This window comes from Miniopterus natalensis, chromosome 1 (genome assembly GCF_054644295.1).
Source record: "Miniopterus natalensis isolate mMinNat1 chromosome 1, mMinNat1.hap1, whole genome shotgun sequence".
Taxonomy (NCBI): domain Eukaryota; kingdom Metazoa; phylum Chordata; class Mammalia; order Chiroptera; family Miniopteridae; genus Miniopterus; species Miniopterus natalensis.
In genome coordinates this window covers 144152068-144224156 of record NC_142081.1, presented here as the reverse complement: position 1 = coordinate 144224156, position 72089 = coordinate 144152068, and the positions used below count along the sequence as shown (strand labels likewise).

Below are 72089 nucleotides of genomic sequence, written 5' to 3'. Positions count from 1 at the left end.
GGTTTCATTTCAGTCCATACTTTTGTTATTTGGAAATCAGTGCCAACCCAATTAAGCATGACCTTTCCATACACATGGTGTCTCTCTTCATCAGTGCAATCAGCACCTGTCACACTAACTCTGAAGTGCAGTGCAGATGTTTGCATATTTTTAAGACACAGTGTCTTAAAATGGCAAAGTGAGTGCTGAAGTAAAGGCTTTGCAGAAGGGACTATATCACTTACTCTGTTTGCATTACTTGATAAGAAAGCCATACTGCAGTTCTAAGAAAGTAGGAGACATGTCAAACAATACACTCTTCTTAAACCATAAGTACGTATGCTTTCTTAAAATGATTGGAATAATGTACCAACACTGCTCTATCTGAAGGCATGTTGACTCACTGTGGTAAGAGGTGTTTTGTTAAATGCAAGTAGTCCCCAGATTCAACACAAAACATATGTGCACCATGAATGTGCAGGTAGCTTCTACAACACTCCATGATGGTTTCCAAAAGGTCACAACATCTCAAAGTTAAAGGAATCTTCAAAGGGATTTCCTACAAATATAGGAATGTTTTTACCAGTAGCTACAAAGGCAGGTAAAGGAGGGTTGGGAGCCTCTGAATCTCAAGAATAACCAAGAAGAACTGAAAAATAATAATAAACCCCATGAGAATAAGAAGTTAGTCTGCTTCTATTATCACTAGATACCAGCAATTTGGAACAATGTCAATGTTGCTACTCTTCCAATAGGGGCAGGCTACCCTCAGTTACCACCCCTGTACCTCCACCAGTCCACACCCAGACCTCTTGCACTATCTGGCCTCTCGTTTAATATAGTATTATGTACCTAAGAGCATACTCCTTTCTGTTTTGTTTAAGTGGGTTTTTTACTTCATATCTCCTAATTATTCAGTGATATTTTATAACTTAGAAGATATAGAAATAATACAAAGAAGCATTTTAAAAGTTGTCCATAATTTCACTGTTCAGAGCTGCTTCAGGCCTACCTATTGACATGTTTCTGGCATTTCCTTCTTCTATCAATTTTTTCTTTCCATGATTGAGATTACTTGTATATTTATACTACAGACACTTAACAAATCACCTTTTAAAGGCAACTTAGTAATCTAGCCTATAGTTGTGCCATGCATTTCTTAATTCTGTTAATGTTATACACTTAGGATGTTTCTAGCCTGTCACTTTTATAAGATAATGTAACAATGAAGATTACCATATTACTATTGTATTTGCTTAATTATTTTGCTTAAAAATCCTAAAAATGAAATTATTGGGTCAAAGATTTAGTACTTCTTACAAAGATCTTAGAAATTATACTGCTAAATGGCTAGCTTTCACAGCCAAAACAGTGTATATAAATGCTGATCATAGCAGATCTCCCAGACATTGAACATTATCAGGAGGTTGGGTTTTGGGGGTGGGGGGGAAAGAGGGTTGTTTGTTTATTTTCATTTTGCAATTTGATCAGCAAAAAAAGTATTCCATTGCTAATATGATTTATATTTCTTGAATTACCAGTGAGATTTTCCATTTGCATTTTCTCATTCATGAATTTCTCTTTAAGTCCTTTGCCCATACAGTCATCTTTTGAACTTAGTTTTTATTGAAAACCACATGAAGAAGCACTAGTTTTTATAGGGTTGCATGCCTGGGCGACTCTCACACTGAAAAACTTTCTCTGACCCCACTGACTGAGTCCTGCCTCCTGGAGACACATACACTAAGTGTTCTTTTTCTCCCATAGGCCTTCAGGCCCTTAAGACAATCATTGCTATCTCCTCCGCAGTTTTTCTTCCCAGATTTATCAACTGTTCACCATCCTAGCTGGACACACTTTAGTTTGCTGGAGCCTGCTAGAGTGGTGAACAGAAAAAGATACGAAAAACAAGCTATGACTCATTAGGAGGATGGGGCAGGACTTGGACCTCCCTTGGTATCGATGCCATTTGTTTCTGTTAATGTTGCCTAATAAGTCCATGTTTTGCTTATTTTGGGGGGGATGTTGTTTTCTCAAGGATGTCTCACAGTAAGTAAAAAGGCCACCAAAACCCCCAACTCTTTTTCAGATGACTCTTCTCAAGCCAGGTATCTTTATTCTGTGCCTGACAGATTGATTCAAAGGTTCAAAAAGCTGGTCTTTACATTTATGGGATGTGTGCCAGGCACCACTTAGCAATATGGAAAAATCCATCTGCTCTCTTCCTGGCACACAGCTTGATTACACTTCCAGGCTCTGCTGCAGTTGGTGGAGTCACTGATACGTTGTCTTCAGCAGAATGTGAGTGGTTATGTGTATCTTTTATTGGACCAGCCCGTAAACACCTCCTCGCCTGCTCCTCTATGCTGACTGGATTTACAAAACTGAGAGCAACTCTGAAATCCCTGCGTTAATGACAGCATGACCACCACCAGCCTGGTTTGTAAATGACTAAGGTGGAGGGTTGCCCCCCTGACTTGAGTATCTATGCTGGAGAGTTACGTGGGTAAGAATCAAACTTCCTCCATGTCGAGGTATCAAATGTTGGGTCTATCTGAAGTAGCGACTTAGCCTACCCTGACTAACACGGGAGAACGCGACCCGGCGGCAAGAACCAGAATGAAAACATCATGTGCCCGCTACTCATCCTTGACTCTCAGTTCCATTCCCGACCTCCTCTGCTCTCCTTATGCCAGCTCTCTTCCAGAAAGAATTTGCCAGTTGGGAGACTAGAGAAAAAGAAATTCTTTTTCTTTTTAAAATTTCTGCTTTCAGCAGCACATACAGCAGCAATGGTGGCAGTGGCAAGTCTCAGAAGCATTAGTGCCAGTTTTCAGCTGTATCAACAGAGGCATGTGCTTCTAGGTTCCTTAGACCAGCAGTGGCAGTGTCTCCCTCAGATCACGAACAGGTGTGACTTTGATCAGAGGAAATTCCAGCCTCACGATCCCCCTCTTATTCTTTAAAGGTGTTTGTAGTCAGTTTTCTACACTATATCCCAGTCTGGACAAAAATATCTAGAATAGATTTTCTTTTCTAATCTGAACACTGACTGACACACACAAATTCTCCTCCCAGTGCTGCTAATTACTAAAAAGTTCCTTAACATTTCTAAGCTCCTAGCTTCTCATCTATTAAAAAAAAACAAGAATCATGAAACCTGCTCTGCCTAATAGACATAGCATTCATAATATCCAAATGAAGTGATTATGGAAACTTGTAATTTGTAGCTACATTATCACTTTTTTTGTGGTTTTTGGTTAAGTTTCCCTTTGTTGGTCACATCTTTTTCTAGAATTTCAGGAGCCTCTTGAATATTTCTAATCTCAATCCCATTAAATTTATCAGTTATTTCTTCCTCTGAAAAAGACTAATATAACCTGCTAAAGGAAGAGCTATTTTTTCACAACTGCTGAGGGTGATTCTATTTCTTACTCGAGCACAAAGCTTCAGTTGTTTCAACACTGTCTGTTGGCAAATGTTACCAATGCACCAATCAGCCTGGCTTCTAGTAACTGTGCAGAGTTAATAAAATGCCAGTGCTGGGCTTGGGCACAAAATACATGGTAGACACAAAGGAAGACTGGCCTCAATATCTCAGGTTAATGTTCCTTGACTTCTACTCATGTACACTCAGGCACCTCTTAGAAGAAACAGGGCCTCCGCCTTTATCCCTCCCATCTTCCCAGTTATTCCTGGGAGTTCCCAGAAACACCGCTTCATGGGTGCTGAAGACCAAGTTCCCTCTGTTCTTTTGCTCTATCCTTTGTGCCAAGAGTCCTGCTAAGGCCTTTTAGCCATGTTTTCCATGAGTTGGCTCTCTGCAGTGCACAGGACTACACCTGCTCCCCCCAGCATGCCCCATGGGGGCAAAAGTGTCCCCTGTTGAGAACCACTGGCTCTTTGGGGACAGTTGGGTAAAGTGGACAGAAGTAGATGAGAAGGGCTATCTTTTGATTCCACTTTAGCTTTTTTTTAAGATGCTTTGCATAGCTCGTCTTAGTGGATTTATGGTGTCATAGTTTTTAGGCTGTTCTTAGAGTGAGAAAAAATAATGTGCTGAGATAGACAGACTGGCTCTTCTGATGTTTTTGGCTAGACAACACTTTGTTGTAAGGAGTGTCCTGTGTGCTATAGGATGTTCACAGCATGACACACTAGATGTCAGTAGGCTCCCCAAGTTGTGAAACCAAAAATGTCTCCAGATACTGCTAAATGTCCCCTGGGGGCAAAAGTGTCCCCTGTTGAGAACCACTACTTTAGGGCCTGTGGATACTATATTAGGATTCTCCAGGGAAACAGAACCAATAAGACATGCATACAGCAGGCCCTCAAGTAACATCATTTTATTCAACATTATTTCATTCAGTGGCATTTGTTATAATGTTGATGAGATATTGTAGGACTTAACTTGTTTATATCAGTCTATAGTAAAACTAGTTTCTTTATATGTTGTTTTGCCACAGTTTCAAGAACTTACTGACATTAAGTGAGGACTTACTCTATATATAGAAAGAGATTATTATAAGGAATTAGCTCACTTGATTATGATACTGCCAAGTACAAAATCTGCTGACTGGGCCAGTAGGCCGGAGACACAGGAGATCTGAGGCTCTGGTTTGAATATGAAGGCTGTCTGCTGTAGAACCAGAAGAGCAATGTTACAGATGGAGTCTGAAAGCAGTCTTCTGGAGAATTATCTCGCTCTGGGGAGGCTGGTCTTTTTGTTCTATTCAGGCCTTCAACTGATTGGATGAAGACCACCCAATTATGAAGAGCAATTTGCTTTACTCAAAACTCATCAAGTTATTCTCATTCAAAAACCCTCTCACTGAAACACCCATATTAATATTTAACCAACTATCTGGGCAGCCTGTGGCCCAGCCAAGGTGACACATACAATTAACCATCACAGGAACAACAAGCTGGCGGCGTAGGTAACAGCTGCACCCGCTGCCTCCCGCAACCACATCAAAATTAAAACTAAAATCCAGAACCATCGTCACTCAGAGCCTCCTGAGATCTGGCTGCACAGAAGCCCCACAACCAGGGAGCTGAAGAAGCACTGAGACCGGTAGGAGGGGCACACACACGGGCGGATCGGGGCTGAATCACGGAGACGCGGCCGCGGGCCCACACCCGGTGCCGCGGTTGAAACCCGAGAGGGAATCTTGGTGGCGGAGGTTTCCCGGAGGAACGAGGGGTCCCAGGCCCACAGCAGGCCCCCAGCCCAGGGCTCCGGGGCCGGGAAGAGACGTCCCCATAACTTCCGGCTGTGAAACCAGGGGGACTGTCCCTGAGGGTCGCGGAGGCTGCGGGAGCCCCAGCAGCTCCCCTCAAAGGGCCCGCGCACGGACTCACTCGGACGCTCCCTCTGAGCCCAGCGCCGGGCAGCAGCCTGAAAGGACCTGGGACACTCGGGGGGGGAACTAACCTGCCTGAGATCTGGGCGAGAGGCAGAGGGGCGGCTTCCTCCCAGGCAGAAGGGCTGGCGGAGGCCATGGCTCCTTTGGCGAGTCCTCCGGGCACACAGCCGGCGGGCAGGTGCCATATTTGAATCGCCAGCACCTGACTCCCACCTTTGGCCCTGCCCAGTGATCGTGGAGGCCCCGCCCCTCCCCACCTGCAGGCTCCTCCAGGCCATTTCCAGGGGCTTTTCTGTGCAAGGGGACACTCGAGCCTCATGCTCAGGACTTTCCTAAAATCTCTCAAACAAGCAGCAGTGTTCCCCATACAGCTTGATAAGTGGCCCCAGGCCTGCACTAGTGGCAGCTGCATTGGCTCATAGCTTGGCCTCTCCTGGGCACCTCCAAGCCCAGCACAAGTAGCAGCCAACTATGGTTTGCTGTGTAGCTCATGCTGGGGGGCCCTGGGCAAGGCCCTGGCACAGGCTGACTTTGCACCTCTCGGGAGGCCCCAGAGACAGTGCACCTGGTGATCAGACTCTACCACACTGGATTACAACCCTACCACATCCACGAGTGACACTCAAGAGGTGCACTTGGTGAACCAAAGCTCCACTGAAGTGAATCCTGCTCCATAGGGGTGTCTCCAGCACAGCAGCTCTCTGGCTGTAGTGGCAGCTGGTCCTCACAGCTGATTGGCCTGGGAGTCAGTTCCTCCCTGGGATGCCAACAGCAACCAAGGATCAACTACAACAGGACAGTGCACACAGCCCACACAGCGGAGCACCTAGAAGGCCCAGCTCAGGTGACTGGGGAGGCTGAGCTATTGGTCCCTACAGGACACCTACTACACAAAGCCACTCAACAAATTCCAGGAGACATAGCAGCTCTACCTACTACATAGAAACAAACATCTGAAAGCAGCCAAAATGTGGAGGCAAAGAAACATGTCACAAAGGAAAGAACAGAAGAAATCTCTAGAAGAGGAACTAAATGAAATAGATCCAAGCAAGCTAACAGATAGAGAGTTCAGAATTTTGGTTATAAGGATGTTTAAGCAAATGGTTAGGGAAATAACTGAGAAAATCGATAACATAATAAAGTACCAATTTGAATGAAGGCTACAGGAACTGAAATGAAGAATAATTTACAGGGAATCAACAGTAGAGTAGAGGATGCTGAGAATCAAATCAGCAATTTGGAACATGAGGAAACAAAAAACACCCAACCAGAAGAGCAAAAAGAAAAAAGAATCCAGAAATATGAAAATAGTATAAGGAGCCTCTGGTACAACTTCAAGAGGCCCAACATTCGTATTATTGGGGTGCCATAAAGAGAAAAAAGAGACCAAGGAATTGAAAACCTATTTGAAAAAATAATTACAGGAAACTTCCCCTACCTGGGGAAAGAAATAGACTTACAAGTCCATGAAGCACAGAGGGTCCCAAACAAGAAGAATCCAAAGAGGCCCACAGCAAGACACATCATCATTAAAATGACAAAGGTTAAAGACAAAGAGAGAATCTTAAAAGCAGCAAGAGAGAAGCAGTTAGTTATCTACAAGGGAGCACCCATACGACTGTCAGCTGATTTCTCAACAGAAACCTTGCAGGCCAGAAGGGAGTGGCAAGAAATATTCAAAGTGATGAAAAACATGGAACTACAACCAAGATTGCTCTACCCAGCAAAGCTCTCATTTAGGATTGAAGGTCAAATAAAGAGCTTCTGAGACAAGGAAAAGCTAAAGGAGTTCATCACCACCAAACCAGCACTACAGGAAATGTTGAAGGTCTTCTTTAAGAAGAAGCTAATGAACAAAAGAGTCTGATAAACTAAATAGATCCAGAGACATGGACACATGTACCAGATGATCATATTTCAGAGGAAAGAGGGAAGGGGGGTGGAAGGTGGGAAGAGATTAACCAAAGAAGTTATATGCATATATGTATAACCCATGGACACAGTTAATAACAGGGTGAAGGCCTGGGAAGGGGGTGGGAGGGAAGTGGAGGGGATCAATTGGGGCGGGGGAAATGGTATACCTGTAATACTCTCAACAATAAAGATAAATTTAAAAAGTAAAAAAAATAAAAAAAATAAAATAAAATTAACCATCACAGATATGTAGTGTCAAGACACTTAAAGTCACTGTCTCCCGGAGCTCACATTCTAAGCAGTGTCCCAGATGACAAATGAGTATTTCAGTTATCTGACACAGGCTAACAAACCACTCCAAACTTTGTGGCATAACACAAAGTTATGTGACTGTATTCTTTAGGTCCAAAATTCTACAGGACATAGAGGAGATGTCTTGTTTCTGCTCTTCAACATCTGGGACCTCAGCTGGCAAAACTCAGATCACTGGGAGTGACTTAAATAATGAGACTGGAATCATCTGGAGGCTCCTTCAGTCATGTGTCTAGAACCTGGACTGAAATGATTCGAGCCAGGCTCATTCGGGACTGTCAACCAGAGCACATACATGAAACACTCCGTGGGCATGGTCTTCCCTTGCCTTGACAACTGGATTGTAAAAGAGAACAGCTTGGAGGGAATGTCTGGAGAGTGAGTGGCTTCTTATAACCCAGTCTCAAAAGTCATACAGTGTCACCTCCACCACATTCTATTGGCCAGAAATGAGTCACCAAGGTGAGGCTAGATTCAAGGGGAGAAATTAGGTCCCACCTCTTTTTAAAAAAATATATAAATTTATTTGTTAACCCAACCACACATTTACTTATTATGAGGAAAATTAAATACATATACAACTGTTTTAATAAATACAAACATTTGAAGTCAGGAGTTATGATGCAGTTATATCAGTCCACTTCTGTAATTTGTTTTGGTTGCACATTAATGAGAATATTCTGACTCACAAGATAAGTACTTGCAAATGGTAATAGCTTTTATTCCCTCATACAACAGCACACTGTGTGGGTGCCACCTCTTGATGAAGGTGTGACAAGGTCACAGTCACATTATGTCAGATGGGAGATATAGATAGGCAGATAGATAGGTAGATAGATAGATGATAGATAGATACATAATAGATAGATGATAAATAGATGATAGGTAATGTATAATTATATATAATATAATTTATTTGCCATCACAAGTAAGCAAATATTCGGTATAATTAATTCAGGCATAGCTAAGCAGAAGTGGTATTCAAAATATTTAAACTGTAAATGAGTGCAAAGGACCTTTTTAGGATGATGAAAACATCCTAAAATTAGATTTCAATAATGGTTGCACAATTCTGTAAATTTACTAAAAATAATTGAATTGTACACTTAAAGGAAATGAACTTTATGGTATGTAAATTACACCTCAATACACCTGTTAAATACACAATTAGCAGGTCACAGGCACTGAAGAATCAGAATAGATATGGATGCTGGCCCTAGTGCTGGAACTGGATCCTAGAGGCTCCTTTATTTAGTGGGGTGTGGAAAGGTCTCTGGTGTCTGGGGGACATGGGTGGTCAAGATGACAGGGAGAAACTTAGGGGTTCAGAACAGTGCCTATTTCCAAAGTTGTGTGGAAGTATTTTAGTATTTTAACAACCAACATTGAACTTTTTGAAGCAGTAAGGCAGAGTAAAGGAATAGGAATGACAGGCATGGGCAGGAAGAGAAGCATTTTATTTGAATTATTTTACCCTCATGTGAGGATATGTTTTTATTGATTTTAGAGAGAGAGGAAAAGAGAGAAAAAGAGAAAGAGAGAGAAACATCGATCTGTTGCTTCTTGTATACACCCCAACCTGGGATCAAACCCAACACCTAGGTAGGTGCTCTGACTCGGAATCGAACCCACAACCTTTTGGAGTATTGGACGACTCTCCAACCAACTGAGCCACTCAGCCAGGGCTGGAGAAGTATTTTATTTATATTTTTAAAATTTTTCCCCAACACCATTTATCCTCTCTATGCCCTTCTCCACCTCCACCCCCCTTCACCCCCACCATCACCACACTCTTATCTATGTCCACGAGTTCTCTCTTTTTTTCACTTTTTTGTTCAATCCTTTCACCCCCACCACCTCCCCAGAGCTGTCTGCTGCTCTCTATTTTGCTTGGTAGTTCAGTTTCTTTATTAAATTCCACATATGAATGAAATCATAGGTACTTGTCTTTGTCTTATTTCACTTAGCATGATGTTTGGAGAAGCATTTTATATGTGTGGTGGTTAGTGAGGCTCTTTCTGAGAAGGTCACCTTTGAACAAAACACCCAATGAAATGACGTGAAAGAGGGAACCAGGTGAGATCTGTAGAGAGCCAGAAAAAGGGAAAGGAAATTACAAAGTCCTGAGGCAAAAATGAGCCAAGTTCAAGGAAGAGCAAGGAAGAGGGGAGAGCTAGTTTGAAGAGAGGGGACAGAATGCTAAACATGTATTTGTTTTATATAATCTAGGGAGATACCATGTCGCTACTTCAATAACAAAGCAACTGAACATACTGGTAAGAACCCAGATAAAATTCTCAGAAGCCATGAACTTCATCCTTGACATTCCATCCCCACAGCCCTGATGGGGCATGTGAGATTCGTTCTATGAATGCACAGTGGGTGAGGGGCACATATGGCCCTCAGCAAATGCTCAAGAATGGAGCTTTTTCTGGGTGACACACCACAGTGAGATTCCTAGGGAACCTTAATGCAAAACAAGGATTTCCTCACTGCTGCAGAGGCCTCTTGATTTTCCACCTTTCCTGGAATGGACTTTGTGAACCACACAGCTGCACTTCTGTATAACCTTCAAATACTTGAAAATTATATGAAAGAATTAAACCAAGTCACTGGTTTAGTGAGTGGAATAAAAATTTCACATTAATTAAAGAAGTCTGAGAACAGAGTTCAAGACTGAATACTGAAAATGGAAGGTGGGAAAAACAACAGAGTAGAGAAGAAATAAGAAAGAGGAAAGGGGGAAGATTGGGAAGATTCCTGCTGGGTGTATGCTTCTGGCAGATGTCAGGTTTGTCTGAAGTTGGAACTGATCAGCTGGACCCTAGGAGCCCAGACTCCAGAAAGCCATGGTTGACTGTTATCTAGATTTTCTTCTAGAGGAGATCAGTGGCCTAAGACATCAGGAGATGCTCGCTGCAGTCTTTTGGCTGCTCCAGAGCTAGCTCTTTTTTCATAATTATTTGATAAAAAGGCAGAGAGTTGTGAACGAAAAAAGGGGTTCTATGGAAAGTAATATCACAGGCTGATCTGATCAGAAATTCCTAATTGGGCAGGTCATGGTGGGTAGTTACACCCCAGACATATAACTTTTTAGTAAAAGGTTTGTCTTTGCCTTAAGCAAGCTCTGCCCATTGTTTCTATGCATATAGTTTAATGCATCTTTGAAATAAGCCATAACCACCCTCTAGAGAGCACGTGGACTATTCTGTAATCCAATCCCCACCTTGTTTTCTCCAGTCTTCCTTACATCTCCCCCTTAATTTCAAATGCATAAATAAGATTTTAAAAAGCTGCAAAACTGTTCATTTTCAGAGCATCTGAGATCTTGCTTCCTGGCATATGTTGTCGGTTTGGATCAAATAAATGCTTACAGAAATGCTCTACAGGTTTGGATGTTTCTTATGTCAACAAAAGGAAAATAACTTTTATGTTCAAGTCCCTCTGTGGGAGCCAGCCACACAAACTTTTTTGGAAAGAACGTGCTGTGAGGGTGTGTCAATGAGAGTACTAAAGCTGAATTATTTTCACCCAGTGTCAACTTCTCTAATTCGCAGTCTTGGTTCTGGGGCTGCCCATTGGCCTGATGGAGACTTTCTTAGAAATGAGGCTCTTTGTACCCCATTCCCCCCTTCTTCCTCTTTCTTTCCCTTCATGAGTGTTAGTGTGTACTGAGCTGAATAGTGTCCCCCCCAAATTCATCTCCACCTAGAACCTCAGAATGTGATTTTACTTGGAAATAGATTCTTTGCAGATATAGTTTGATACGATGAGGACATACTGGAATAGAGTGGTTCTTAATTCCAATGGCTGGTGTCCTCACAAGAAGGCCATTAGAGGGCACAGAGAGAAGACAGTGGTGTGAAGACAGTGCAAAGACTGAAGTGTGGCATCTGCCAGCCAGGGAGCGCTGAGGATCGCCGGCGACCGCCAGGAGCTAGAAGAGGGGCAGGGAACAGGTTCTCCTGAAGAGCCTCCAGAGGAAACCAATTCTCGACACCTTGACGTCAGACTTCTGGCCTCCCAAACTGAGGGACAATAGATTTCCAATGTTTGTAGCTACCCAGTGTACAGCACTTTGCCATGGCAGCTCTAGAGTAACATACAGCGCCACATTGTGGCCTGAGACTCTCCCGGGCTTCCCCTCTCCTCTTCCCCTCCCTTCTTTACAGGCAGTACCACCGAAGACATTTCCTGCATGTTTAGTTCCATCATGGCATCTACTTTCCAGCCACTCAAGCTGACACAATGACCAATATAAAAAGTTAGCCCAGTTTTCATCTTTCTACCAAAATCTTTAGACAGAGGCCTTTACTATTAATTGAACAAGAATTGTCAAGCTGCTACTACTCCCCAGGGACTGTGTTGAGCGGAAGGGGTATAAAAATGAGCAAGACATAAGCTCTCCTCTAAGTGTTCTCTCACACTAATGCATAGAGTTTTGTCTTGAGGAACACATCAAGGAAGAAAACTTCAATTTCAACACAGTGACAAAAGTGTTACCATTAAGATATGCAAAGTATATTATGGCAGTACAGGTGCTGAGCAGCATGAAGGCCATCTAACCCAGTCTGCAGAAGGGAGAGCCAGAAAACCATCACAAGAAGAGGTATAAACACATACTGAGGCTTGAAGATGCAAAGGAAGCACAGAGGAGAGCACACCAAACAGGAGAGTGTGCGCAAAGCGAATGTATTCTTTATGAGACTAACTGTAAGTGGTGCTTGAGTCTCTTCCACCTTGGGGAAAAAGAAAGGAGAAAACGTGGCCAAATAGTTTCACAGAAGTGGGCTTTTCATTGTGCTGGTGCTGAGGATACAGTATGGAGCTTTCCTAAACCTGTCCCTGCTCACTCCTTACCTAGTCAGACTCATTTCTTGTTTGGTATGGGATTTCGGAGACCCTGTCTGGAGTTGGGATTTAAACAGAACCGGATATGACTGATGGTTTGAGGAATCCAGCAGAAATCTGTTTGCCTAAGTTTACCAATGAGAGAAAAATTTCTAAGTAAAGAAAAAATCTAATATGATTGACATTATTTAACAGTGGGGCCTGAAAACTCTTTCTGGATAGGATATGAGAGAATTCTCAAGCCTAGCTTAATCCAGTTTCCTTGAAGGAAGCTATACCACTAAGGTTGTCTGGATATGGCCATAACTCACCAACTTGAAGAAATGGATCACCTCCAGTGCATCGATGGAACAACTTTTCTGCCCCCACCACACATTCTCAGAAAAGAGTGAGCCATGTAGGAACAAAGATCTGGAGATAGCTCTGTAGAGACAGAGATAAGGAACTATACATAGCAGCAGATCGAGATCAGGAAGGAGCAATGACACCCACATAAAGAGAACATAGACCATGGTGGCCTGGTGAAGGTCCATTAAATAGTGAGGGATCTGGAAGCAGGTGGTGATGGGATTCCACATGCAGCAGCCAAGAAGAGAGTAGAAACCAAAACACAAGTCAGAGTTCAAGGTTAGGTCAGTACACCGCATGGCCTAAATGGAGCAATGGAAGAAAAATTGACTGAAGACAAGTAGAATGACTCCCAGGAGGAATGGTGAGAAGAGAAGCCAGAACAATGGGGTGGTGGGGTCCAGCATAGGATGAACTGTGTGACCAGTCTCTACCCATAGGGCTCCAAAAGGGAGAACAGGACTGTCTTCTCACCACCACTTGGGTATCCATCTGCCTAGCTGAGATATCCACTCAGCCATCATTGTCATTTCTCAATGACCAAAATATTTCCTGAGCACCTGGGAGCTCACACCATGGCTCTGCTGGGCTTAATTTTTCAGAATTTTAAATCACCCAGGAAACTATGTCTTTATAAGAACATATTGCAAAAGTAAAATCCAAAATATTTATATCTTTCCTTTCTCCTGTGGAAACTTCTGTTTCTGTTTCCAGTTTCACACGCTCCCAAAAGAGGAAGCAGAGTGAATTTTACGCCTTGAATTTGATGAGTTATAGCCATATCCAGACAACCTTATTCAACAAAGAAGCTAGGACTACTTATATGGGCAAGAGAGGAAAATAAAATAGGGTCCAAATTAATTAAAGAAAACCAGTCACCTTAGCCTTTGATCACATAACTGGGTCAGAGAACAAAGAGGTGGTAACTTGAAATAAAACTCCAATATTTTTAAGAGCAATATGGCAGCTCTGAGCTTGCCACAGAATTAGGAGGCAAGATGGAAATCCTCCTTTTGGAGAGCTGACCTGTAGCTAAAAAACAATGGTCAGTTCTTTCTTTGTCTGTTGTTCCTCTGTTCTAATTTAACACAAAATGATAGTTTCTTCTTTTTCACGGATGGGAAGAACAGACAGTGAGAAACGGAGTAAAGATCCCCTAACCCCAAGCTATGGTAACCTCAGTCCGTGGTAATTCTGAGCCATGGTTTCCCTTTCAGGAATGTATCCTTTATTTTCCACCACCATAAATGATAGAGAAGAAAAGGAAGTGCTTGATTAATAGTAAATAAGTAACAAAGGGAGTCCATAGTACCATTCCCACTGTGTAGAATTGCCATTGCTGGGTGACCAGGTGAAATGCAGACATTGTGATATGTGAGTTTTCTGTACAGATAAATAAATTAGAAAAAGATCACCCTGGCCAGTGTGGCTCAGTGGTTAAGCATCGTCCAAGTACTGAGAGGTTGCGGGTCCCATTCAGGTCAGGGCACATGCCCAGTTGAGAGCTCTATCCCCAGTAGGGGGCATGCAGGAGACAGCCAATTAATATTTCTCTTTCTCTCTCCTTCTCCATTCCTCTCTCTCTTAAAAAAAAAAAAATCAATAGAAATATTTTTTTTTTTTTAAAAAGAAAAAGATTAAAAAGGATTTCCAATGACATGGAGTTGTTTCTATTAAAAAGTTCTTCTTGAAGGAGTCCCAAGTGTTAGAATCTCATTCTTTCAATAAAGAAATTCAAATCTGGACAAAATAGCTCTCCTCAAATTCTCTTTGTGAGAAAGTTGGTGTTTTGAATGTGATTGCCATTCCAAAAAAGGCCTAACATTTTTGATAAATAGGATATTTTCCATCAAAAAATGAGATCTTCCAAAATTGTTAAAACAAGGTGGATTGTTTGTGTCTATTTCTGTGTCCAATATCAGTAGGGAAAGAATTAGGCGCTATGAACCAGCACCACTGAAGAGATTATTGAAATAAATAAGTGAATTATGTGGTTTTTAAAAATATACCTTGCACTTGTTTGGAAGCAACAGTTGTGATTTCTTTGATAAAAAATTTTATAACATCCACATAGTCTAATGTCAAATATATTCCCAGATAGTTTTATGAATGTCCAGTAATTTTGTCGAAACCCTCTAGTAATGCCGCAGAACTGGTTCCACTACGGGCTGAAGGCTTACTTAGAGGAGCGGGTGGCAGGGGAAGGGAGGGACCCTGGGGGAATGGAACAGGCCGCGCAGGGAAACTGCCCTCACAGGACAGGACAACAGGTGGGAGAGCAAAAGCAGAAAAGGAGAGTGGCCAGAGGACTGAAAAAGGGAAGAGGCTCATCTTAGCAAACTGCAACTTTTCTGAACAAAAAACCTAAAAAAAGAAAACCCAAAATTTGCTAAAACAGGAACAAAATAGATACTACAACAAAGAGCTATAGAAAAGAAACAGGAAATCTGCTGCCTGCTGCTCCCTTTACCTCTGCCGCAGGCACATTCAGCACCTCCCTGGCCTGGCCTCTGTTGCAAGTGGATCCTACACTTCTCTCCGAGCAAATTGTAGCCAAAAGAATTTTAAATGTGCCTATGCAATCAGCGGGTGTTGTCAGAGCCTCCTCTCCCCCGGGCTGTCTCTAGGCTCAGGAATTTCTCTCCGGCAATCAGAGGAAGCCAGGGTCTCTCAGATCGCAGACCGCAGAAGTGAGAGGGAAGGACCTTAAGGAAAGGTGGAATGAATGAGACCAGGTGCAGATCAGCCTCTCCTTCAGGAAAGGCTGGGAACCCTACAGAGTAGTCTCCTCAAACTTTAATATTCAGGGAGTCCCTTTGGGGATCTGGTTCCAGTGCTGCTTCAGAAGGGCTGAGACGAACCTGAAATTCTGCGTTCTGATAAGCTAGCTCCAAGGGATGCCAGTGGTGCTGGTCCTCAGGCGGTGCTGGGAGGAGCAAGTTGTAGAGCACTCTGCTGAACCCTGAGTGAGTCAGGGCATGACTACTGAGAGAGAGAGAGAGAGAGAGACAGAGAGACAGAGAGACAGAGAGAGAGAGACAGAGAGACAGAGAGAGACAGAGAGAGAGAGAAACAGAGAGAATGAATGAGACCAGAAGCACATTCTCTCCTGCAGGCACATACACCGAGAAGGCAGGAGGCAACACATGTTCTCTACCCATGTATCACTGTACTTTGTTCAGCTCCCCAGGATTCAGGCTTACTGCAGTTTCCCTTTAGGACTTTCAGGCAGATGGCATTCTCTGCCCATGGATCTAGACACAAAGCACCACCAGCGGTGAGCCCAGCGCAGGAAGGGCGGGGGTGTTCTAACACGCCCCACTAGTTGGCAGCAGGTAGGCCTCGTCCCAGGTTTCCTACCTACCTTCTTCCCACCTTATCTTTCTTTCACGGAGGAAACAATTGTCTCTGAACCATGCCAACCTGAACGCCCAGGGTATGTTGGAAACTTGGATAATTGAAGCAGAAACATTAAGAAAGTGCTAACAACCAGACTTCCGAATCAAAGTTAGTGATTTGACTCTGATTTGTTTACCTACGCTAATGATGTTCCTGAAATAGAAGCTTCCTCGGTGTTCTCTGTGTTCATGTGTGAGGCAGAAGGTGGGGTGAATGAGTGCACGCAGCCTCCTCTGCAAACCGGAGGCTGAGAGCACTAAGGAGAAATTGTGGTCTGGCCTCACGAGAGGAGTTTGAATGAATCGTGCAGTCCAGTTGGAGTGCTGTCCTGTTTATTTCCTTGGACAGAAACTGCAGGTTGCATGTGCAGTGTGGGTGTCCTCGGAGGGAGCAGCTAAGTGTGCGTGCTTCCTGACTGACACAACACTCCTGCCAGTGCCTCGGGCCAGGGCGGTGAGTGTCGGTGGGAGGAGTAACCAAGTTTCACTTCCTTGCTGGTTGGAGACCCACAGCTGGCTTCTCTCAAAGAGGAGGAGAGTGTGAGGAGCAGCAGAGCTCATTTCTCTGCCTCTTCCCTCATTGCACCTGGCAGGGGCTTCGCAGACGTGAGGAGCGCGAATGGGCAGAGCAGAGTCTCTAGGAGGGAAGATGAGCGCCCAGGATCCTTCAGATCTGTGGAGCACATCCGATGGAGAAGCTGAGATGCTGCAGGACTTGGGGTAAGAGAGCAGATCCGCTTTTCAAAGCTCTTCCTGGGTGAACACTGACTCCCCGCTCCCACCCTAACGCTCACTTTGATGACTGACTTGTCTTTAGCTCTCTGCCACCCCAATCTCCTATCCCTTCCACTTTACTCATTGTATCTGTTGGATGTGTTCCTGCTTGGGGCCAACAGCATTGTAAAAACACATATTAATTTTTCCAGATGTGAAAGCAGGTAGATGCAGAAAATGGGACAAAATTCAAATGCTGGACATTCCTCGAGAGTAGGGACAGAATTGGGATGGGCGAGTTGCTGTTGCTTCGTTTCCCTGATATTGGTCTGATTTATGAATAAATGTGCTGTTAAAATGTTTGAGCTCTAAGCTGTTGCTGGTAAGATAAACAGAAAGCCTACCCTGCTGTACAGGAGAGGGACTTTTTCAAGAGAAAGAAGGAGGAAGTGTCTGCAGCAGTGTCCACATGCCTTTCTTTCTCCTGACACTGCATTTGTGAGCTCTGGCATGTCTGTGTGTCTGCAGGGGCAGCTTTGAGCCTTTTAAACACTAGCAACTCAGAGGATACAATCTCTGACTCAAACAGGTAATGAGGTTGAATAGGTGAAGTCATCATGGTCTCGTCTTTAAGAAAGGACCAGATGAGACAATTCATCAGGATATTTAATCAGAGAAACAAATATTACACAAGAGAGGAATAGGGGATTTCCTAGGGACACTGAACCTTTACCCAAAAGTACCAGGAAGAGCCTGGTGAGGTTGGTTTCGACACCTGTGCTTCATGAGAGGCGAGACCTGCAGCTCCTGCCTTAATAAACAGTTCAAATCTTCATAGGAACTGTTGTCACTTCCATCTTACAAAGGCAGAAAATGTGCACCAAAAGAGTTGAGTAACTTGGCCTTTTTCACACATCAATTAAATGGCAAAGCTGGGATTCCAACCTGCCAAAGCCAATGTTCTTAACCCGAGAAACAGTGAAGCAGGAATGGAATCTCTCTGCATTAAGGCGGCAGAGATTGTCTTTTGTGTTGTACTATTGTAAAAGTTCTCGGTAAGTCCATCTTTAGATTTCAAATTTGAGGTCTCAGAATTGAACTCTACCTTCAGAATGTAAATCAGATATAACATCTAGAATCTTCTATAAAGTAAACTCCTTTTCTTGGGAATTCGGAGTTCCAGGACATCGCTATTCTTCTAGATTTCCCCAAAGAGAAAAGGTAAAATGCCCCTGAGCATCCAAAATGGGTGTCACAAGTCCAGGCACTAAAGCTGGACACTTGGGCTCTCTCTTAGAGCCTTATTAAATTATTAAACCATAACTTTCTAGTACATGCTTTCTTATCTATATTCCCAGTCCACCATCAGTAGGAAGCCCCCAAAGATAAGAGATCCAAAGGAGGTATTCAACTCTAGTCCTTTAACACAATAATCCTTGATCCTAGACTCTCTGTTTGAGTAAGTTGGCACTTGGATGACGAAATGAGCTAGATGATGTCCCTTCTCCCCACCGTGATGCCCATGGCAGGAAACAACTACAGGTGAAACCCACAAGAAAACAGATGTGTCTTTCCTCTGTATGCAAAGAGTAGACATTCAGTACAACCCCAAAACACCCCAAAAATGTGCATTTATTTCACTATTTCTCTATTTCAGAAAGCCTGGAAATTTATTAAGCACTTGAGGATGATTTTCTGTAACAATAGGCGAGCTACGGTTATCTGGGGAAATTGCTCCATAGTTGTGGTTCTCAACCTTGGCCATGCACTGGAATCACCCAAGAAGTTTTTAAAAATTTCTGCTCAGGCCACAGACCAAACAAATGACATTAGCATATTGGGAGTGAGCATTTTCTTATTAACCTTTCTAAGTGATTCCAGAGTGAGATCAAGGTTGAGAATCACTACATAGAATATAAATCCATCAGAAGTGCTGAGTAAATATAGCTTTATTTTTCATTTATTGAGTATGTACCTGAATCTTAAAGCCATTAATACATGTTATTTTGTTTGTTGATTTGCAAGCATTTTGTTGAACAATTATATTGAGGTACATTTTAGAGATTATAAAACTCGTTTCAAGTGTATACAACTCAATAATTTTTAGCAACTTTAAAGAGTGGTACAACCTTCATTCATCACAAATCAATTTTAGAACATTTTCATTCACCTGGTAAGAACTCTGAGGAGCATGGTTAATTTAAATATACTCAATGGTATGCTGACAAACCACATAGACAAGAGGTAGCCCTGATTTCCAGAGTCTACCTATTTCCCTGGTATAAATACTCTTACCTCAGACAATGTCAAGCTGCCAAGGATTTAACAACCAGCTTGCAAAATTGCTGAAAATTTACTAATTGACTTGAGCCAGTACTTGCCCCACTGGGACATTACTGATATACCTTTTATAGGTAATAATCTGAGAAAACTTGAAAATGAATTGTTGGCTCTAGTAGAATTCTGCATATAAATGATCCCCCCCCCCCCCCCATTCAGTCACTGGTTAGATACGATCTACACCAAAACTTCTAGTTAATTTAGATTTTTTAAAGTTCCATAAAAACAAAAATGATTTCATGTACTTGATAGATAAAAATAGCTGGTTTTTAATGCCTTAACTTTAAAATTATTTTAATAAGTTTTTGATTAGGTAGGTAGATTTTTACATTTGTATTTTTGATAGATATAAACAGATAACATGATGATTACATTAAAGAGATAGCATACATCTTTGTTCTTTGGTCCCTATTTTTCTTCAGGCTCTGGAATATGTAAGCTCTGCAAATTAAACCCTGATTTGCAGCCAGTCCATCACCTCCCTGTCTAGGGTACACATGACTTGCTCAGACCAAGGTTTTAGTATTCCTTCTACTAAGTTGACTTTAAATAAGTAGAAGAAAAATATCATTTTTCTTTTTTTCCCCTTCCCAACCACTTCAAAATGTAAAGATAATGGCTTTCAGTCCACACAAAAACATGTGCTCTGGCAGGAACTGGCCTTCAGGGGATGCTTTGCTAACCCAAAGAATAACTGATAATAACCTAAATGGGTTATTGTGAAGCAGACATTTAGCACACACTAACTCTGATCTTTGATAGGTACTGGTATTCCAAATTTACCTGGGAAGAGACTCATTAGCAGAGAATTCAGCTGCCTGATGTCCAGCGAATCTCGGTTCAGAGCCCCTGTGTGTTCCACCAAACCAGGATGCTCTCTTGTTGGGATAGTCATTCTTTACTGACCCCTGCTCTGAGCCTGCACCATGCCTTTCACATCCATGATGTCATTTAGCCTTCACAATAACATTTTTAATATGTATGATTATACTCATTTCATACATGCAGAAGTTGACTTTAAATAAGTTCAATAAACTGTCCAGGTCACTGACCTCATAGTGGTGCAGCTGAGTGACATGCCTACGATATTACCCCAAAGCTGATATTCTTTCCACTGGTCCAAGAAGGTATATGTTCTATCATGGCAGTTAGTGATTATCGGATGCTCACTATGTGCCAGGCAGTATTTTAAGCCCTCTGCATAGATGACTTATTAAATTCACACATCACTGTAGAGAGATACTGTTACTAACGTCATTCCCATTTACAAATGACAAAAGTAAAGGACAGAGCTTTGATCACATGCCCAAGTTTACATGTTCAAAAACCTTAAAAATCCAGTTTTGCTTCAGAGTCCACGTGCTTGTCCACTATTGCAACTTCCTAACTTCCATCAGTCTTCTTTCTTCTTATACTAACACTATAGATTAGCACTAGCGTGACCTGAGAGAAATATAAAAATTCTGTGATTACTACAACCAACAAATTTTATTACTAAGACATTAATTATTCTTTCACGTTACTCACTTAATACACATACATGCACGTGACAAAATCAAGTTAATATCTCAATTAATAAAAACTTTCATTTTAGGGGGCTAGGCAAATTGACAAGGCTAAGAAAAATCAAAGCTTTAAAAGAACCTGTTTACAGATCTGTGATACCAAGTAGAGCAATAACGCTTGTTCCTCTTCTGTAAACAATTCTGTAATCTTGGAGTCTAAAAACGGAAGGTGAGTCTCTTGAAGCGGTAGGAGAATATGTAACCAGTGTACAGTTTGCTCTCTCTTTGAGTCAAGTGAATTTCCTCTTCGGTTGTTGTGTTTTCTGTTCCTCTATGGCTGATGGTGACTTCTTTCTACTTATATGTGGAAATGTGTCCACAGAGGTTTTCCATACTGCTTGGGGTCACTTTGTTTCATTCATTCACTTTTCCAGTCATTCATAGATTCATCTGTTGTTGATCACATTATATGCAATGCAGGTGGGGCATACTGAAATTAAGGGAAAAAATGGCTGTCCCCTCCAGGAGTTTACAGCACAGAGGACAGGGATGCACAGGCACCTATGGTTAGAGAATGCAAGGTAGAGTGGGCTGAGGGCCATAATGGTGTCTAGATAAAGCATACCTCATATGGCAGGAGGAAGGAGATCACTGGACTTGGAAAAGATTGCCTTGAGACTGATAGGATTTTTGTCATTTGAAGTCAGAAAACAATAAAACAGAGGGAAAACATTTTTTCTAGTCAGTCCTTGAGCTTTGGGTTCCAGTCCAAACCTAACATTCCCTGGCCCCAGCCACTGGGAGAGCAGTGATGTTCATTAGGTCTTGCAGCCATTCCTGCACCATGCAGGCCATCCTGGGGACTGGGTAGATGGACCTTTGCTGGAATGCGTGTATTTCACCCCCCTTCCCTTCAGACTCTCCAAATCTCTGAGAACCCTGGCTGTGTTGATCCACCCCTGAGTCAGGCTCTTTATGTATCTATGTCTTTCTCTCTTTGGCTTCTGCCTCTGTCTTTTGGACCACTCTGTGTCGTATTTGTGTTCCTAGATCACTGTCCTATATGGTTCTGACTATGTGTGTGAGCTGGTGTGCCTTTCTCTTTCTCAAGTTTTGGTTTCTATCTTTCTATCTCTGCCTACAGCTCTCTAACTTTTCTGTCTGTGACTCTTTGTGCCACTCTATGTCTCTGAATCTCAGTCTTTGTCTTTCTCTCTATCTCTGTGTTTCCATCTTTCAGAACTTCTTGCCTCATTCCTCAGACTCCTTCAAGAACAGGTTTATCCGGGTCTCCAACTCCCACAGAATTCTCTTCTTCCTTTGAGTCCTGTTTCCCTTTAGCTGAGCTTACAACTCCCACCAAAAAAAAACTTGGGGCCCCGTCTTTAGTTCATTGTTTGAGGAGATACTCACATATTCTGCTTCTGTCATCACTCAGGTATGCTTCTTAAAACCTGGGGCAGATGGCCTCACCATTTAGCTCTGCTATTAGCACATGCAGATTTACAATGGCAACATGGAAAGCCACAGATAAGATGGTTTCATTATTGGAAAGACTGCTGAGTCTTCCTTTTAGCCTCTTCTATGATCACACTATGCCTGTTTGAAGCTACATTAGAACTTTCAAAATCATGCAAAGCCTTTACTTGGCTCTCTGTACTTGGACAAGACCTATAGCTATGATCAATGGAAAGACAAGCCCACATTTATGAGTATGGGAGTTAATGTTCATATCTGGACAACACTATCTTGTCTTAGATATGTCATAGCATGACTATAATGCAAATTGCAGGACGGTAGCTCTTGAATCAAATAAGACATTTCCTTATCCTAAACCATGATTTCTGATGGTATAGAGGGCCAAATACTTTATTTTTCACAATACCAAAGAATCTAGCACCAACCTATAAAAAAAACATGAAAGAAATAAAAAACTAAGCAATCCCATGGAAACTCAAGTGCTAAGGACAGATTAACCCAAGTTAAGATTGCTTAGAGTAGGATTGCCTAACAGATTCATTTCATGGTCAATCTCTACTCTGTTCAGAAGGATTCTGAGGCCGAGTATAAGCTTAGTAAGAAAAGAGACAGATCAATGAGCTTTGCCTATGGCCTTAGAAAAGGGGAGTGGCATCGTATACTCTGCTTTTGCTATCTTTGGTCTAGAGAGTTGAGAAAGTGTGTTGGTGTCATTGAAGAGTGAGAATAATTTTGAAAATGGAGAAAATCCTCTAGAAAAGAGTGCTTTTGTTGGCTGTTCAACTCCAGGGCCCTTTAGCTGCTTTCACACAATCAGGTTGAACCCATTGCTTTGGGTTGAAATGTATGTCCTTACATTTCAAAATGTATGTCTTATTACAGTTCGAATGGGACAGAATCTAGGTTCTACATTACTTCTTTTTCCTGTGGGTTACTAAGAAATTTTCTCATGAATAAATATATGACCGAAGTGGATGCGTGGCTCATGTTTTAACAGATCATTTTCTGTGCCCACTGTTCCCACAACTTCGTTTTGCATCACTGCTCCACAGATCCTCTGTTCCAGCCAGCTCCAACTCATGATCTTCCTCCTCCATGCAGCTGTCCCTGATCATCCCAGCCTCCTGTGAAGTCCCCTTCTGTACCATGTACTGTCCATTTCACTAAGATGGCAGCTATTTGGACATTTTCAGACAACACTGCCTTGCAAATCCTTCTCTTTTCCTCCCTGTTGGCACTGTAAAGCCACTTAGGACTCTACTTTGCTCTCATTGTCCTCTTCACACTGTGAAGTCAAACCATCAAGGTTATTGAAATAGATTAAAGCGTTTGGGACCAAGAATTCTTCACCTCTGTGATCCTCAAAGTCTAGTGTGCATATCAATCACATGAGGTATTGGTAAATACAGATTATAACTCAGCAGGTGTGGGGGGCCTGAACAAGACCTTGGGGCAAGGTAGCAAGGCTTCGCCTTGTTTTCAAACACCAGGTGCAACCCATTAGTGTTCTTAAAGTCAATTTAGTGAGTTACAACCAATATTTGTTCAAAAGAAATACAAGAGAAAAAAATACTAAATAGTATAAAGAACAAGGTTGTTTCCTATAAAATTTTTGGCTCTTTGTGTATGTTTGTAATGTATATCTCTGTGTGTGTGTTTATATATGTGGAGAGAGAGAGAAATACAAAGTAAATTTTAAACCATAGGCCACTTCAAAAAGTTTAAAAGCTTCTGCTTTAAAGGACAGTGCAAAATGAGATATAAACTTCTATCAGCAAATTAAGACAGTAAGACCCAACGGGATAAGAATCTATGAAGCTTCAAATATGCTGGGGCAATTTCCAGAAGGTTCTAGCATGAGGGGGCACTGGAAAGAGAGAAGAGGCTGAATCTGGGAACCAGTTTTCTGGATCTAGCTTGTCTTTTTTTCTCTGTGGTTGAACTTATTTCCTGTACCTTGGTGAGAGGCAGCTATGAAAATTCTTTAGTGGGTGGGTGTTTCCTAATTTGTTACTGTATCATGGAAGGGATAATACCACTGTTTCCTTCAAGGTCAACTGCTGGTTTTGATAATGTCAAAAACCCAGTACAAATATTCTTTTGAAGCTTGCTGAGTCTCTGCTCTGTTGCCTCTATTAGCCTTGAGTCACAATAATGGCAACGTGTGGGCCATGGGGTAAAAGTAGAAAATAACATTGCTTTGAATTTATTGTTATTAATGGTAGTTCCTTGCTCTTTTTTTTCTTCCCCCTTCAGGGTAAATGAAACAAAAAGAATCTTTTTAAGTGTTAGGAAAAATGAACCTTATTCCAAACTATTGCCAGCACCTAGCACATTGGCATATTTATAATATGTTGTAAAATCAGCAAATCTTGTATCACATTCTCGTCTGCAAAAGTTAAAGAATCATATAAAACATTTATAAAAGAAGATTGTGTTCCAACATATGAAAATAAGAGGGGTTTTTTATAAGTCATTGTTATTTGTCACCTTGACAGATGAGAGAACACTAAGACTGCTACGTGAGTGGGGTCACATTGCTAATAAGTAGAAATCATTGGAGTGGATAGACTAGCTGAGGAAATAACTGGAGACAAAAGAGTCCTCTCTTTCCCCCCAAATTCTCACTGACACTGTATGGATGTGTTGTAGGCGGTAGGAATGGCACCAGGTGTTAGACCGGTGGGGTCACACTGGACCTGGGTTCAGCAACCTTGGTACTTGAGTTCTGGCTAGGAAAGTATTCAGAGCCAAGACTCTAACTATAAGAGAGCATTTATTAATAAAATCACAGAGGTGGAAAAAGTAATTTGTAGGAGAAATAGGCTTAGGAAACAAGTTATAGAGGTACAGGAAGGGCCTTTGGAGCTTGGGAGTGAGGAATGTAATGCTAGCAGCGATGGAGAGGGGGAAGGTGCTCATGGGCGGGAGAGGGCACTGGGTCCTCTGCCCTAAAGATTTTTTTTTTAATTTTATTTTTGTTTAAAATATTACAGATGTCCCTTTTTCTCCCCAATGACCTGTTCCTCCCTGTCCCATCCCCCTCCCCAGTCCCTCTCCCCACCATTGTCCGTGTCCTGGGGTTGTGCATATCTGCATATAACTTCTTTGGTTACTCTCTCCCCCTCCACCCACCCGCCCTCCTCCAACCCTCTGACCTTTGTCAGTCTCATCCATGCTTCCATGTCATTGAATCTATTCTGTTCATCAGTTTATTAAGTTCTTTAGATTCCAATATAAGCGAGATCATGTGATGCTTGTCTTTCTCTGCCTGGCTTATTTCACTTAGCATAATTTTCTCCAGGTCCATCCATACTGTCCCAAAGGTACGAGATTCTTCTTCTTTAAGGATAGAGAGCTTAGGGGAGGTCTCTGGGGATGATCTTAATAGAATATTCAGCAGCTTTCCAGGTGTGTCCTTTTGAAGTATAGCACTCCTATTTTAGCCTTGACAATCGCTACTTTAAGATAAACAAGAGCAACAAAATTTATTTTGTAGAAACCATGACCTCTTCTTTCCTGGGGCTGTGTAAAAGATTGCAGCCCACAAAATTCCAGGGAATAGCTAACTGAAGAAGGTTGATTAACGCTTATCTTAGCTTCTGTATACTGCTTTGCTAGCTCGCACCTGCATACCCCCCAGCCAACCACGAATGTGGTTTTTGCCTTTATATTTTCCCTGCAAAGACTTTTCGGGGCTGCGAGTTTGTTTACGGCATGAGCCCGCTCGTAGCCGCCAGCTAAATAAATCTCCAAAAGCTCAGTTTGGTCTCTGTGTGAATTAGTCTCGTGTAACCTGGGTATAACACTTTCAGGGGCCGGGTCTCCACTGATAGATTGGCCCTCACCAGGGCCGGGGGCCATTATCCAATGCAGCTGGTCCTGAGATCCACTGTGGCTGGTTTTGTTGCTCTTTGGGCCTGGAGCTGAAATACAACCGAGGCCTAGATGTTATCTCTAGGAAGGAAAGGTCAGGGGCCCCAAACCGACTGACCAGAAATATGCTAGGGGAGGAAAGGCCACCCTGGGGGCGAGGTCCCTCCCTACAATTGTCCTTTGCTAGGTACCTGGGGCTTTACACCCTGATGACCTGTACCTGGCCCATCATCCTTGTTCTGCTCCTGTCTGACTGCCTACCACAGATGTTCAGGATCTAAGTTAGCTACTTATTAGCATTTCTTTTCGCTTAGCATTTCCCTGTAGCAAAAAGGGTTTCTTCTTGCACTTAATTCTAAAGATGTGCACCCTTCAAATGCAGCTAGGGGAGGCCTGATGGAGCAGCAGAGGAAAATGACTTACTTGGGAGATTTAATCATCAGGTTTAGGGTGAATCAGCAGCATGAGGCAACTGCCAAGAAACGAATGCAATCTTAGGCTTCCTTCATGCTCCAGCAGCTAGAATAAGGGAGACCCGTGAGGCTTTGTTTTGCACATCAGACCTTAGCTTTAAGTTGATTACAAGAATTTGTAAAGTAGTCAAAGGAGATAAGGTTTCTAGGCGATAAGTTCTCTGGGTGCTAAAGGGCCTGAAAGACTGTCATAAAACAAGAAGTTGAAGATGATGTAAAGAGAAGAGAATACAACCTAAATGCTTTTACTATTTCTTTAAGTTGTATTTGTGGGGTTTTTTTAAGTTTAAGTATAGCACTAAAAAGCTCTTGAACCATCTGTTGAAAGCAGGAAACTAGCAATTCAATGTAGCAAGAGTTTCCTGGCATCAGTCATAGAAGTGTGGAATGAGCTTACCTATGAAATAGCACATCCCCCTTCTTTAGCAACATGTAGGCAAAGGTTGGATGAGAGTCATGTTGGGGTTTAGGTTTTATTCACACTGTACAAAAATTAAAAGAATTATAAACTCAGCTGATGGTTGCAATGGGACATTATATATGACTTTTATTTATTATGGTAAACATTTTTAATTGTTTAAATTAAAAAAAATCCTATATGACTTTTATAATCACCAGACACGAGCTTACTGTGAAGACAGTGAAGTTCAGTCTCAAGGCCCCTCCGTGGTGCAGACCCTGGCGATGCACTTAAGAGTATTTAATATTAGTCCCTGTACAAGAACATTGTAACTGCCCTGGAATCTTACAGCTTGTATTTGAGAGAAATTCGATGAAGGTCCCCAAATTTGCCAACAATATTAAAAATTTCATTACCAATAAAGCTGAAAACAACTTTCCACACTATGAATAATTTTAAAAAGTATTCTAGGTGGGAGAGAATTAATGTTCTATTCTCTCTCTAGAAAATTATATTATAAAATTATTATTATACAAAGAAATAATCAAAGACAATACGGCCAAAAATACAGAGAGGGAAAAAGTATGGGCTGTGTTAAACGATAAATAATAATGTTATTTTTCTCAGATTTGTGATGTTTGTGGCATTCATCGGTTTTTTTAATTTGTAATTTTTTTGTGATTTCTCATTCTAAATAATTACTTTCTTATTTTTTGTAATTTTATATTAAATATCTTAATGAGACTTTCAAATTTTACAAGCTTCGAGTCCCTTAAAATCTGGCTCTTGCCCTGGCCCCTGTGGCTCAGTTGACTGGAGCCTCTTACACAGAAGGGTGGCAGGTTCGATTCCTAGTCAGGGCACATACCCAGGTTGTGGGTTTGTTCCCTGTCGGGGTGCGTGTGGGAGGCAACCCATTGACGTTTCTCTCTCTCTCTTCTTTGCTCTAAAAATCAACAAAATAAAATAAATTTTTAAAAAATCCAGAAGTCAGAATAACGAAATGCTAAAACTTTTAAACACAGCTCCAATGTAAGTGCGCGCAATTAGGACTCTATGTAATGAGCTGCTGGATGTGCATAGTAAGTTATAAAAAGCCCCATAAATAAAGCCTGTATAACAGCAGTCAAGGACCTGTAGGTATCTAGAGCCCAGTACAAGGCCGCATCAGTCTCCTCTCGGCTTCATCGCCCACTCCTGGCGACTGTCCTTCCACGCGGCACTCTCCCCGCCTCACTCAGGCCACCGTGCACTCCTGGCCTTCTCTTGCTTCTAGGCGTTCACTCTCGCTATTCCCTTCCACTCCCACCCTACCCTCCACCCAAGTGCTGGGTCGATTCCAACATTTCATAAACAGTAGTACAATAAATTAAAAAACAAAACATATTAACAAGGTTATCTCTGGAGCCTGAATTAAGAAAGAAATTAACTCTTTTATTTTCAAATTTTAGCTACCCAATAAATATATTAATTATTTTAATTTTTTAATTTATTGGTTTGAGAGAGAGAGGAAGGGAGAGGGGATGGAATCCACACTGATTTATTGTTGCACTTATTTTATGCATTCATTGGTTGATTCTTATATGTGCCCTGACCGGAGATCGAACCCACAACCTAGACACGTGGGGACAGCACTCCAACCAACTGAACTACCTGGCCAGGGCCATTTTATTATTTTATTATTTTATTAGAACAAGCTAAATTAGGAAACTTTGATCAAGCTAAAGTCTACTTTAATAGCACCCTCAATCCCGGTTCCTTCCATTAAGGAAGCCATACTTATGAGTTGGGTATGTACTTTTATTTTATGTGTTTGCATATCTTTATATGTACACATATATGTGTTGTATAGTTTTGGGAGAGAAGGGGTGATTTTATACAGCTAAGTGATATCATTCTGTACCTGCTACTAATTCCTCTAACTTAACAGTATGTTTTAGGATCTATCAACTTTGGATTTGTGTGTGTATACAACACCCTCAGTATTTCTCAGTGGGGGTGCAATTGGCATTCTGAGCTGGACAATTCTTGATTGTTCAGAGCTGCACCATTCTTTGTAAGATGTTAAGCATTCCTGGCACCCTCTATCACCAAGTGCTAGTGGCACCCAATCCCCTGCCCTCATCATTTGACAACCAAAAATGCTCTCGTGCCTTTTCAAACACTTTCGGTTAACTTTTTACATAACCTCATCCTATGACCACTCAACTTTGTCACCTCACTGTTACTGGATATTTACAACAGCTCCAAATTTGCACTCTCACAAACATGTCTGTGTTCATCTTTCCTTCTGCTTCTGTGTGAGGGTTCCACTAGGCACACCTGAGCAGTGGAATCACTGTGCGTGCTCACTTACACTAGATGTGCTGAGTTCCCTCAACTTATACCCCTCCCAGCCATACAATAATATCCGTCGTCCCCAAATTCTCTAGTAGTTAATATTGTCTAACTTCTGTTTTAGTCAATCTAATGGATAAAGCATATGATATATTGTTGTTTTAATTTGCATTTCTCTGATCAGTACGGAGACTATTTAAAACACATCATTCCTCCTGTGTGAAAGACTTTCACTTTCTCTTCTGCATGTTTACATTTTAATTTTTAGTATATAGACCTTATAATCAGAAAAAAATTATACACGCTTTATTTTATTTATTTTTAATATGTCTTTATTGATTTCAGAGATAGGAAGGGAGAGGGAGAAGGAGAGGGAGAGATGGAAACATCAATGATGAGTCATTAATCAGCTGCCTCATGCACGGCCCTGCTGAGGATTGAGTCCACAACCCTGGCATGTGTCCTGACCAGAAATGAACCACCATCTCTAGGATCATAGGTCGATGCTCAAAGGCTGAGCCAAGCCGGCCGGGCAAATTATACACACTTTAGAAAATAACTTAAGTGTCCTTCAAGCCTATTTGACATTGGCTCATTTAGAGAATGGTCTTGATTTTTCTTCCTGAAACCTTTGTTGGGTGCTTCACTCTCTAATATACACCCAACAAGTATTTGTCTGGCCCTCCTGTCTTGATTAATGGTTTCTTGAAACCCAGCCTAAGGCTTTTCCATTTTTGTCCTTTTGACCTGCCCAATACTCTGCCTTACACAGTGCTTTGTACAGATTTGAAGCTTAATAAATATTTATAAAGCTGATGGAGAGAAGGTAGAGAAGGTTGATTATGAAGAAACCACCAACTTCACTTTACTATATTTTCAACCTTTAGTTCTTCATGGACACAAGTAGACATATTCCTACAAAAGATATGTGATGCTATTTGGACCTGTAGTTACTTCCTTGGAAGATATGCTCATCCTAAGTTTCTGGGAAAGAAATGCTTAACTCAATTAAAAGAGGAAACTTAGGTATTCATGGAAGAGCTATTTTGGGAAACAGGATCCTCATTGCCCCATAGATGTCATGAAGTGGAAGTAGGTGTCTATCTGTCAGGCTCTGTCTTAAGTTTGCCCAGGTCCAGGACTCCATAAAATCCAAGAAACGTCAAGATGGACTCAGCAAGCTGCCACCCAGAAATTCATGTTCACCAAGTTGTTCTGAATTAGAGTATAGTATGATTCTTCTTGCTTTATAGTCAAGTATTTATGATATATAATTATTGTTTAAAAGATTACCATAAAAATTTCTTAGCAAAAACTGTCCTCAAGTTGTAATCATCAGAAGAATTGTGTAAATGCTTTGAACACAGACTTCAGATCTCATTGAAAAACATCCAAAAGAACATCCAAATCCTTTACATTTTAGAATTTTGTTGATCAAATTTTGTTGCTTCAAATATGTGATATACTGGCTCAAGCTAAATCTTATCCTGAAATATTCATCCAAAAATTAATTATTGGCTAAAGGTATTTAAGAATTTGTAACCTTATGGAGATTTGAGTTTGGGCTGTAGCCAAACCTAAAAAGTATTTTTATAGCTTCACTTTTAATTCATTTCCCGCTGTCTTTTTTTTAATTGAAATATAACATTATATTAGTTTTAGGTTCCAATTGTCCTTTGAAAGTATTTTGTAGTGAGAAGATTTCAACTTGTCTGTGAATCAGTTCAATGAATGAGGCTGTTTTGTGGGTAAATAACTCGATGGGTTTTCTTATAAAATGTTTTCCTTGTAATTGCTTTCAGCTAGCAAATACATTTCTACTACAGGATAGAGGCATCTCTGCCCCAAAGAGGAAATATGCTAAAGAAACACACATTAGGAAATGCATATTTAGAAAATAGCTTGGATAACTATGTAGAAACTTCCTTCCACAGTCTTACTTTTAGTTTTTTTTTACCAGGCTAACATTTCAGGCCATGGGGATGTCACAGTGGATGCCAGTGTAGCTCAAGACAGCAAGATCGCTCACACCCAGAGTCGGTCTCTTCCTTGAAATTCTTGTACACTATACACATCTCCTTGACAGTACTTCATTTACTGACATTGTTGACATTATTTGCGTCATTGCCTTTCCACTTCCTCTCCACTGTCCTGGACTGCGAGTCCCTTGCAGTAGCAACTGTCCCTGGTACCTAGTTTTCTGTTATCTGAAATAAATTGAAAGTAATAAAAGATTATATTTGAGCAACAAGAAAATCACACCACAGATACATCACAAGTTATGCCTTTGTGGGTCTCAATGGCTTCATGCTAACAACTGATGTGTACTAAGTTCTGCTCTCTGCCAGGGCTGTTTTGACCATTTCATGTGTGTTAATGTCAACAGTACTCACAAATGACCCATGAGATATGACTATTATTAGTCCTATTTTAGAGGTGAGAAAACTGAGGCTCAGATTTGTTATGTAACTTGTACAGCTAGTAAGCATTATCTCCTGGGTAGGGACTCAGGCAAACCAACTCCAGAAGCCACAGTGCTGTGCACAACCCTGGGCTGCCTCCACCAAGTCAGTAAGGGAATAAGAGGAAGGTACAGAAGAGTCCACCTAGAATGCTCTGTTTCCATAGGATTAGGAGGGGGGGCATATTTGAATGCCTCTAGATCAACAATTTTCAACTTTTTTCATCTCATGGCATACATGAACTAATAACTGAAATTCTGTGGCACATCAAAAAATATATTTTTTGCAGATCAGACCCAAAAAATAGGTATAATTTTGATTGATATGCAAAAAACAAACAAACAAAAAATCAGTAATTGCCTGCTTTTTTTGTTCCAAGTGACTTTTTAAAAGATCAGGTGCCGATACTTGTATATAAGGATTTCTGCTACTAAGAGTTAACCAATTAGATGCAACCTTATTATGCAATGTGACCAATAAAATATAACTCTATTATATGACCTATATATTTATGGTTTAAGACTGGGCATTCACACCAGATGGCTATTGTTGTGTTGGCTGCTGTCATTTTTTTATTTGACAATCTAAGGGAAAAGATGTCAGTGCACTGCATGTTTTAAAAATTCTCGTGCATGCTGGTTGAAGATTGCTGCTCTAGATGCAGAGGATAATCTCTTAGGAGAAAACACAGGACAGTGGTTAGCACTGGTGTCCTCTAGGGAAAGGAATAGGGGAACTGAGGATTAAGGGTGAGGAAAAGAGCTTTATTTTTACTGTCTTCTTGTGAAAAGTATTTGGAATTTTTTCTTCAACCATGGATATATGTTAACTTTTCTAAAACAACCTTTATTTTTTTATTTTTTTATTTAACCCTTAGATCAATTTGAATCTCCTTGGGACTTTCCCAGCTCTTCAGATATTTGTCAGTTTGAAACAGTGTTTGATGGGGCTTGCATCTTGTATAAAACATCTGAATTCCTTGTACTCAACTTCATTTTACTCTGGTATAATAGCTCAGTGGTTTTCTGCACTGCAAAAGGCACTACCACACTTGCAAGAAAGACTGTGAGAGAGAAAACAAACGAAAGAAAGAAAATTAGCCAAAGCCTATTCTTACAGTTAGCTTTGACTTGGGCTTTTAAAAAATTTCCTGTTTACAAAGTAATTTTGTGTGTCTGCTAGGGCTACCATGCCAAAGTATCACAAAATGGGTGGCTTAAACAGAAGAAATTTTTTTGTCTTACAGTTCCGGAAGGTAGAAGCCCGAAATCAAGGTGTCAATGGGGTTGGTTCCTTCTGAGAGTTGTGAGAAAGGGATCTGTCCCAGGCCTTCCTCCTTGACTTGTAGATGGCCATCTTCATATTCGTATCGCACCCTCCCTATTTGCAAGTCTGTCTCCAAATGTCCCGTTTTTACAAGAGAACACCAGTCATACTCATTAGGGCCCATGCTAATGACCTTGTAACTTGCTAAAGATCCTATCTCCAAATAAGCTCAAATTCTGAGATTTTGGGGGTTAGGTCTTCAACATATGAATTTTCAGAACACAATTCAACCCATAACACTTGGCTAGTAACCAACTTTCTCTGCCCCCTCCTTCCCATTTAGTTACGCCCAGGGATTTCCTTGTCCTGGTGTTTTAGCTGAGAGCTTGGTCTCTTGGCTATCCATGTGGGGAATATTGCTGAGGTGATCTTTGAGAGGCAAAGCCAGTGAAAGAAGAGTCACCCTGTGGTTTGCCCTGAGTGAAAGCATGGTTCTCTCCTTCCTAGGTGGTATCACAGCAACCTCAGTCGCCACGCAGCAGAAGCTCTTCTCCTCTCAAACGGATGTGATGGTAGCTACCTTCTGAGGGACAGCAATGAAAGGACCGGGCTGTACTCTCTCTCCGTGAGGTAGGATGCTTAATAACTCCATGAATTCAACATGGTCCCATCTCTTCCTTGCATAGCCATTGACTTATCATCACACTCAAATAGCCAGATAACAGAATTCTCTTGATTCCTGGTAGACCAGCAGATCCAAGGATTCCAAGCTCTGAGCTGTGAGACTGTTAAAAAACATTCTTGTTTCTTCCATTGGCAGTTTAAAAATGTTAGAGCTGAAGGAAACTTTATGAATTGTTTAATCCAAACCTCTTGCTTGACTGATGAAGAAACCAAAACCCGAAGTGCTAAACTGTCTTGTACCCTATAAACCAGTGATACAAATAGCACCGGAATCCAAATCCCTGAATGCTGGCCCAGTGCCCTTTTAATATTCCTTATGTCCTCTAGAAAGTCAGAGTGCTTTGTGGTTGTGCAACTTTCATAATCACAAACATAAGCAACTTTAAATTTTCTTCTGTGAATGGACTGATCTTCTTTCTCAAGGTTCCATTTCCCCTGGATATTAACAAAATTAATCTAGTCCCTACCAGGTATACCAAAAACAGTGATTGCCCAGTCCTCCCAGGGTCTCTCTCCTCACCCCTTCCTCCTGGATGGCCTCCTTATCAGAGAAGTTGACCCTGCCAAAAGATAAGCAGGGGGAGTCACTGGTTCTCAGTCAGCACCTGTCACCTTGCCTTCTCTTGGCATGTAGCAAGTCCTTGTGGGTTTATGGGCAGTTGCCCCTAGCTTAGACTGGGCATTTGAGGACTCCATGAAATTGCCTTTGGCCACCACCTACCCATTAACCTCAAGCTGTTGCTATTTTATTACTGTTCTAATGGTGTCTCCGTATACCCTTGAAGAAAGGTAACAGATTCCCTTCATGTTGCAGCCCCTCATGCTGATCACTGATCCCTCGTAATAAGGTTTTCTCTTTTCTTTTCTGCTCCACATGGTCCAGGTTCCTTGTCACTAACTCAGTAGCAACAGCTACACTCCTTTCTCTCTGAATCTTCTTTTCCATCCAGCTCAATAACTTTTTTTTTTTTTTTTAAATCTCCTCTCCCTCTGATAGGGAAAAAGAAACTGGCTATAAATATATTTCCCTAAATAATTGATGGCAGGCTTCTATGAGCTCTTAAAAGCCAAGAATTAACGGGTTTTCTTATTTTTCTCTTTGGATTTGGAGCCCTCCATATTTTCTATGCTGCATAACAAATTACCCCAAAACTTAGTGGCTTAATACAACATAAATTGATTATCTCACAGTTTCTGTATGTCAGAAGTCCAAGCATGATACAGCTGGAGTCTCTGTTCGGGCTCCTACCAGGGTGAAATAAAGGTGCTGGCAAAGGCTGCAGCTTACCTAGGGCTCAATGTCTTCTTCCTTCATTCCCTCCTTTCTTCTCCATTCATTTCCTTGCTACTGTAGGACTGAGGTCCCATTTGCCATATATTTATTAGCCAGGGACCATTCTCAGCTCCTAGAGGCCACCCACAGTTCCTTGCCAAGTGGCCCCCAGAGGCAGTTCACGAGGGTGTTTGCTTTTTCTAAGCCAGCTAGAGCATGCCTCTCTGGCCTCCTCTTCTGTTTTTACCCAAACTCTCTGCCCAGATGATCTCCTTATTTCAAGGTCAGCTGATTTGGGGCCTTAATTATCTGCAAAATGCCTTTATAGCAGCATTTACATTAGTGTTGTATTGAGTAATTGGGGAAAAGGGTATGTACTCCAGGGGCTGAGAACCTTGGGGTCGTTTTGGAATGCTGCTTGCCCACCTTCCATTCCCAGCATCATTGGAAGTCTACAGGCTACTTTAAGGGGAGTGGGAAAAATAAGTGGGAATGTGGTGGGGTAAATAAGATGATCACAGAAAACACACACGCATTAATTAACATTTTTCACGTTATTCTGCTGTATTTTCTTTACAATTTTTCTAAATAATATTTTCTGGGAAATTTATTAATCAAAAATGGAATTCTGTTTAGCTGGAAGCAGGAATTGTACTTTTTCTGATCAATAGCAAATGTTAAAAATTCAACAAGTGGTTATGCTGCAGATCCTTTATTGCATGGACCTTCCAAAAATTTCAAACAAACCTGTGGAATGATGGGATCAGAGAATGTAGATGTATATATGTCTCATCTGAACAAATGGATCATAAGCTCTTTACAAATAGATGCCATATATATTACATCTATATAAAATTTTAAATATAAATAATTAATTTCCATTACTAGCACTTGGAAATGCTTTAAAACAAAAAACAAAAACACCAGCAGAGGTGATAGGAACCATAGACCTATCTTATATAGGTCTATCTCAGTATATTAAATAAATATTTAAGATCATCCACTCGGTGCCAACCACTTTGACACGTGTTAGAGAATATTCAAAGAACTTGCCCTTAGGAAATGTAGCTTCACATGAACAGTAAGACATTTTCAAATACCTCACTACAAAGTAGAGTGCAGTAAATGACAGAAAAGAAAGCAAAATAAGAGCTTGCATTGTTGAGAAGAGATAAAGCAAGTAACTCAAGCTGGACGAGTCTTGCAATAATGGGAAGAGTCAGTGGTATTTGAATGGACACTTGATCAGAAACAAAGGGAAAGAAGTTGCAGGTGAAGGGAACTGTCTGAGCTAAGGCACAACTGGAAACTCCTAGGAGAATTGCAGATCTGGCTGGACTAGAGCAGCTGTTCTCAAGGTGTGGTGTCTCCAGACCAGTAACATCACCTGAGAATGTGGTAGGAATGCAAATTCTCAGGCCCCACCCTGGACCTACTGCATCAGGAATTCAGGAGGTAGGACCCAGAAATCGGGGCTGTAAAGAGGCCTCTTGGTAATTCTGATTTCTGAGTCATGTGAAAGTTACAGCATACATTGTACAGAGAGGAGAGGAAATGTGGGGTTCGAATAACATATATATGTAATTTATTTAATGCATTGTCTCATTCCAAAAATGAGGTGGAAAATGACAATGGAGGAAATTTGATATTTTAGTCAGTAGGCAGTGGAACAGGAATGGGAGGAAAAGGGCTGGGCTCACATAAATAATTAAATAGCAGAAGCTGAATTCAGACCGACTCCCAAACAAGTAAGGGAGGAGGGCTGAGGACAGAGGAGAATGTGGGTAAGATGTGACCTGCCATTTCCATCACCTCTTGCCCTGGACTTTCTTAAACTCCCACTCCTTAAGGAGGTTAAAGTTCAGGGACTCTTTCCTCAAGTCATAGAATGCACAGGGAGTGAAAAATTGACAAGAGTACACTCTGCCAAAAGAAACTGTGCTTTAAAAATACCAATGGTTTCAATGATTGTGTCTTAATTCTTTGTTTTTAAGGGGATTTAATGGTGATAATCAATACTTAAGGTTACTATTTCCCTTTAGAAATGATATTCATTTGTTAAAATAACGTTAAACATTTCTTTTTCTCTTTCAGAGCCAAAGACTCTGTCAAACACTTTCATGTTGAATATACCGGATTTTCATTTAAATTTGGCTTTAATGAATTCTCATCTTTGAAGGATTTTGTCAAGCATTTTGCAAATCAGCCTTTGATTGGAAGCGAGACAGGTAAGCTCTGAGCACTTAGGCACTTGACCTATGAGCCACTGTTTCAGGGCGGAGGAGGAACAGGTGGATTTCAATTAAATACTTGTCACTTCTATTGAATTATGTGCATATGACATGCAATTGAATATATTTAGAAACTTTTTCCCAATTACTGTGCCATATGTTATATTAATAAATTATATACATAAATTTATATGTATTTCAGTGTTATCTTTAGGAGAAAACAATGTGCTTTGTGCAAAGTAAACAATTTTTGTTAGAATGTTATTTTAAGGATTGATTAAAAGCACACAAACAATCTCTTTAAAATGACCTATTCACTTTCTAATAATATATACAATAAACAAAGAAAGAACAAAGATAAAAACAACTTTTGGATTCCTATTAATTTATAGATATGGGTAATTTACATATTGGGGGGGCCCATAACAGATCATTTTGAGCATTCTTAAGAATAAAATTTCTATTTAAATTTCCAGAAAGATCACTAAATATTGAAAATATTGACTAGCAATTGCTGTCCTGAGGAATTCCTTCATTTCATCATAAATTTCTATTTGTCATGTCTTAGTTCCTTATAAGTTTTTTAATTGAACTTACATATGGCTAAAAAAATTTAAATTTACCTATTTGAGTTGTTAGAGTCAAACCAAAATATTCAAGTTGAAAATCAAGCAAACACACTATCTTGGTATTTGAATCATCAAAGTTTTTTGTCCCATTTAAATAAAGTAAAAGATCATCCCTATATTTGTGATATTGAGTCACAATTTTATATGTCTTAAATGATAATTCTCAGTTGATCAAAACTTGGACAATTCCAAGAACCTGTGGCACCGAGGAACTCAAGACTTAACACAACTTGTTGCCGTGAATTTGTACATACTGTTTTCTTGGTAAACATGGCCAGGGGACTTTTTGTTAACTTCAGTGTGGTGGGAAGAGATGCCACCATTGGCTTTTCCTTTTCTGCTATTTCTGTGGTCTGGATAGACCCTAATATGAATCATACAGTGTGGGGTATAGATGAAAAGCACAATGGAAACCACAAAATATTTGCCTACTTTATACTGACCACACAGGCTTATAATAGAATATTCCAAACTACAAAATTGAAGCCATATATTTTTTTTTTTTTCTGGTGGAAATTCTCCCCACCAGACCCAAAAATTACTTTACCATTTAGCCAGAAGTAGTTCTCATGAACAAATGGCAGGTGGAGATGTGCTTATTTCCATTACTACTTTGGCTTCGGCAAGCATTGCAGTTTCTCAAATCCCTTCACTTCTTCCTTTTTTCCTACTTGTATCCAACCCTACACTCAGTTTTGCTCAATTCTTGCTCACTGGCAATGGAGAGATTTCTGAAGCCAAAGACTTTGCTTTGTCTGCTTCTATTTTTGTCCTCCTTGTGCCCCTGGCCCTGGTACAGTACATGGCACTTCGCATGAATGAATGAACAGATGGATGGCTATGAATGGGAACTCTTTGTAGCTTTCAAAGCCATTATAATTGTTATCTTCCAACCTTCTCGTCTTTCTTCAAGCAAAGTCAGGTCCCTTCTTTTAAATTCTCCTCCTAGACTCTATTTTTCAGCTCCTTTGATCATGCTCTGTACTCTTTCCTGCACTTTCTTAAAGTTAGGAAAAGGTACCCATTCTACCAACAATTTCAAAACAATTTAAGATGAAAGTGAATGCAGAGCTTTTCAGCTGAACCTTTCTGGCACTGATCCAGTCACTAGGCAAGAGGATCACCTAAGACTGCTCCAAAGTAAAGGTTCCCTGACATTGAATTCGGGACAATGCTAAACTTCCCCATAAGCACACTAATCTAGCTAAAGAAGGTTTATGATTTATGCATTAGGGGTTGTAAGGATTTGTAATCCTGACTCCTACAGTAGTTTTCTCCAAAGCTAGAACTTGCTATATTATTATCATTATTTTATATTATTATAATTATTTTATTTACTGCAATAAAATTCAGGAAACTAAGTTTTAATGCTCTCCACTGCATCTCCTCTGTTCTATTCATTATCCAATGGGGAATTTGTTGCTATTTGAACCCCTGCTACAGAGCCTGGGTGCTGATGGACATGCACTTGACTGACTGGCTTCTTGCCCTTGAGTTAGATTCTACTAACTCTATGAAATATCCCTCTTATCTGTCTCAGCCAGATGAAGGCAAAGCCACTGAGGCTGGGAACAAGGGGCAAAACCCATGACAAATAAGTGTTCCATTTTTGCCCCTTTGAGAGTAATAAGCTTCAGGAAACTAGATAATGTGCTGAAGTCATGATGACTCAAGCCTAGAAGGTCCTCAGAAGCTAGAGTGAGCACTGTGAATGGAAACTGGATGCCACCTTCTAAAAATAGGTGTCTTCTTGTTCATTTAAGAATTGGCTTCTGGCCCTGGCTGGTGTGGCTCCATTGGTTGGAGCATCGCCCTGTACACCAAAAGGTGGCAAGTTCAATTCCCAGTCAGGGCACATACCCAGACTGCAGGTTTGATCCCCGGTCAGGTGTCTTACAGGAGGCCATGGATTGATGCTTCTCTGTCACATTGATCCCTCTCTCTCTCTCCCTTCCTCTCTCTAAAAATCAATTAAAAAAATTGGCTTCTGGAGCATGGTAATGGATTTATGGCAGGCCCTTCTCTGTGGGCCTCTCATAGTGTACCCATGCCAGAGAAAATTGCAACCTCGAACCATTGCCCAGCCTTCTTACCTATGGGCTGTGAGCACTGAAGGGGTTTGTACAGTGTTAAAATTTTTTTTTTACTTCTGATGTTGGCTCCCTGTGATCAAGACATCAGGAGACCTCCAGACTGACGATTCCTTGTGCACCATTAGATGAAGTGCAAATTCTTAAAATTTTTGTTAGATAAAACATGACCAGGGGAACATTTGCTTGCACCATGGATGTAACCCTGCCAGGGTTCTCACCTCCAGATCCTCAGAATGGGAAGGACCAGATGGGTATTTCAGGCCACTCCTCTCAGCCCAGGCCTCATTCAGGCCAGACTCACCCTGCCTGGCGAGTGAGTTTATTTAAGAGAGACCTTCTCGCCCGGCCGGGTGTGGCTCAGTGGTTGAGCATCAACCTGGGATCCAGGAGATCGGGGTTCGATTCCTGGTAGGGGCACATGCCCGGATTTCGGGCTAGGCAGACCATCAATGACTCTCTAATCTCCAGTAACTTTTCCGTTCACTCTAATTTCTCCTTATTAATACCCATAAACACTCTTAAGCTATTTCCAATTCTCAAAACCCAATCATTTCCTATGTACATCATAGAGGTATACAATGTCCCTCTTGCTTTACTTCCCTCAGCGGCTCTTCTATCTTCTAACATATTGCATAAGTCACTTTAAAAAAATCTTTGCATTAGTATGTAAACTCTTTGAGAAGAGGGATTTTTGTCAGTTTTGTTCCCTGGTATGTCCCAACACATAAAAGAATAATGCTGATAATTATCCACAACATTTCCTGTTGGGTGTCCCGTTACCAACGCCTGCACTGCAGCTTGCATGGCAACACCACAACCAGCAGACTCCTCACAATTAACGTTTATTTCCAAAGCTTATATAAAGCATGATTGGAAATGATGTTATGTGTTGTATGTATGCTCAGTAATGATTAAGTTCAGGATTTGCCTTTCATTTGTAATATTAAGATGTTATATAAAATGTCCCTTCATATTTGTTCATGGCTTCTAAATTCAACTCAAATAGGTTTGGAAATTTGAGACTTTTTCATATGTTTGGTCCATTATAAATTTTTACTCTATCCTCTTATAATTGGCTAAGTTTCTTATATAGTCTTGAAAATATAGACATTCTCTTTATGTTAAATTCTAAATATTATTAGAACAAAAATTACCTTTCCCATTCCTTTTTGTTTCTATTGCAATACTTAAGTATACAAAATTGTCATATATGATTTATTATAGGAATTACTATGTTGTGATTTTAATCACCTAATAGCATGAAAAATTATAATATTAGTCAAGTGCTTTATTTGTGCTTACCTTTTATAGTAATTGGTTCTCAGTTTTGAAGATCCTATCTAGTTCTTTCTTAAATGTCAAATTTCCACTTCTCTTTTTGTTTTGATGTGGGGATTCCCAACGTCTTGATAACTGCCACAGTTGTTATTATTTTATTTTGTGACACCAGCCATTTTACTCAGGTAGCATGTTAAAATAATTAAGTTAAGACTATTTTTAATTTGAAAATGGTGTGACATTTCTGAAAATAATTGGTGACAACTTGGAATTTTGCCAAACACGAGCAGGAATCGCTTCTTTATTTTTGCCAAAAATATATATTTTCTTAGTTTGTAATGAGGTATGTTTGAAAAAGGGAAAAACAAGCAAAAAAGAGAATGAAACCAACATTTGTGGAGTGTTTACTAAGTTCTAGGCATTATATTAGATGTTGTGACAAATATAAAATTCTTTAATCGTCTGAACCACCCACAATAATGTATAAAGTGGTCCCATTTTCAAATAAGGACATAAAAACTCAGAGGTTTAAGTTACTTGCCTGAGGTTGCACAGCTAGTAAGCATCAGAGCTGAGGTTGGAATCCAGACTAACCTAGTTCTAAAGTGTAGGCGCTTTCCATTCACCTTTCTCTCTCCTGAAACTGTTGTCATGGGGACACTGTAATAGAGTATTGCCGCAGAGCAGAATAGCCTTAAATGTATTTGGATGGGAAGAACCTCTGCTACAGTGTATAATAAGATGTTTATAGGACATGGCTGGCCTACAATATGTATTTCAGTCCTATCCCTCTGTCTCTGAAGTTTATAATAATATTTTTGGTTTGTAATATAAAGCCATTGTTCTAAAGAATGTAAATCAATTTGAACATCTGTCTTTGTATGTATTGCCATTTGAGAAATTATACTAGAAGAAATCTTGAAACAGAAAAAACTGACTAGAAAACATCCCCCAAATGCTTTGGCCTCTCTCATTCATGTCTCTCCAGAAAGGATATAAAACAGCTTATGTAAATACAAGAAGGGAAAATAAAATTTAAAGTTTGATGGAGGGAAAGAAAAATTGGAAACAAAGAGAAAATGACACCTGGAAAAAAGTACTTCAATTGACTATTGTACGTCTGTGGCAAACAGGACACACATTTAGTTACAAAGCATTCTTATATTTCTTGGCCGCCTATTTGAACTAGATTTACAGATGTGAGAATGGGAAGGGATTTCAGAGACCATTTAATTTCTTCTTTGGAAATGAAGAAACAGCCCTGGTGAGAAATGTTGAGGCAAAAACTCAACATCTTTTTTCCTGAAGCTGCCTCCCAAAGAACCCAGTTCTTTGAATTTTGATTTATACATATGCTCTCTTCCCCACAATAGGCAAGAGTACAACATTTCACATGCCATAGAGAGTTTCCACGATGGTGACCAAACCAGGGCTGAGAACAGTACATGGTGTAATGAGTAAACACATGAATTCCCAGTTCAACTCCAGTCTCTGCCATTCACCAGCTGTGTGTCCTCATGCAAGTTATGTAACCTCTCTGAGCTTCAGTTTCACCATGTTATAAAGTTGAGCTGATGGTGTAATAGTTTATATCTTAAAAGGTCATGACTTGCTCTGAAGATTGAATGAGATTAGGCACAGAAGTCATTTAGAATGATTCATAGCATGGCATAAATACGCAATCATTATTATTGTTATTTAATGAAGTCCTTTTGTGGTAATTCATTCCACAATATTATACACAAGAGCTGTACATTCTTTGGTATATCATGAAGAGTTAGTTTAGAGACAGCTGAATTTGTATTTATCAAATGTTTATGATGTAGTCTTCCAATTTTAAGTCCCTTCATATGTAAATGAACACAGTTGAACTACACCATTTTGTGATGGGTTATAGTTCATTTGCAGAACAAGTTGCAAAGAAGAAAGACAAATCTTTAATATTCCTATAAATTCCTCCTAGAAAGCCACTTCCATTGGCAGGAAGAGACAGAGCAACCCATCAGGTATAAACCAGTTGCAGAGCTTGTTTTCTAAGCCTGAGGTCAAAAATGAAACATGGATGGATGTGATCTTATTTTAATATAATTCATCAAATAGAGGTTGAGTGCTGACTATGAACTGGGCACTTGTTAGCCAATGACAATTTAGTGATGAATCAGATATCAACGTCACCCTCAAATATCTTACAGTCCAGCTGGGGAGCCTGATGGTAAAGCACTAGACTTAGTGCATAAAAGAAACTTAAAAACAGAAGTTTCCCTTTCAGGAGAGATGTGTGCTCCTGCACTACACTCTATTTCAGATATTAAGCCAATGCCTGGGGCTTGAAACTGTCCTTACTCTTCCTGCTGGAATACAAGATGAGCTCTTCAACGCAGTCTCCCGGTATTACACACAGAGTAGGTGTCCTGTAAGTTACAGTTCAGTCAAAGCAAATCGAAATGCCTGCCTGGGTCCTCCTCTCATCACCTCAAAAATGTACCTCCACCAAGCATTTCTGAAACCAGTTCAGTCAAAGGCAGGAAACAACAGTCTCCTTCATGTAGCTCAGAAATTGAAGTGAAACTTGCTGCCAGGTTTCCAAAACCTGTGGTTGCTGATCTTCCTCTCTCTTCTCCTTCTACCAGCCCTGCCTCCAGTTGCATTTTATCTGACTCTTCCAACCAAGTCCTGGAGTTAATTTGTTTTGAACATTATTAATTCAGAGTTTCTCTCCTATGGAGCCAAGGCACTATCTTGAACCTTGGGTGGAAATTATTATGAGTCTGTAGTGGCGTAACTATATAAGTTTATTTTTATTGAAAATCACAGAAACCAACCCTAACAAGTTGATTTTTTTTTTTTTTTTAAGAGAGGTACAGGGAGAGAAATGGAATTTTTTGGAAGGGTATTAGTATTCTCTCCTAGAATTTAAGGACAAGCTGAACAGCAATAAGCAATCAGCCCAGTGATCATGGCAACTCTGACGCTTTCAGCAAATTGAAATGCCTGCCTTGGTCCTGCTCTGATCACTTCAAAAAGCTACCTCTGCCGAGTCTATGGGGCTCTACTTCTGTATTGGGATGGAACTGTGTCTACACATAAGGAAATCATTGTAAGCCTAGCAGCCATGCCAACAAGTCTGTATATTGGCCCTTCCTTGGGCAGAATGGCCAACTAAGGAGACCTGCCTTTTGGGCCAGATTTTTATCAGGAGGTTACCATTTTATAAGTAGTTTATCATTTTCTTCATTCCACCATTCAATCTGGCCTCATTCATGGTTTTACTAGTTAAAATCAATTTATAGTCAATTCTGCTTTCCTGGTTGCCTCAATATCATTTCCTTCAGTTTAGCTTTTATTGGTTAAACTTAAGAAAAGTCTTTCAAAATAGAATTTTGATCTCCCCAGTGGAGATTTGGAGAGCCCCACTTGAAGCTGTTGCCTTGTCTTTGCCCCAGGCCAGGATGGTTGTGGACCTTAGAGGCTAGTCCATCCAAGCTCTTTCCTGCCTTAAACCTGAATTACTGAAACATTCATTCACTCACTCACCACTTCATTATGTGAGAAACTATCAAGAGGTAGGAATACAAAGATAAATCTGGAATCGTATCTGCTCTGAGGGGCTCATAGGGTTTGGAAACGTGCCTGTTGTAAAGGCAATGGCTTTATGATATCAGTGGTTACAGCACTGCAGGCTCAGGGAGCAACACCAGCCCAGAGATCCTTACATGGCAGCAAAACTGGCCCCTATGGCTGTTCTCTCCCTGGGACCGAGACTGTGGTGGGCAGGATAACGGCCCACTCAAAGATGCCCACATCACTGTCTGGACCTATGAATAGGTTGTGTTCTATGGCGAGAGGGAATTCAACTTGCAGATTAATTAAGGCTGCCAATCAGCTGGCAGCGAGATGGGGGAGATAATCCTGGACCATCCGGTGGGTCCAGTGTAATCACAAGGTCCTTATAAGTGAAAGACAAAGGCAGAAGAGGGAGAGCAGCGTGAGAAGACCCGGCCTGCGGTTCCTGGCTTAGAAGACGGAGGAATGGGGCCACCAGCCGAGGAATGCAGGCAGCCTGTAGGAGCGAGAAAAGGCAAAGGAACGGATTTGCCTCCAGAGCCTCCAGGAGGAAAGCAGCCCTGTCAATACCTTGATTTTAGATTAATGGGACCACTGTCAGGTTTCTGACCTTCAGAACTAGAAGATCATAAATCTGAGTTATTTTAAATCACTACACTTGTGATTTGTTACAGCAGCAATACGAAAATAGAGCCAATAAGAGTATGCCTGGGGGTATGTACACCTGGTTATATGCAAAAATAACACTGAGTAGGCACATCTTTCTAGAGCATTATTTAAAAAACTATTTTTGTAAGGAACAGGATAAAAAATTTAGCATCAACTTTGAAGATAAAGCAGGAGATTTCTCATTCTTTCTCACTTGTGAGTTGCTTTGATGCCTGGGCTCCAGTCCCCCTGTCCTCCACTGTCGGACAGAGGTGTTCAGGAGGCTCTGATATATCTTAGCACAGTAGTCAGTGACCACTAGACAATTTCCATTGTTACTCTTAGCAGAATGTTACACATTTGTTCTTTTTAATGTAACATTTTAGAATTTATGCTCCCAAAGATGAGAACACTGGACTTTCATTTAAGGATTTAAAAATACTCTATAGCAAAGAATAATAACATCTAACATTTTTATAATCCTTTTGCAAACACTTCTTTATTGGTGCTTAAAACAGCCTTATGAAGAAGGGGTAGTTACCCTCACCTGTCAGAGGAGGAAACAAAAGCTAGAGGGACTGTCCAAGGTCAACAGGTACTGAGTGGCGGTGCTGGCTCTTCCTGGCACTAGGGTGATGCCAGGCACATCGCTGGAGGTGTTTCTCGGGGGTAGGTCACATAGGTGCCAGCCCCAAATTCATCAAGCATCTGCCATGTTACAACTGTGTTCACACAGCCCCGAGCCTGCACAGCGGCTGCTCTTGATTTAGGTGTCGCTGCTTTCATTATGACTGTAACGCTGTAACTGGCCCTGTCCTGATATGACTAGATCTGTTCTCATGAAGGGATCACATTGACAAAAGAGAGCACTGACAGTGTGTCAGGATGGGACTGGGGCTTTTCTGATAACTGCAAAAGGCCGTTTTCATTGTGATCCCAATGCCACCGAAGTGAGCTAGATGCAGAAAGAGGAGGGGACCAGAGTCTCCCATTCTAGGCTGGGGCCGAGATCAGAAACCCTCTTTGGGCCGCTCTCAAAGCTCCTTTTCACTCTACAGCAGTGAGTTATCGGGGCCCAGGTATCAGAAGCCCCGGTTGTGTTTGTACAGAGAGTACATCGTGGGCACTCAAGCACCGTAGAAAGATTTTATTATGTTTGTAGGTTTATCATTATTAATAAGAGTTTTATAACTACAGAGGAGGTATTTTTTTTTCCCCCATGGCCTTACTCTCACTCCAATTCAAGGTCCATACTTTCTATAATTTTTCCAATTACCTTTTCAAAGGAGTCCTTCTGCCCACCCATATAAATATCACCCTTGCCCATCTCCATGCTTTTTGCTCTCTGTTCCCTTGCCTTGCTCTATTAGTTTGTTCAAAACACTTCTCTTACCTGACATTTTTCCTCCCAATTTTTTTCTGTCTCCCCTGCCACAGAGCAGATGCTATATCTCCCTTGTTTGCTGTTGTATCTAGACAAGTGCCTGACATATAGTAGAGCTCAGTAAATATTTGTTGAATGAATTACTGCATTCTTTCATCTCCCCCAGGGTCTAGTACAATCCCAAGCCTGCTGTACAAGAGACCCTAGTAAAGTAAAAAGGAAGAAGCCATAGCAAAGGGGAAAAAACTCTTCACTTACTTTTTTGTAGTCAGAGTTTCTAGTTTCTGATTGACTTTGAACTTCGGGTCCAAAGCTTAGAGTCGGAACTGCTCCCAGCCCCTGAGAGATGTGCCCAGGCCCTCAAAGCCTGGCCCATGGGCTGACCTGTTTTCCACCTGGACCACCCTCCTTTAGACAGGAGTGAATATTCACAGTATGCTCACATAAGATACACAAAGGCTTTGGTTAGTTTTTCATTAATTGGGTGGTGGGTGCCAGTAGAGAGAAGCTGTGAATCCACTTTTTTGAGATCCAGTGATTTGTTATGAGTTTGCTCTAAAACTAGTAAGAAATAGGGCAGTGGAGTAATCCTCCTACACCCCAGGGCATTTGTGGGGTTTGTTTTCATGGCTTTTGTAAGTCTACCTGGAAAACTTCAGTTATTGCTTATGGCCTACATCGATATCACCTCTTCTAGGAAAGCTTTTCTGAAGTGTTCCATGGAAAGATTTCTTCTTCAGGGCCTCCGGGAGTCACCAGCCTGCTTTGTTCATATCGCTGACATTGGTCTCTTACCCTGCTCATTTGAATGACTATTTGTTAAGTGTTATCTATTGATAGTTCTCTCTGAGCACTAGGAAGCCAGAGTCATCTCATCACACTTCATATCTCCAGTGTTCAGCTTGAGTGCCTGGCACATAGTGATACGTACTCGAAAAATGCTAAGAAAATAAACAAGTGACTACATGAACAAACAAGACACTACAATCCAGCCACAGTTATCGGTTGTTAGCATCTGGACCTTCTTTCTGGGGAAACTATTTGAATATGTGTGTGGGTTTTTTCCCTTCATCAGGCACTCTGATTGTTCTGAAACATCCCTATCCAAGAAAAGTGGAAGAACCTTCCATTTATGAATCGGTCCGGGTTCACACAGCAATGCAGACGGGAAGAACAGAAAATGACCTGGTGCCCACTGCACCTTCGGTAAGTGGCATCTATCTGATGCAGCTCTCTTACTGTCCAATAGCAATAAAGTGCAATAAGAATGATATACTTTTCAAGGTATGTTCGTTCACATAAAAATTCTAACTTGGGACATAAAACCTGGAAAGAGCATAAGGTTTGATATCTATGACTCAGGTCATCTGGTTCAACATAAATTGTAAAAAAAAAAAGCAATGTGATTAGATGTTATTTTTCCTAGTCTTTTTTCCTTCACTGAATGAAGGGTACAGACAGAAAACACTTGCCTTCTTTGTAACGCGTGCCATTGCACAGTCTGAGTGCACCCAGAGCTCTCATTGTTCTTCTAAGAGTCCACTTCTGTTTGTTCTGTGAGCTGTGACCCTGCAAAGATTCCTCTCCAGCACTCTCTGCCCTACATTATGCTCGAGGCTCCTCTATTCTTTTTCTCTTTGTTTGCTGAATACTCCTGATGTAAGACATCTGGATGTATGCAGATGATAAATGAAACAAAGAACTAATTCTAAAGAGCAATCATTGCTCTTGAAAAATAATCACTTGGAGATATTCACCTACAATTATATTAAAATGTGTGTGACCTTTCTGTGTCTGCAGTATTTTTTCTACTCTGCCATCAGAGACATCTCTCTTAAAAAACAGCCACCTGACCATCATGGCTCAACAGTTGAGCATCGACCTATGGTCTAGGAAACTGAGGTTCAACTCCCGGCCAGGGCACATGCCAGGATTGCAGGCTCGATCCCCAGTCAGGGGCATGCAGGAGGCAGCCAATCAATGATTCTCTCTCATCATTGATGTTTCTATCTCTCTATACCTCCCTTCCTCTCTCTGAAATCAATAAAAAGCACCAACAACAGATTCACCATATGACCTTCTGGCTTAACATTCCTCTGTGGTGCCCACGGTCTTCTCAGCGGGCCTGGACCCTGCTCACTCCTCGGGCCTCGCCCCATGCTATGCCCACACTCACGCTGTGAGCCTGCCTCTCAACGACATGCATTTCTGATTGTGCTCCTCTTCCATGCCTGCATCTGAAATGCTACCAACACCACACTGTCCCCTCATTTTACAAGACTTGCATCAGGGATCAGTATCTTCCAGGAAGGCTTCCTAGCCCCTCCTCGGTTCCTGTAAAATGCCCCTCTTCTGTGCTCCCAAGCACCCTCTGTTCGCTTTATTCGGGACTTGGCATACTGGAGGCTAACTACCTGCACATGGGCCTGCCCTTCTCAGCAGCCTGACACTGCTCAGGAGAAGAATCAGACCTTGTCTTTGTAGCTTTACAGCCTGGCCAGGTTCACAACACCCATTACATTCTTGTCACTAGCTGCAGCTACTCAAAATTAAATCCCTGGAAAATGGTTAAGAAAGATGTTTCAGCTTTGTTAGAGTTGGAGGGGGAAGCATCAGGCCTCAGAACTAAAGAAATTTAGGAAAACAGGACAAATCACCATCAAACCAAAAAACAAATTAAGACCTACCTTCTAATTCTTTGTTTTCCAGCAGGCTCGGTCATTCCTAACTTCCCTCTTTACCCATCCTTACCCCATCACCAGTCGCTTCAACATCTCATTCATTTGTGCTCTCAGTTTAACTTCACATCCTCCCCTTTCACCCTTCTTCTAAAGATCTCCACTCAAGATCAATCGTACCATACTCTACTAAGTGTGTCCTTTATCAACAGTAAAATGCAGGTAATACCCAATTTGAAGAGTTGGTGTGAGCATGAGATGCAGTATGCTTAGGAAGAAGTAGGCCACTTTAGACCAAACCCTGGAAGCCTTATTACTTATCTTCTTTGCTCATTCCAGATATCAGATGAATTACCTGCCCAAGTGTCTAAATACGGTCAAACATAGGAGGTTTTGTATAATGGAGTTTTTAGTTTTTATTTTTAAATATGTCATTATTGATTTCAGAGAGAGGAAGGGAGAGGGAGAGAAAGATATAGAAACATCAATGATGAGAGGGTCATTGATCGGCTGCCTCCTGCATGTCCCCCACTGAGGGTCAAGCCCGCAACCTGGGCATGTGCCCTGACCCAGAACCGAACCTCAATCTCCTGGATCATAGGTTGATGCTCAGCCATTGAGTCACACCAGCCAGGTTATAATAGAGTTTTAAAAACAGTGGTGAGTGAGTAGTTGAGAATGACTGCACTCACACTATATAATGAGAATTCCTGAAGTTTCCTGTGCACTAAATAGACAGAAAATTATAAGGTTTCTAGTGGATACTGAACAGTTTCTTATTGCCCCTCACTAAGGAATGATTGATAACTGGACCAGCTGCCTGGGGAAATAGTTCTGGTAGATCAGATGCTCTTGTTCCTTATGAAACATGAGTTCTCATCCTTCATTGTTACCACCAGTGCCAACATGATACTGTACCTCCATCTCCAACCTGAGAGCTCTGAGGGCTTCTGGATGTCTCTCTTCCCTTTTTGGGATGCAGGTCTTGCATAAGCTCTGACACTAGAGGAAGAAAATTTAGTCTTATTTACAGAAAAAAAGAACTTCTTGCTTGAAGTGAAAATGAAAGCAAATGTCCTATTGCCCAGAAACGTAAATGCTTGTGCAGCAATGTTTAACGTCCTTTGGCAACTGCATTTGGGGAAACTGCTGTTTATATATTTTATAAACAACATAGGATTGGTTTCCTGAGGATGAAATTTAACTAATTCACTTATTTAAACCTTTTCTTTTTAAATTGACTTTATTGGGGTGACATTGGTTAATAAAATTATATAGTTTTCAGGTGAACAATTCTGTAATAAATCATCTGTATATTGTATTGTGTGTTCACCACCCAGAGTGACATCTCCCTCCATCACCATTTATCCTCCTTTTACCCTCTTTTACCTCCCCCAGCCCTCCTTTCCCTCTGATAATCACCATACTGTTGTCTGTCTATGAGGGTTTTTTTGTTTTGCTTAATCTATTCACTTTTTTCACCCAGACCCCCACCTCCTCCCCTCTGACAGCTGTGAGTCTGTTCTCGGCATTTCTGAGTGTGTTTCTATTTTGTTTGTTAGTTTATTTTGTTCATTACATTCCACATATAAGTGAAATTACCTGATCTTTCTCTGACTGCCTTATTTCACTTAGCGTAATACTCTCCAGGTCCATCCGAGCTGAGACAAAAGGTAAGATTTCCTTCTTTTCTAAAGACAAGTAGTATTCTATTGTGTGCCACAGCTTTTTGATCCACTCATCTGCTGATGGGCACCTAGGTTGCTTCTGAGTCTTGGCTGTTGTGAATACAATGAACATGTATGTATTCTTCCAAGTTAGTGTTTTGGGTTTCTTCAGATATATTCCCAGAAGTGGAATCACTGGGTCATAAGGCAGAGGCATGGTTATTCACGGATCGAATGTGCTAAGTGAAAGAGCAACAGGGTAAATACTTCTCCACTTACTGAGATGGCTAAGATGGCAGGAGGAGTGGGTTTGGGGGATGGGAAAGAGGAGTTCTGTTTTGAACCTGGGAAATGTGAAATACCAGTTAGTTACGTTGGTAGGGATTAAGTGAGATAATGTATTTCAAGTGCCTAACATAGAATAGGTCCTATCTAAAATGTTAGCTTCCTTAGCTTTCCTTTTGTGGTATTTGACATTTTTAACAACTTCCTTCTAAGATTTCCGTTCCCTTGGCTTCTGCAAGAACTTTCTCTCTTTATTCTGTTATCTCTTTAACACATTTTATAGTTCCTTTTCTTGGACACTCCCCTTGTATGTTTGCCTTTTTTAGTATTTTGTCTTTGAAGTTCTTCACACAGTTAACACTTGACTGCCTATCCCAGCCTTTTTCTTGAATAAAGATTCTATATTATATATATGAAACGTACATATTATATGTGATAGGTTCTTCATTGTAAGTAGGGTTAGAATGTGCTTGTTTAATTATCTATGGGCATCTTCCATGTCATTATGTAATCTTCCTAAACATCATTAAAACAAATTCTTAAATATTCCAATATTTGGATACACCATAATTTATTTAGTTAATCCTCCATTATGTTTTTACATTCTGTTTTTGGTGGTTATTAGAGATTTGTTGAAAATATACATGTCACTTATTATTTTAAATAATTTCAAACTTACAGAAAAAAATTTCAAGAATAGTACAAAGATTATATCATACACAAGAATAAACCCCAGGGGTGGATGTGGGGTGAGGGGGTCAATGGGGTAATAAAAGGGGACATCTGCAGTACTTTCCACAATAAAGATAAATTTTTTAAAAAGACAATAAATTCAAATGGATTAAAGACTTAAATGTTAGACTCGAAACCATAAAAATCCCAGGAGAAAATATAGGCAGTAAAATCTCAGACATTTCTCATAGCAGTGTTTTTCCTGATATATTGCCTCAGGCAAGGGAAACAAAAGAAAAAATAAACCAATAGGACTACATCAAACTAAAAAGATTTTGCACAGCAAAGGAAGCCATCAACAAAATGAAAAAACAACCCACTGAATGGCAGAACATATTTGCCAATATGTTGCCAGTAAGGGGATAATATCCAAAACTTATAAAGAACTTAAAACTCAACACCAAAAAAAAATTTGATAAAAAATGGGCAAAGGACCTGAATAGACAATTCTCCAAACAGGACATACAGATGGCCAATAAACATATGAGAAGATGCTCAATGTTACTAATCTTCAGAGAGATGCAAATTAAAACCACAATGAGATATCACCTGCACCTGTCAGAATGGCTCCATCAATAAATCCACAAACAAGTGCTGGCGAGGGTGTGGAGAAAAGGGAGCCCCCGGGCACTGTTGGTGGGAACACAGACTGGCACAGCCACTGCGGAAAGCAGTATGGAGTTATCTAAAAAAATTAAAAATAGAACTACTTTATGACCCAGCGATTCCACTTCTGGGAATATATCTGAGGAAACCTGAAACTAATTTAAAAGAATATATGCACCCCTATGTTCATTGCCGTGTTTACAATGGTCAAGACTTGGAAACAGCCCAAATGTCCATCAGTAGATGAGTGGATAAAAAGGTGTGGGACATTTACACAATAGAATACTACTTGTCTTTAAAAAAGAAGAAAATCTTACCTTTCGTGTCAACTTGGATGGACCTGGAGAGTATTATGCTAAGTGAGATAAGCTAGTCAGAGAAAGACCAGATGATTTCACTTATATGTGGAATGTAATGAACAAAATAAACTAACAAACAAAATAGAAATAGACTCAGATGCAGAAAACAGACTGACAACTGTCAGAAGGGAAGGGGGTTGGAGGGCTGGGTGAAAAATGGGAAGGGATTAAGAAAACAAAACAAAACACACAACTCACAGACAACAGTATGGTGATTACCAGAAGGAAAGGAGGGCGGGGTGTGGGGTGTGTAGAAGATGGTAAAGGGGGGATAAATGGTGATGGAAGGAGATGTGACTCAGGGTAGTGAACACACAATACAATATACATAATTTTATTAACCAATGTCAGCCCAATAAATTCAACAAAAATTAGAAAAAATAATAGTACAAAGAAATGTATTTGTTGCTGAGCCATTTGAGAATAAATTACCTACATGATGCCCCATCACCCCAATACTTCAGTGTGTATTTCCTACACAGAAGAACATTTGCCTACATGACCGCCTAAAGCCATTCAAATTAGAAAATTAACATAGATGCAGTGCCACCGCCCCATCCAGGGATCTCATTCAGGTTTCACCAGTTTTCCCAGTAAGGTCCTATAGTGCAAAAGGCTCTGTCCACAGTCACAAGTGGCATTTATTTGCCCCCCTCTTGAGTATTCTTCACTCTGGGACACTTCCTCAGTTTTTCCTTGATTTGATGACTTTGGTGCTTCTGAAAATTAAAGGCCAGTTATTTTATGAACTATTCTTCAACTTTGATTTGTCTGATGATGCCTTAAGATTAGATTCAAGTTTTGCATTTTTGGTAGAAATACCCTTCTCAGTGCATCTTCTGGGGTGGAAAGTAATTTCAGTTTGTCTCATTAAGGTATGCTTGATTGCTTGATTAGGTGGCATCTGCCAGGTTTCTTCACTCTGAAATGACTTTATTCCCTTTTTTATTAATGAATATTTTGGGGAAGGTTGAGATTTCAGTTAATATGCTGTTCCATTAAACTTTTATCTACCAGTTTTAGCGTCCATTGATATTTCTTGGCTATTTAATTAGTATTATATTGTTGCCAAATAGTGATTCTGTGATTCTATTTTTCCTTTTACACATATTGGTTGTTATTCTATTGTAAGAAAAAGCTTTTTATTTTCTGAACTTCTGCAATCATTTATTTTTATATCAATCATTGTAATCATGACTATCATTTATTTTGATCCTTTAAATTTTCCCAGATTGGCCAGCAAGAACCCATTCAAGGTGACTTCTATGCCATTATAGCCTCATAATTCTTTGAGAATTTTCTTACTTTCTGGTATAGCAAAGTGTTCCAGGCTTATCTGTACATTCTTCATGTCCATCTCTAGAATCAGCTATTTCTCCAAGAAGCTCTGTTCTTTCTTCTGGAGAGTGGTACTTTAGAAACCAAAACCTGGGTGCTACATACTTATTGTTATTGGTATGTCACTCTCCCAACCCATTCTGAGAACAGCGCTAGCAAAAGTATGTATGTATATACATATGTACACATACCTATATTGACATCTGTATTTATTTCTACTTCTATTTCTCTCTATCTCTCTATCATCTATCTATCATCATCTATCCATCTATCCCTATACCTATCTATATCTATACCTAGCTATCCATCCAGCATTTATCCATAAGTTAATGACAATACCTCCAATCCTAATCCAACATGACAAGACTCATTCTAGTGTTTTCACTTTTCATTTTTGTAACTCCCTTATCTCACAGTGAGGAATATGGATCCAATGATCTTCAATACACTTACTTATTTGTGATCAATCAAATGTAAGCTATCTCCTATTGCCCAGGAACCACTGCCTGGCCATTGCCCCTCCTACCCTCACCTCAGATGCCAGCCTAGCCTGACGTGGCTCTAAAACGATGCCCCGTTCGCCACGTCCGTCCCTTCGGGCAGAAAGCCCTCCTCACCTGCCGGCATTCGGTGCCTCACTCCATGCTGCTGCAGCCACCGTATCCACACGGAGGCCCTCTGCACCCTGCTTGGGTCCACCCTGCCCTGAGGTGGAGACCCTGGGCGCACTCACATTGATACCTACCTTGCTCCGCCCCACCCAATGACTTTTGCTTAAATTTAAGGCAAGCAGGCAGGCAGGCACACAAACAGATAGAAAGGATGGTAGGAAGGCTAATCCTTTATTTTTAAACATTTCGGTGGTTTCCAATTTGGGACACTTACTTATAAATATCTTTCCTGTTACAAATCATAACTATTTTAAATGATAAATCTGCTATATAGTTATTTCCTTTCTTATCTCCTGAGACCATGAATAACATTAATATTCTCAGCTCTTCCCTCTGCAGCCTTCCACTTACCTACCAAAACCCTAGAAAAATACTAGACTTATAGTATATTGCTTGGATGGAGGTACAATGAAGTCTGTAGCTTAATTCCTTAGCTTGATTTCAAAGAACAATTCTATCAGGGTCATCTATGTAACAATTTACCCTTCATTATTTTGCCTCAGCAAACTTTAACCTGCAACAATTGTCACTTCCATGATGCAACCACCAAACTAAGTTGTCACTTCAATTTCTTTTAATGTCAAGATAAATCAAACTGATTCTGCTAAATCAAATTCACCAATACTGTTTAGTATTAGTTAAATGAACACTTGGGAAGTTCATCCTTACTTTAATGCTATATGAATTTTTAAAAAAGTGGTCATATATTATTTCTTGCTTTAACTCTTTTTACTGTGGTGGTTGTTGTTCCTCTTTATTTGGGAGGGAGAATTTACCTCAGGAAAAAATACTCTGGAAACTCCCAGAAAAAAAACCTTGAAGTCAACTAAATTATTTCCCCATTTTTATTCTTTTTTTTTTTTTTACTAATATAAGATATATTATAACACCATATTAGAACAAAATATCTTACCAGGAGTTCAATTGCTGCGGAAATCTATAAAATTATAAATTTCTTCTTCTTAAGGCTCTTATTGTATGCATATTTCTCTTACCACAGTTCCTCACCGTTTGTGACAGTTTATATTTCCTAGGGAAGTGTGTGACGTTGTTACCCTTGAATTAATGATGTAAGTGTTAGAAGAAATGACTCATTCTCACTTCCAATTCCTTTTGGATGAATCAAGTATAAATAAATCTGCATTCTGGAAAGTCTGTTCCATGGAATATAGGTCTCAAGAAATGGTCTATGAAAAACAAAAGAGGGGGGTTGGTGGAGGATTATGCAATAAAATAAATATTGGCATGGTATTTCTAATGTTTCCTTTTAAAAATTCACAAAGCACATCAGCATAATACAGACCCTGGGAATCACGGAAGTAAAGAAATTCCTTTTATTTTGCTTAATCCAGTTTCCCCCATGTGTTGACCCAGTGGCAACGTGTATGTGTGTGAGTGTTCATGCTCCTAGCACCCCTGCAGCCATCCAAGCAGCTGGGTTTCACATGACACACTTTGCCCATAAATAACTTTTATAAGGGGTAAGATGCGGTTTATTGTTTGCAAATCGCTAAGTCCAGTTAGAAGAGAGCACTTCAGTTGTTGCCTGTTGCTACAGAATTATGCAAGACAACCCAGTCTGACAGTCTCTAACAACACAGGAAGGGCTTTCAAGCGCCTAGGTGAAGAATGAAAGGTGATTATTTAAAGATCAAAGGCAAACAAGTGTTTTATTTAAAGATAGGACAGAAATAGAAAGACAAAGATCATGTTGTGCTAGCTCTGGGCTTCACTGGGCGCCTCTTTCTCTTCCAGCTGGGCACCAAGGAGGGCTACCTCACCAAGCAGGGCGGCCTGGTCAAGGTAAGGGGGCGAGCGGCCCGGGGCCGGCCCGAGGGAGGACAGTGCGCCACGCAGGCTCAGTTCTCACTTTGACACTTTTTAAAAGCATTCACTGCCTGCTCATTTGGACCCAGTTATAATATTTGCCTGTTTCCAGAGTTCATCTGGATGGCTAATATTAGTTAAAATTCTGGGAAATTACTTGACTATTCTTTGGCAAAGCCAAAGGTATCAGAGTAACTTACAGTTAATACCCAAGAAAAAAATACAATCCTTTTTTAACGGGAATGATGGAGGATGAAAGTAGCAAGTTACCTCTAGCATATTGCTTTAAAAATATTATTTTTTAACGAAGAAGTTGAAATTATATAAAATGGTACCTGTAAGAAGGCAAAAAAAAAAAAATCAAAAAAAAAAATCACTGGCATTAATGTACTATGTTTTTTAAAAAATCCCAAAGAAAATACAATTTAGGACTTTACTAGTCTGGGTGTTTAACTGCCCCTCTATTTATGTGGTCATGTTTTTAAAGTTACTCTCTCTCATTTTACTGTGCCAAGAAGACCTTCATGAAATGTCTTTACCCTTCCTATTTCAAGAGTCAGGGCACTTCCTATCTCTCGAGGGTACTTCCCTGCTTGAATTGAATTTAAACATTTAGTTATTTGTGTCCCTCCTAGACTGAATGTTCCCTAAGGACAGGACATATTCATATTCATAGCAGATTTAGTTTTAGATCCATTGTTATTTTTTTAACCAGGCACATTGGCACTTAGGATGAGATTAGGGTTTGGGGAACAACAGTTTTTACCATCAATGCCATGGAATTCTTAGGCGAAGTTTAGAATATTGTGTGGTCTGTGGTTCCCAAACCTCAATTTGCATATTTGTAAAACAGGAATAATAATAATAATATTTGGCGTTGTGTGAGGATTGGCTATAATATACGGGGTGTCCCAAAAAATGTATACACACTTTGAATAATTATTAATTCCAATGAGTTAAATATGAAAAGAAAGAAACATCAATTGAGCTATCAGCTATTAAGAGTGTATACATTTCTGGGGGGATACCCTCCAAGGATAAGCCCACAGCAGATGCTCAAAAAATTATATCTATCCTTATTACAGTTAATTAAATGGAAATTTTAGTGTTTGTTATAAAACACCTTGAATATTTATGGTAGGCTATTTTTTTATTTGTTTAAATATGCAAATAATATTCTTGCCTTTACTATGAGCTGAATGCATAAAATCATTTTAATTTTTGTAGATATTTTGAAACCTTTTTTTCAGAAATGATACCACAAGAATATCTTATTGTACCTTATCTTTTGGATATTTTCTGTGTTCAAAACTTATGTGTTCTGATTTTTTTTTCCCTCAGACCTGGAAAACAAGGTGGTTCACTTTGCACAGGAATGAACTGAAATACTTCAAAGACCAGATGGTAAGAAACATAATACATTTTCCCTTTAAAAATCAGCTCTCTAGATGAAAAGAATATCTGCCTTTAAAATCCCCCAAATTTTCCTTATGAACATCTGCAACACCTAATAAATTGGTGGAGATGTGAGTTCTTGATTCCTGATATGAGCCAAGTTCTTTTGCAAAGATGAGGCGTGTATTCCAGGAACTGCTCTCTGGGACCAGCTTAACTAGGGCAGTGGGATTGTTCTCTTGCCACAGTGTATTCACTGTCTTTTGCAGCAATTTGTCCCTTTATTAAAAGGATGTCCATGTCCCAAGTCCATTTCATTAAGCCGATTTAAATTTATTTCATTTCTTTTCACTTTCTCTATATAACATTTCTGAGAAAGTAGTTTAAAAAACATGAGAAAAATGACTCCCTTCCATGTGTTAAAATCCATCTCCATCAAATTAAAATTGATAAATCAATGTCTTCTTAGTGTCCAGTAGGCCTACTTCCAAACCAGGAATATGTTACTTCCCTTAGTAGGTTTTCTAATCTTTATGCCCTCGGTGAAAGGAAAAACTGACGGTTGCACATAGTGGAAGGTTTGTTAGGGGAATAAGTGATGAACAGATATGTGAGTTTTTATGATGACATGAGTGGTTTTAATTTTTTTTTTAAGTCACCAGAACCAATTCGGATCCTAGACTTAACAGAATGTTCAGCTGTACAATTTGATTACTCACAGGAAAGGGTAAACTGCTTTTGGTAAGTTGTTTGATAAAAGAAATGTTTTTTAAAGTCTTCTTGCCACTTATTTTACCTAAGGAATAAAAAACTGTCTTAGTGTGCACAGATGTTTAGGTCTGAGTGATGTGGATTTAACCAGCACCCAGAGCATTTAGGTTGGGAGTGCACGTCTGCTGGGTGCAGCTGACTGTGCTGTACACTGCCCAAGCGTGAGACACGTAAGAGTCCCACTCACATCTTAAACAACTTCGTTGACTCCAATGATGGGTGATTTGTATTGTTATGGCAATTTCTGGGAGATGACACAAAAGTGTTTTGTTCTGACATAATCAGTCTAGCATGACAATTTTCTTTTTTTTTTTTTAAATATATCTTTATTGACCTCAGAGAGAGGCAAGGAGAGGGAGGGAGAGAGATAGAACCATCAATGATGAGAGAGTCATTGATTGAGCCCACAACCCGGGCATGTGCCCTGACCGGGGATCAAACCCCGATCGCCTGGATCCTAGGTCAAGGCTCAACTGCTGAGCCACGCCCGGCCGGGCTAGCATGACAATTTTCTAACTGGGAGAAGTAAAGTATGTTGAGAAAGAGGTGTCTTATTTCCAACCAACTTTCATTTTAAAGTTTTCAAGCATACAAAAGTTGAAAGACATATATCCATATATCCCTCCCCTAGATGCATCAGTTGTTAATATTTTGCCATATTTGCTTTATCTCTATCTATTCACTTTTTTTCCTGAACCAATTAAAAGTAAGTTACAGACATCATGGGACTTTACTTCAATATGCATCTCCTAAGAATAAAAATATCACCTATAGAACTACACCTTTATCACACCTACAAAAATTGAAATTAATTCTATAGCATCAACCAAGAATGGACATCTTTTGAAAATTTTGCATAAAGGAACCATATGAGCTAGCAGGGGTTTATATTTCTCATATAACAAAATATTGGGAGGCAGGCAGCTGTCTTGACAAGGTCAGGTCCTGTGTTTCTACAGTTTTGTTGGCCTTTTCCTCATGCTCACTACTCCAAAGTTCATGTAAATCATGACTGTCCATTTTCCTAGAAAGTGTCCTATCAGATTTCCCCTCACATGTCATGGGCCTAGACTGGGTCCCATGGCCATTGCCAGCAGCAGAGGAAGCTGGAAAAAGGTAATAGCATGATTATAATTGGCTTCAACTAATTATAATTTATCATCTGGAGTTCCATTAATAGGAAAAAAGGAAAATATTATCTGTATTAATAGCCAAGTAATAATGTCTCCCACAAGGATTACCAAACGTTGACGATTCCAGAAGCCAGTTTTGTACAGTGTGTGCACAATGTTACTCCCTCCTTCCCCCCACTGCCCACTCACCTCTTGGCAGGACTTCACAGGAAGGTAGGTGTACCTTTTGTACACAGGGACTGACCTCTTACTTATACAACAGTAATTCCTGATTTAAACAGAATATGCTGTTTGGGCTTTAGGATATAAAAACCTTTCGGCATTTCAGTTCAAGGCTTTTTTTTTTCCCCCATGAAAGGGAAAAAAGGTTTTTGGTATTTTGCATTGCAACTGTAAGCACAGGAAGTATGGGCAAGAGGTAAGCTACAGCTGAACTTATTAGTCAAATAATTTTGACTCTATAGTCAAGGAGAAAATCAAATGAAGAGCTACCATATATTCCTAGAACAAGTTTTTTGTGCCTAGTAGGAAAGTTCACCTTCCCTCCAGCAGAGACTAACTCGTGGCCAGAGGTGGCAGAAGGACTAGCTAAGGAGTTTCATTCTCTTTTGCCTGCCTGAGTAGCTAACACTGCCCACATCCACAGGGGGGCGGTGTTATCCTCATCGAAGCAAGCTAACCCGAGTGAGCTCCTTCATCAAACTCTTTCTCTCTGTCTTGGGTATTGTTTGAATCACAGCACCGTTAGTAATTTTACAGATCAGCTGAATAAACATGGAAGCGTTGTATTCAGTCTAAGACAAAAGGATATGAGGGTGTCCTGGACATGTTTTCCTCTTCTTTAAATTCTCATTAGAAAATATAAATCTGACCCATAATGATAACATGAATCTATAACGTCCTTGACATTTCTGCAGAGTGCTGGCAGGAATAGCTCCATCTACACCAGTTCTTCAGACTGCTTCCCCGGGCCCTTTTTCAATTCTTGTTTTCTTGGAATACTCTTAGTTAGTGTTCAACGAATATCTATTCAGCTCACCACCTGGAGGATCTTACCTTCTTTCTTTTGTCTTATCAGCTTAGTATTTCCATTCAGGACGTTTTATCTCTGTGCAAAGACAGGAGTAGAAGCTGATGAGTGGATCAAGATATTACGCTGGAAACTGGTGAGTTATACAAGTTTTCTGGATGGATGCCTAGTGCTCAGAAATAACATCCTGATGATTTGAGACAAGAGTCAGACTATCCCCAAGATCACTGGGGTGTCTACTTGCAGGCTTGTGGGCTACTCTGTTCATTCTTCTGGGACATGGAAGGGCTGCAGAAAGGGGTAAAAAGAGAAAGGATGGACCCGCACTGGGGTTTACACCTTGTGCCTGAGTGTCTGTCGGTCTTCTGTTAAGTGCGCAGGCTTGGCCACTTTTGCCTGGAGGAGGGCAAATGGGACCAGAAAGGCAGAGGAAAGTTGAACATATTTCTATAGTTGAAAATCCTTTTAAATTGTCAGAGACAAAGCTTGCCACAGGAACTTAGCTTAATTTCCAACATAAGCATCACTTTGTACAGGTCAAGGACAAAAGGTAATTTATTTTATCTGCTTCCTATATATTTCCCAGGGAGGATATGGAGTGCATATAAAAATTTATCAGTCTTATACATTTTTTTTTAAAATGTTTCTTTCTTGATTTCAGAGAGAGGAAAGGAGAGGGAGAGAGAGAAACATCAATGATGACAGTCATTGATGGGCTGCCTCCTGCACGCCCCTTACTGGGGATGGAGCCCGAAACCTGGGCATGTGCCCTGACTGGGAATCAAACGGGGATCTCCTGGATCCTAGATGGATGCTCAACCACTGAGTCACGCAAGCCAGGCAGTCTCATACAGTTTTGTATGTGTTTGTAAGTTAGTGACTATTAGCCTAGAAATTGTCCTTAAAGGTTTCTAAAATTACATATTATCTTGAAACCCTTTATGTTTTTAAACATAAAGAATTTTTCTAATTAAGTTTTTATGAAATTAGCTAATATATAGAATGTTGTTGAATCTTCCTTTCTAGATACTGGGACTTGGGCTTTGGTTATCTTTTCAGTTTGAAATCCACATAAATATAGCACTCATTTGAGATGATTCCAATGTATTTGATATTCAGTGGGAAATTTTTTGCCATATGAAAACTTTGCGGAGATATGAATTTTTTATTCTTCCTATTCTGTAATTATACAAGCAACATATAATCATTATAGAAAAATTAAGGTTAAGCCTGGCCGGGCGTGGCTCAGCAGTTGAGCATTGACCTAGGATCCAGGTGATCGGGGTTCGATTCCCGGTCAGGGCACATGCCTGGGTTGCGGGCTCAATCAATGACTCTCTCATCATTGATGTTTCTATCTCTCTCTCTCTCCCTCCCCTTTCCTCTCTCTGAAATCAATAAAGATATATTTAAAAAAAGAAAAACGAAAAGGAAGAAAAAGAAAAATTAAGGTTAAAAATGCATCAAATGCACATTATTTCAGACTTCTCCCTGTGCCAATAAATATTTTTAAACAAAATTTAATCATTCTTAAGTGTTCTTTACCTGCTCACTCTACCTAATAATATATTATGAACATCTTTCCACGTAAATAAATTTAGATCTGTGTCTTCTTGTGATTAATTTACTAGTATTGCATTTATGGATTACTTGAAGTATTAGGCCAATTCCCAATTTGCACACATTTGAGCAATCACTTTACTATATTTCTCCTGAGAAAAATACAAAAAATAAAAACAGATTAAAACTTGGGGAGGGAGCACATGATAATTAACTTACAGTTGCATGATTTCCTTACTAATCAGCATGTCTTATTGAATATTTGTCAAAGCCAGAGTTTGTTATCTTAAAATTGCTCAATAACACACACACATGTATGTGCATTTTATTACAGTCTCAAATAAGAAAACAGCTGGACCAAAGGGAAGGCACAATCCGGTCTCGGTCGTTCATCTTTAAGTAGACCTTTCCCGGAGGGCTGCCCTGGCCCGCGTGGCTGGCATGCTGGCCGATGCTGTGATCCACAGCCGGCTTCAGCTGAAAGCTGACTACCGATTTTCTTTAAAAACAAATCAGAAGCAGATGCTGATCTGGATCTTTCTGAACACACATTTGCTGACTCATGGGAAACTGCTGCCCTTCAAGAAGCTGTCATCTCCTTCAGAATACTGAGTCGTCACCTTCTGATGGAAACCGGGGCAGCGGCCACGCCCAGTATGCTCACCCTCCGAACACGCAACAGAAGAGAAAGGGCTTGTGTTTTCCCTCGTGGTGGTTGCCAAGCTCGTGGGCATTTGCCCAGAGTCTCACTCCGTGTCATGGTCAGCTTATCTGACATCCAGGTTATGCTGTTAACCAGGAAGGAAACAGCCATCTACTTTGAAGCTCAAGCTGCCTCTTTAGAAAGTAAATTGAACAGCAAACATCAAAGATTGGGTTGGGGAGGGGACAGGGTCATTCTGCTTTTCTCTCCTTTATACAAAACGATTTCCAAAACTATAATGGAACATGTTTGCAGTATTTATTTTCTGTTTGTAAAAGGCTCAGAAATTTGATGGGCTCTTCCTTCCCTTCTAACAGTAAACCTGTGAGAACTGTCTTATGGATGAGTAGGCAGGATGAAAAAGGAAGGTATAATCTAAAAAATATGTATTTTAATCATTTTGGAGAAAATGTTTTAAAGAGAGAAAAAACATAAATTGAGTAAGGGTAATAAAGTAATAGTTGACATAGTTTAATATTATTATAATTGTTATTATAATAGAGCACTTGTAAGCACTAAGTTATCTTCATCCAACATTTCTCCAAGCAGACTGAGCCTTCTCAAGGAGGGTGTGTTGCACCAATCCCTTCCTGAGTGAACTGTAGGTGTTGGCCCAAGAGAATTAAGAATCATCTGGCACTGAGATCGCTGAGCATCCAGCACCTCATTCAAGAGCAACTTCTGTTGCCAGTTGAGGGAGCAATACTAAATCTATACGCCATGTATAATGGTGTCTTTGTTACCCAGCATTTTCAAACCAGAATAAGGGGATTGAAATAGGGGGATGAGACACTGTCATCCACAGCTCATAAATAAATTCTATTATCTTTATTAATACTCCTTTTTATAAACAGAAGTTTGAAGGAAGAGAAAGTGGAGGATGAACCCCCAAATACAAAGATTATGGTGCAAAGGTGTGATATAAAACTGCTCTTGCAGCCCAAAGGAATAGCTTATTAAATTAGTTTTTCTGTTAATTTAAACATTTAGGTCTCAGAAATTACATTAAAGTTTGTATATTTTAAAAAGATGTTTGGTGTATTTTGTTATGTTTGTATCATACAAGATAAAGCAAATGTCAAGTTAAAACGTATTATGTTAAGTTCGCAAAGTAAGGAGTTACAAATGAATCCTTACTGAGATGTACGGTTTTATGTTTTGTTTTCTTAGAACCAAGGGTGTTTCTTTGTGTAGGCAATATCGTTTTTACTTTTTGTAAAATATGTCATGTTTATTTATATGCTTTGGCTATGTTTATTAAAAGAGCCTGATTTTCTGTGCCTATATTTTGCCATTAAAAACATTTTTAATATCTGTAATTTAAAAGGAATGCAACTGCTTAATACCATAAATAGCAATGAAAAATCCATATCAGTTAGACTGTGAGCTATGAAGGATTCAGAGCTGAAGAAGTAGTCTGGGTCTTCAAGGATTTCTTAGTTCAATATGCAAAAGATAATAAATAGATGGTAACGAATAGAAGTAAATGATGGAGAGTGTGCTGCACTGGGGATAAAGCCACTTTTTTGAGGGTTTGACATGAAAAAGGTGAGCTAACATGTATCTACTATGTCATTAATACTATGCTAGATGATTTACTTGCTGCTGTCAGCAGCCCTAAAAAGTGGTCATGATTTCACCTCTTGAGAGGAGGCCCTCTGCTATTTGTATGAGTCCAAGGTGAGGGCGAGTGTTTTGTGCCAACGGCAGGTCTGAGTGAGGCTGTTTGGGAGGATAGCTGGTGGTGTGGCTGTGTCAGGCCATGTCTGCTAACAGGTATGTGCTCATCATAAAGGCATTACTTCTTAAGACACAGCCAGAGTATTAGCATTTACAGTAGCCCCCCCTTATCCACAGGCAATATCATCCAAGACCCCCAGTGCATGCCTAAAACTGCATAGTACCAGACCTCATAAATACTATGGTTTTTCCCCCCTATACATATAAACCTATGATAAAGTTTAATTTATAAATTAGGCACAGTAACAGATTAACAATAACTAGTAATAAAATTGAACAATTATAATAATAATATACTGTAACAAGTCATGTAAATGTGGTCTCTCTCAAAATATCTGTAATTTTCCATTTAATATTTTCAGACCATGGTTGACTGATAACCGAAACTGCAGAAAGTGAGGCCTCGAATAAGGGGGGGACTACTGTATTCTCAGAATTCCGCTAGGATCATCTTGCCCACTGTTCCCTCTGGACCAGGACAGTCACCCCCATGGTGGGGCTAATACTGCCTCTGAGAGGACCTTGCCCCCAGTTCCAGAGCCACTGGACGTCAGAACACTCAGTAGGCTGGAGCCCTTCTGTTCCCACCCATGTGGCATGAGAGAGGGTTCTTAGATCCTCACCTGAGCTAGTACAGTACATAGCAGACTTCCAGGCTTGAGCCCACCCTGCTCACTGTGGATTCAGGCTGTCAGGGCATGGTGTCAAGCAATTTCCTAAATCATCTGTGGTGAAGGATCAGATTTTCTTTTCTTTTTTAAATTTCAGACTGGAATTTTGTAAAATCCAATACAAACAAATTATTAGAAAAATGGAGTAAAAAATACAAATATCACAATTCCATTTTTATGATCAGATTCTACAGCCATAAAGTCACTATGTCAAATTGCTCTAAGATTTTAGAGCTCTGAAACAGAAAATAAGGAATATAATAATCGCAGTCCTTATTTCTCCAATTGGGTATGTGGTGTCAAGCTTACAAGGGTAAGCAGGGTATGAACTGGTACTGTTAAAAAACCCCCACAACATATGATCACCCTGTCTATGATGGGTATCCAGTTTCCAATCCTTTGGTATTAACCAAATTGCAATAAATAGACTTGTAAATATATAATTTTGCATGTGTCCATATGCATCAAGAGGATAAATATCTAGAAGTGAAATTGCTGGGTATGGTTTTGTGTCAACTTGAGTGACACCGGGATTTCCAAATTAATTATTTTGTGTCTGTGGGTTCTTTTTCTCTGGAGGATCTTAGTATTTGGAAGTTTGATAGATTGCCAACTGTCCTTTATAAAGGTGCATAACAATTTTTACTTCCATCAGCAGAGTATAAACAATGCCTGCCCTACTAGTTATTGAATAACCCTTTCCCCATTGACTTATGATGTCATCTTTATGTTTAAAGTCCTCATATGTATGTACTGACATCTGTTATTGGGTTAGTCTGTTCCATTGATCTGTCTAGCTGTGTACCAAATTTAGTTTTGTATTATCTTTTCAAAACTTAAGAGATTTTCACCTTATTTTTCCAGATGAACTATAATTTATTATACCACGTCAAATAGAAATTTTAATAGTAGCATTATTTGCCATGCAAAGGTTAAGTGTCTCTATCCTATTTTTAAATTAAAATTTTAATGTTAACATTATTACAGATTTCCCCCAACCCCCTAGCCCCCTTTGCCCACTTCCACCTATCCCTGCCTCTCCCTCTTTTGGCATCACCACACTATTGTCTGTGTCCATAGGAATATGCACATATTTTCTTTAGCTAATCCCTTCAACTTCTTTATAGTTTTCTTTCCTGGGGTTTTTATATACATATTACCTGCAATTAAAATTTTGGTCACCTCGTTTATAAAATACCTTCTTGTTTTATGAACCATTGCATTGGCAAAAATTTCCTGGACACTACTAAATAACCCAGGTAATAGGGATTCTGGATTTTAATGGATGTGTCTAATGCTTCATTGGGTTGTAACAATTAACTAAGTATAGTTCCCTGCAGCTAAAGCATATCTCTTGCCTCTATTTATTTGTAAAGGCTGTTGTTCTTGCCCAATTAAATGCCCCTATTCTCTCAAAATAAAGCAGAATCTAATGCTAAATAAACAAATGCCCCTATTCTGTTTCTATAGCATCCTTTATCACAGCATTTAACATACCTGTTTCATTTACTGAACAGTAAATTCTTTAAAGGTAGGTACCGCCATTTAGTCTCACATTTGTATAGGATGAAAGGAGGGAGATGGATTGAGGGAAAGCAGCAAGCAGGCAAAGTGTCTGACTACTATCTTACTCCACAACTCCAGGGACCACATCCACACACATTCCACGTAAAATGCATCCCTGGAGCATGGAAATATGATGTGAGTTGTGTTCCTTAGAATTCTACAATGTGGTGGTTCTGGAAATGGCACACAGGTCCTCAATGCATGTGTACTGAACTATACCCGGGCAAACTGATTGTCAAAGCACCCAGGAGGAAATTAACAACCTTCAATGACGGACTGCATTCCTAAATATAAAAGGCATATTCTAGAAGTATGATACCAATTTCATAGAGATTAAATTAGGCTCATGAATATTTGTTTTCCAAATGACAGTTTATGCTAAGTAAAACCATCTCCAAACCCACATACACAAGAAACACTCGCTACTTATTCATGTGGTTGAAAGAGTGAATTAAATAATTATATCCTTAAACTTCTGAAAGTAGTCTGGGGGGAAAAAAACTATATAGTGCTCAAACTATACCTTTAAAAATACTATTTTATTTATACTCATGTATTGGGAAAAAAGGCTGTAGTATCATGTTTACATATATACCAATATTGGAAACAGTTCAATAATGAATCACATCTAAATTTTATAAAGAATACACAAACATTAAAACACTGATTGGTTACAGAAAGCAGAGGGGGGAATATTAGCTACCTTTTTCATTAAACAGCAGCACCCTCTGAGAAGAATCAGATCAATTAGTAATATTCATCTATACTGCAAAATAACATATACACAGTTAAGTTAGTGATTGTACTGATTTTATTACTTTTACTAAGCCATTTTATCATCCCCACACTCAGTGCAAAGAAATAAAACAATACGAAAAAAATATGTCCTTATTATTATTCATAATAAAAAGGATCTGCTTCATTCTGCAGGCCTGGCAGAATGTACAAGGGGGAGCATTTCATGGCTCACGTGGATCAAAGTACCATTTTGATTCTGACCCACCCAATAGAATCTCATGCAGATGTGGTGACTGGACTAACTCCATGGGAGTTGTGATAGACTGAACCATTTCTGTGGTATCCCCAGATCTCAGTAAATAAGACCTATATAAGAAAAGATATCAATCTGTCCATAAATTGTATCTATAGACTCTTTCTTTAGTGTAAGGTAGAAAAGGGGCCCTTTCTTGAGTACATGGACACAATATTGTTGTGGTATCAAGATTGCTAGATATTGTGTCGGTTATAATGAAGACAGGTAGACAAAAAACCGCTGTCAGATTAAGAAACTTCTACAACTTGTCTCAGTTCTTCAAATAATGGAGCCAGTTCCTTTTCTAGGCTTACAATTAGTCCTAGAATAAAGAGATTAAGAAAATTAGAACATTAGAAAAAATGTTCCTGAAAAGTCTTTGACTTAAATTCCCTTTTATTGAAATTGTTACTAAAATGTAAATGAGACATAGTTTATTCCCTGTAACTAAAATATTCTAATTCAAAGTAAAGTAACCAAAAAATTCATAATCATTATACATATATGTTTAAAGAAAGTTCAATGACTCTGGAAGACAACCTATCTAGAAATTAGCATATTTAGCTTCTCCTTTAGTTTACCTGAATGAAAGGCTATACATTTTAGACACTACTTATTTTATGTTCAAATAAATAAAGATCTTCCCGTCTCACACAACATTTAAAGGATCTGGGATTCTCAAGAAAATGTGCTAAGTACTAAAATGTAATTCTGTACATCATAATTTATAACAAACAATGACTTAGTATGTGGTGGTAATTTATCACAATTGAGGTTTACTTAAAATATTGACACTACTACTATCCTATACAGGGGTGGGCAACAGTAGGTTTACAGTAAACCTACTTTTGCCCACTTCTGTGTAATTTATGAAGTTTTTTCACATATATATTTTATAGCTTCAAAACATGTAGAAATGGAAGAGTGCTAATAGATCATCAAATCTAAACCCCTCATTTTAAAGATCAGCAATCTAAGGACTGGCTTCAGTGACATAGATGGAAACAGAATTTGCTCAAACAGCTTGGAAAGAAAAAAAACAAAAAGGGAACGTATAACCGTTCTAAAGAGAGGTCAAATCTGAAGGAAACAGACCTTAAAAAAAATACTTTATCCAAAGAGAGTAAAAAAATACAATTCAACTAAATACTGTTACTTTACACAAAAATACCCAGTGAAGGCTACTGGATATAATTAGGATCTTACTATCCTCTATGGAAAGTACAGCTTCCTAGTCTTTGTTTTCAGTTTTTTAACCCTCAAGAACAAAGCGATTATATTCATCCTATTCGCAGTCTTCACAGTTACCATGCTCACTACCCTTCAAACTTTAACAAATTCTCACAGATTGGTCTCTATGGAATTTAACTCATCCTTGGCCATTTTATTTGTTTTGTTTGGTTCTCTACTCTTTGGGGTTTTCTAAAGCTGTTTTAATGTGAGCAAGACATAGCGTTCAAGGTAAAGTTAACATTTAAATTTATTTTTTATCTTAAAGGATAGCTTACCCACACAAGTAGATATTAGCTCCATTACACAGATATGGAAAACAGAGAAGTTACTTTTTCGGAGAGCAAAGACTAGACTGTGGACATGGCCCACAAATTCAGGGTTTGTTTTATCCTAAATCTACTCCTACTATCATATTAGACTGCTTAGATATAGTATTATAAAGAATTAGCCCGGCCGGGCGTGGCTCAGCGGTTGAGCGTCAACCTAGGATCCAGGTGACCGGGGTTCGATTCCCGGTCAGGGCACATGCCCGGGTTGCGGGCTCCATCCCCAGTTGGGAGCGTGCAGGAGGCAGCCGATCAATGACTCTCTCATCATTGATGTTTCTATCTCACCCTCTCCTTTCCTTTCTCTGAAATCAATAAAGATATATTTAAAAAAAAAAAAAAAAGATAAAGAATTAAAAGCTGCATTTAAGGTAATTAAAACATACCTGTATTGGCATTGCTGCTGGCTATGAAACTCACCACCAAAGGTAAACGATTAAATTGAACCACCTAAAAAGAAAATAAGATCTAAATACTATTGTACTGTGAAAAGGCAATATAATTCAATTAACTATCTTAATCTTTTAAAAAACTTTTAAATGGTCAATGTATAAGACACCAGCCCAACTTCAAGGTGTTACATCATAAAATATGAAAGAGCTGAAAACAAATATTTCCATAAAATAGAGTAATTGATGCTCTCTTAGAGACAATACCATTTAGCCTGAAAAGTTTTTAAGGTGAGACTATGTCTTCATCTTTTTATCTCGAAAAACCAGCAGTGTCAATTACACAGTAAGGGCTCAATAAAAATTTAATAATTAAATGGCTAAAGGAACTATTTCTCAGTCATTCAAGTAGCTGTAGCTTTATGATTTTTCTGCCTCTGTACACTATAATTTAAACAAATTTAAATTAACTTTACATAAACTATCTTTAACTTAGCTTCAATCTAATCCTTATCAGTAAAGTTAAAGGTTGGATGGGCTGGTTATCTTTTGTCCAATACACATTAAAATATACACTTTAAAAATAAAAAGATGTTACCTGTGTATCATCAGTAGTACATAAGCCATACTCTGGTAAGGAATGCTCTAATAAACAAGTGATTAATTTATTCTAAAGAAAATACAGCTGGAGATCAAGAAGTATGTAGCAACTAATTTCTTTACCACAAATAATAACCTCACTTATTTTTTATATATATATATGTGTGTGTGTGTGTGTATTTCAAACCAAATAAAGGAATTAGTTGAAATAACAAATTTAATAACTTATCATTTGACTTTCAAGATAAATTTTTCTCTGTCATACCACCACAAGTGTCATTTGAGAAATCATAGTTGTTAAGCTAAGGGCACCATCTACTGGAGGTAACAGAGACCTGATTTACCCTTTTCTGGATATCATGTACTTTATTATTACACCTTTTTAACTACTTTTCCACAGTAATTAATTCCTGGTATAAAATGTGAAGAAAATCACTATAGTTTAACATAACCAATTTGAAGGCTAAGATTTTAAAATTCTACCCCCTTCAAAACTCAAATCAGAATGAAAACACAAGCTATTTTATATAGAAAACAAAACAATAATAATGAAATCAGCAAACCATTTGATTGTTATGAACTTACTTGGTAGGTATTGTAGTAACAGATGATACTTTTATTTTTTGAAAGTCCAAGTTTGCTCCCTTGGTCTGTTGCAAGGGCAAAAGTAGATAAGAAACCAGGTCTCAAAGCATGCTCTGGAGCATTATCATTGGCCACTGAAAATACAAATGATCAAAGTAAAAATGATGTAGCAGACATGGTAGAAAGATTTACAGTACCTTTAACATATATCTGTAAAAATATCAAGCATAAGAGTTCTGCTTCTAATATTTAAAATCACATCACTAATTGGGTCTCATTAATTTAGGTGTGAAAAGCTGCTCAGAAGTTGAGTGATGGATCATAACTAAGGGAAAAATGATTCTCACAATATTTTTTAATTTTTAAAAAGAATACTAAATGTTTATA

The 72089-nt window shown here is 39.8% G+C and overlaps 2 protein-coding genes and 1 non-coding gene across 4 annotated transcripts in view; 2 read left to right on the top strand and 1 right to left on the bottom strand.

Annotated features, from left to right (window-relative positions):
• The first annotated feature begins 16787 nt into the window (after positions 1 to 16787).
• Positions 16788 to 65046, top strand: DAPP1 (dual adaptor of phosphotyrosine and 3-phosphoinositides 1). Of its 2 annotated transcripts, XM_016223628.2 has the most exons (9): positions 16788 to 16888; positions 33528 to 33650; positions 37072 to 37205; positions 47880 to 48010; positions 56896 to 56943; positions 58309 to 58371; positions 59018 to 59103; positions 61345 to 61432; positions 63191 to 65046. In XM_016223628.2, the coding sequence occupies exons 1-9, from the start codon at positions 16788 to 16790 to the stop codon at positions 63257 to 63259; spliced, it is 843 nt and encodes a 280-aa protein (XP_016079114.1). In that variant the 3' UTR covers positions 63260 to 65046. The 2 variants fall into 2 exon arrangements, with proteins under 2 accessions (XP_016079114.1, XP_087682586.1); XM_087826460.1 differs by lacking the exon at positions 56896 to 56943 and having other exon boundaries at positions 16817 to 16888.
• LOC148094429 (small nucleolar RNA SNORA42/SNORA80 family) lies at positions 39830 to 39966 on the top strand. Its single transcript, XR_015716502.1, has one exon. It is a non-coding gene; the product is annotated as a small nucleolar RNA SNORA42/SNORA80 family (small nucleolar RNA).
• Positions 65047 to 68056: 3010 nt separating the features above from the next.
• The window catches only part of LAMTOR3 (late endosomal/lysosomal adaptor, MAPK and MTOR activator 3), a 14384-nt gene continuing 10351 nt past the window's right edge, over positions 68057 to 72089 (bottom strand). Inside the window, exons 5-7 of the mRNA XM_016223630.2 lie at positions 71703 to 71836; positions 70515 to 70578; positions 68057 to 68891 (exon numbers count right to left, since the gene is read on the bottom strand). Coding sequence (XP_016079116.1) covers positions 68818 to 68891; positions 70515 to 70578; positions 71703 to 71836 — 272 coding nt within the window. The 3' untranslated portion in view covers positions 68057 to 68817. The remainder of the gene's footprint in view (positions 68892 to 70514; positions 70579 to 71702; positions 71837 to 72089) is intronic.

Excerpts from the sequence above, each read along its gene's own strand:
- DAPP1 (XM_016223628.2), top strand. The coding sequence starts at position 16,788 with ATGGGCAGAGCAGAGTCTCTAGGAGGGAAGATGAGCGCCCAGGATCCT. Across the intron at positions 33,651-37,071 it reads CTGTACTCTCTCTCCGTGAG|AGCCAAAGACTCTGTCAAAC; the intron begins GTAGGATGCTTA and ends TTTCTCTTTCAG. Across the intron at positions 56,944-58,308 it reads AGCAGGGCGGCCTGGTCAAG|ACCTGGAAAACAAGGTGGTT; the intron begins GTAAGGGGGCGA and ends TTTTTCCCTCAG.